This window comes from Bubalus kerabau, chromosome 9 (assembly GCF_029407905.1).
Source record: "Bubalus kerabau isolate K-KA32 ecotype Philippines breed swamp buffalo chromosome 9, PCC_UOA_SB_1v2, whole genome shotgun sequence".
NCBI classification, from domain to species: Eukaryota; Metazoa; Chordata; class Mammalia; order Artiodactyla; family Bovidae; genus Bubalus; species Bubalus kerabau.
The window spans coordinates 86,680,311-86,752,399 of record NC_073632.1 but is presented as its reverse complement, the minus strand read 5'-3'; positions in this window follow the sequence as shown (position 1 = coordinate 86,752,399).

Below are 72,089 nucleotides of genomic sequence, written 5' to 3'. Positions count from 1 at the left end.
GGACTTCCATCACCTCCACTAGCTTTGTTCTTAGTGATGCTTCCTAAGACTCACTTGACTTTGCATTCCAGGATTTCTGGCTCTAGGTTGATGATCACACCATCATGCTTATCTGGGTTGTGAAGATCTTTTTTGTACAGTTCTTCTGTGTATTCTTGCCACCTCTTCCTAATATCTTCTGCTGTTGTTAGGGATTATTGCTTGATGTTAAATCTTTCAATTTATCTTGTCTTTCCACTGGTTTGAAAACTAAGCAAAATTCCATATTCCCTGGATTTCCTCATGTAAACCAAGCAGGGATGATGAATTCATGAAAGAAATCTTTATATATAATCCAGGATATGGAACTGGGAACTAACACAAATGTAGAAAAGAAGGTCTTTTGCCTCAATTTTAGTAGGAATATGAAATATGTTTATGTGTATATTTTGTGTCTTTACACATAATATGTTATGTTAAATTTATTTTTAACTAAGAAATAAATTACAGGATAAATTCCAATTGAATGGTATAAAAAATTAGTGTAGGCTATAGAATTTTGAGAAGTGATGATCTCAAGCTTTGGTATATAGTAAATAGCTGTTAGTTGACATAACTGGTTCATATATATTAATTGCCTTTACTTCCAAATATTGGAAAATCTGGTAGTCAGTTCTAAAATCTAAATGAGATTTTTGTCACCTAATAAAGTCTATTTCTGCTTGTGTAGGCTTTGCAATGTGATTGTGTGTGTGTGTGTGTGTGTTATGATAGATGACACTTAGATCTACTTTGCTATTTAGGTGCCATTTTTCTAGATTTGACAATATTGTTTTGATTTGAGGGAAGAGCAAAAGCTGAGAAGTTTTATCCAATAATTAAAGAAAGAACAGAGAGGTTTTAATTCAATAATAAAAATCATGTTCTTTACAAAGAATTTTTGTTTTAATTTTTATTTAATTTCTACTTGAATTTTATAACATTTTCTCATGTATATTCCTCACATCCATGATATTACTGATATGATTAATGTTATTAGAATTTATAATTTCTATAACATGATTTCATGGAATATTAGCCTCAGTGACATATATTTTAAATACTTTTCATTATCACTTATTGTTTGTGTTGCTGTTGTTTTTCAGTCCCTAAGTTGTGTCTGACTCTTTGTGACCCCTTGGACTGCAGCACATCAGGCTTCCCGGTCCATCACTATCTCCCAGAGTTTGCTCAAACCCATGTCCATTCAGTTGGTGATGCCATCCAACCATCTCATCTTCTGTCGCCCCCTTCTCCTTTTGCCCTCAATCTTTCCCAGCATCAGGGTCTATTCAAAAGTGTCAGCTCTTCACATCATGTGGCCAAAGTACTGGAGCTTCAGCTTCCACATATTTTCACTTTGAACCAAGCTGGTCTTGAAAAAAAGCTTATTTGATTTTATTTTCCAGATAAGATTCTGTTACATTAGATTGAACGGTTTTCCAATTTAAGAGAATATACATTTTTCCAGACTTTTAGTAACTAAATATTTATAATTGAATTTTCTAACCAGGTGTTTTTTCGAAAAATAAAATTGTATTTCCTAATAATTTTCATCTCATAAAATTATATCTATGATAAAATTATATAGCTATTTATATAAACTACTCAGTTCTTTATAACTTCTAAAGAAAAAAGCTAATAAGCTCAATTTGTCTAGAATCTCTATCCTAAATTTCTTGCTAGCACTTCTGTAGATCCTAACATAATAAAGAGGCATATATTTATCATAAGGGGATAATTTCTGTCCTTTCTCACAAATAACTTTCGAATAAAAGCCTTTCTTTACCCTTAACCTCAAACTTTTTAAAAATATTCAACTGATCTTTGAAATTAAAGGAATAACTCAGTTTGAAACGTAGAGCAATTTAGACATAAAAAGACAAAAATGAGCAGCACAAATAGAGTCCTGTTAAAATAAAAGCAGAATCCAAAAACCACTGAGTAGATTTCAAGGATGGATGCTGTAAGTGAGAATAGCTTGTAACAATCGTTAAAGAAAGAGTACAGTTTATTACAATTGACTACCATTTAAATCAATTGCTGGGGGAAAAAATAAAACAAATTGAGCTAGACAAAGGGAAGTAGACCCAAAATTGTCAGTAGGCATTTTATAGAGCTAGTTTTGACAAGAAATTTGGAGTAAATAGTGGTAGTAAGATAATCACATTGCCAGAGACAATGGAGGGGTAAAAAAAAAGAGTCATTAGAGGGTCCATAGTACCAATCTAAAATTCTAAGCTTTCCCTAGATTTCACTGAGCCCTTTGCATTTTATTTACAGTGGAAACACTCATATTTTGAACACATTAGAAGTATTTTTAAACATTACACAAATTAAAATTTGATTTTATTAGGAATGTTGATGTTATATAACTTTAAGTACAAAAACCTTATTTTAGTATTTTAAATCTTTCCCCAAACTGAAATTTTAAAAATAGTACAACTTCATTTAGTAGAAGAATAATATAAAACATTTTTTTAATATTTAAAATAAAAATATATTTTGTCTCTGTTACTTATTTTTAAGATTTAACTGCTCTTTTTTCCACATTCAGTGAGAAGTCATGAAAAGTCATACCAAAAATCAATATCCCTTTTTAATTAATCAGTAGAAAATTAGTTAACTGAATTTGGGGAAAATACTGTTGAGGGTTTCTATCCTCTCTCTTTGTCATTGCCATATTTTTAATGTTACAGATGAAATTAAGACTTTTTATATAAATGTTTAGTTTTGACAGATTTGTTTTATTTAGCACATTTTATTCACTCTGGTAAATTTTCCTTTCACTCTCCTAATGTAGTCCATGCAAAGCCCCATAAATAAAGTGGTTGCTATTTTCACTGGCATAAAAAGGTATTGCCTTGAAGTGGTTAATCAAGGTTTCAACATAAAACCACATACACAAAAATTTCAGAATGTGAAAAAATATGCTGTCAGAAGTGAATAAAGAAAGAAGTATTGTAAAGGGATGTTTACTTTTATGACTACTGCATACAGAGCAACATGTTTGAGTAAAGTTTTGAAAGTAAACTGAATTGGAATCTTTTAGATTTGTCTTAAACTAAGCTTTACTTTATGACTGGAGCAGATGGAAGACAACTTTTTAAAGATTAGTTTTTCCTTTGGTGATGTTATATATTGGTTGTTGCTGCTGTTATGGTTGTTGCTATCAGATATTGTCAATGTTACCTATTTGCTGACTCTGTCCTTAAATTACTTTTTATCCTTCTCATTAATGCATGAGCAGCATTTTTATGCTGTTACTGTTTCAAAAATCTAACAAGAACTCATGCTGAAATGATATATATTCTGTATTATTCCCCTTTACCACAATTATAACTATTAGTATTTGTGTGATTATTTTAAAATTTCTGTATTTTCTACTAGACTCTAAGGCTAAGATCTTGTCAATCATCTTCACTGCTCTGTCACTTGTATCCGTTCACAGCACACAGTAGAATATCTCCTCAATGAACAACCTTTACATATTCTGAAAGACTAGTTTTATTAATATTTTGATGTACCTGGAAATAATATGTTTTTAAATCATAGTCATAGACTGGGTTCTCCAGGAAACAAACCTTGAGATGAAGTGCAATGATCAGGATGATTATTAAGGAGCTTTGGCATCGTGGATATGAAGGGAGAGGCAAGGTTAGACAGAGGGATAAAGTTCAGTAATACAGACTTGACTGTCTCAGCCAAATGTATGGGATATTCTGGAGTTAAAATGGCCCTTCAGATTGGCTCCCCACTGAGCCCAAATAATCCAACATTTGACTAAATGTGACCTAAACAGGTTTTAGATGTGGACTGCTGCTAGTAATTTATAACCTTAGGCGAGGAAGAAGTCTGCAATTGAAGAAATCCCTGAAGCTCTCAGAGACAAAAAAAAAAAAAAAAAGTCTACTGAGAGTCATCCAAAGAAATGGGACAAATGGGATCATAAGTGCTTGCTAGAAGCATGGTGCATTTATGTAGTCTACCCTTGCACCACTCAGATTCAGATCTTCGTATATATTTGTAGGAAAGCTCCTCTTGCAATTTAAAAGGAACTCTCATTCAGGAGAAACAGAAGTGAAAGGTGAACAGGACAACTATAGCCCTTCCCGTTACAGCTGATCTTGGTACAACAACTGATACTTATTTCTCCTCTACATTCTAGAGTTTCTATATCCACAGCTAACACTTCTACTAGTCTTAGTGGTTTAGTGACAGCATCTTCATTCTTTTGAAGGAGGTCACCATTCTCCACATCAAACAACAGGGAGGGAACACAACATTGCCTATCAACAGAAGATTGGATAAAAGATCTACTGAGCATGACCCCACCCATCAGAGCAAGACCCAGTTTCCACATCATTCAGTCTCTCCTATCAGGAAACTTCCATAAGCCTCTTATCCTTATCTATCAGAGGGCAGACATAATGAAATCAACAATCACAGAAAACTGATGAAATTAATCACATGGACCAAGGCCTTGTCTAACTCAATGAAACTATGAGTCATGCTGTATAGAGCCACCCAAGATGGATGGGTCATGGTGGAGAGTTCTGACAAAACATGGTCCACTGGAGAAGGAAATGGCAAACCACTTCAGTATTCTTGCCTTGAGAACCCCGTGAACAGTATGAAAAGGCAAAAGATAGGACACTGAAAGATGAACTCCCCAGGTGGGTAGTTATCCAATATGCTACTGGAGATCAGTGGAGAAAACTCCAGAAAGAATGAAGAGGTGAAGCCAAAGCAAAAACAATACCCAGGTGTGGATGTGACTGATAATGGAAGTAAAGTCCAATGTTGTAAAGAATAATATTTCATAGGAACCTAGAATATTAGGTCCATGAATCAAGGCAAGTTGGAAGTGGTCAAACAAGAGATGGCAAGAGTGAGCATTGACATTTTAGGAATCAGTGAACTAAAATGGACCAGAATGAGTGTATTTAACTCAGATGACCATTATATCTACTACTGTGGGCAAGAATCCCTTAGAAGAAATGGAGTAGCCCTCATAGTCAACAAAAAAGTCCTAAATGCAGACTCTTTTGAGATTGGATGCAATCTCAAAAACGACAGAATGATCTCTGTTCGTTTCCAAGGCAAACCATTTAATATCACAGTAATCCAAGTCTATGGCCCAAACAGTAATGCTGCAGAAGGTGAAGTTGAACAGTTCTATAAAGACCTACAAGACCTTTAGAACTAATACCCCCAAAAGATGTCCTTTTTATTACAGAGGACTGGAATGCAAAAGTAGGAACTCAAGAGATACTGGAGTAATAGGCATATTTGGCCTTGGAGCACAAAACAAAGCAGGTCAAAGGCTAACAGAGTTTTGGCAAGAGAACACACTCATTATAGCAAAGACCCTCTTCCAACAACACGAGAAGACTCTACACATGCACATCACCAGATGGTCAATACTGAAATCAGATTGATTATATTCTTTGCAGCCAAAGATGGAGAAGCTCTATACAATCAGAGAAAACAAGACCGGGGCTGACTGTGAAACACACCATGAACTCCTTATTGCCAAATTCAGACATAAATTGAAGAAAGTAGGGGAAACCACTAGACCATTCAGGTATGACCTAAATCAAATCCCTTACCATTATACAGTAGAAGTCACAAATAGATTCAAGGGATTAGATCTGATAGAGTGCCTGAAGAACTATGGGCAGAGGTTTGTGACATTGTACAAGAGACCACCCAAGAGAGAGAAGTGTAAAAAGGCAAAATGGCTGTCTGAGGAGGCCTTACAAATAGCTGTGAAAAGAAGAGAAGCTAAAGACAAAGGAGAAAAGGAAATATATACCCATTTGAATGCATCAGATCAGATCAGATCAGTCGCTCAGTCATGTCCGACTCTTTGCGACCCCACGAATCACAGCACACCTGGCCTCCCTGTCCATCACCAACTCCCGGAGTTCACTCAGACTCACGTCCATCGAGTCAGTGATGCCATCCAGCCATCTCATCCTCTGTCGTCCCTTTCTCTTCCTGCCCCCAATCCCTCCCAGCATCAGAGTCTTTTCCAATGAGTCAAATCTTCGCATAAGGTGGCCAAAGTACTGGAGTTTCAGCTTTAGCATCATTCCTTCCAAAGAAATCCCAGGGCTGATCTCCTTCAGAATGGACTGGTTGGATCTCCTTGCAGTCCAAGGGACTCTCAAGAGTCTTCTCCAACACCACAGTTCAAAAGCATCAATTCTTCAGCGCTCAGCCTTCTTCACAGTCCACCTCTCACATCCATGCATGACCACAGGAAAAACCATAGCCTTGACTAGATGGACCGTTGTTGGCAAAGTAATGTCTCTGCTTTTGAATATGCTATGTAGGTTGGTCATAACTTTCCTTCCAAGGAGTAAGCGTCTTTTAATTTCATGGCTACAGTCACCATCTGCAGTAATTTTGGAGCCCAGAAAAATAAAGTCTAACACTGTTTCCACTGTTTCCCCATCTATTTCCCATGAAGTGGTGGAACTGGATGCCATGATCTTCGTTTTCTGAATGTTGAGCTTTAAGCCAACTTTTTCACTCTCCACTTTCACTTTCATCAACAGGCTTTTTAGTTCCTCTTCACTTTCTGCCATAAGGGTGGTGTCATCTGCATATCTAAGGTTATTGAGATTTCTCCCGGCAATCTTGATTCCAGCTTGTGTTTCTTCCAGTCCAGCGTTTCTCATGATGTACGCTGCATATAAGTTAAATAAGCAGGGTGACAATATACAGCCTTGACGAACTCCTTTTCCTATTTGGAACCAGTCTCTTGTTCCATGTCCAGTTCTAACTGTTGCTTCCTGACCTGCATACAGATTTCTCAAGAGGCAGATCAGGTGATCTGGTATTCCCATCTCTTTCAGAATTTTCCAGTTCCAAAGAATACCAAGGAGAGGTAAGAAAGCCTTCTTCAGTGATCAGTGCAAAGAAATAGAAGAAAACAATAGAATGGGAAAGATTAATGATCTCTTCAATAAAATTAGAGATAGCAATGGAATATTTTATGCATAGATGGGCACAATAAAGACAGAAATGGTATAGACAAAACAGAAGTAGAAGATTTTAAGAATAGGTTGCAAGAATACACAGAACTATACAAAAAATATCTTCATGACTCAAATAACCACAATGGTGTTGATTACTCACCTAGAGCAGACATCCTGGTATGGAAAGTCAAGTGGGCCTTAGGAAGCATCACTATGAACAAAGCTAGTGGAGGTGATGGAATTCCAGGTGAGCTATTTCAAATCCTAAAAGATGATGCTGTGAAAGTGCTGCATTCAATATGGCAGCAAATCCAGAAAACTCAGTGGTGGCCACAGGACTGGAAAAGGTCAGTTTTCAGTCCAATCCCAGAGAAAGTCAATGCCAAAGAATGTTCAAACTACCCCACAATGCACTCAGCTCATGCTAGCTAAGTAATGCTCAAAATTCTTCAAGTCAGTCTTTAACAGTATGCGAATTATGGGCTTCCAAATGTTCAAGCTGGATTTAGAAAAGGCAGAGGAACCAGAGATCAAATTGCCAACATCTGTTGGATCATTGAAACAGCAAGAGAGTTCCAAAAAAATATCTTCTTCTGCTTTATTGACTATGCCAAGCCTTTGACTGTGCAGATCACAACAAGTGTGGAAAATTCCTAAAGTGATCAGAATACCTGACCACATTGCCTGCCTCCTGAGAAACCTGTAGGTAGGTGAAGAAGCAACAGTTAGAACTGGACATCAAACAACAGACTGGTTCGAAATTGTGAAAGGAGTAGTTCAAGGCTGTATATTGTCACCCTGCTTATTTAATTTATATGCAGAGTATATCATGTGAAATGCCAGGCTGGATGAAGCACAAGCTGGAATATAGATTGCCGGGAGAAATATCAATATCCTCAGATATGCAGATGACACCACCCTCATAGCAGAAAGCAAAGGACTAAAGAGCCTCTTTGTGAAAGTGAAAGAAGACAGTGAAAAAATTGGCCTAAAACCTAACATTCAGAAAACTAAGATCATGGCAACCAGTCTCATCAGTATGGCAAATAGATGGGGGAACAATGGAAACAGTGACAGACTATTACTTTGGGCTCCAAAATCACTGCAGATGCTGGCTTCAGCCATGAGATTAAAAGATGCTTGCTCCTTGGAAGAAAAGCTATAACCAACCTAGACAGCATATTAAAAAGCAGACATTACATTACGAACAAAGGTCTGTCTAGTCAAAGCTATGGTTTTTCCAGTAGTCATGTATGGATGTGAGAGTTGGACTATAAAGAAATCTAAGCACCAAAGAATTGATGATTTTTGAGCTGTAGTGTTGGAGAAGACTCTTGAGAGTCCCTTGGACTGCAAGGAGATCCAACCTGTCCATCCTATAGGAAATCAGTCCTGAATATTTATTGGAAGCACTGTTGCTGAAGCTGCACCTCCAATACTTTGGCCTCCTGATGTGAAGAACTGACTCATTGGAAAAGATCCTGATGCTGGGAAAGATAGAGGGCAGGAAGAGAAGGGGACTGCAAAGGATGAGAAGGTTGGATGGCATCATCGAATCAATGGACATGAGTTTGAGCAAGCTCCAGGAGTTGGTGATGGACAGGGAAGCCTGGCATGCTGCAGTCCATGGGGTTGCATAGAGTTGGACACGACTGAGCCACTGAACTGAACTGAATTTATAACGTTTAAGGATGACTTCAATCCAAAGGCTAGTGATGGTGATGGCATCATTGAATTTCACCAAATTAGGCAGTTTAAATGGCAGACAGTCAAAGGTTTTTTCAGTGTAACTGAAATATTTCTCAAGTAGAGAACAGAAAATTTCTAGAATAATATGACATCCAATATTCTATTGGATTTCTTGATTAACCTTCAATTTAAATTTGTGAGAAATCACTCTATATACAGAAGATAATCTGACATTCCTATTGGTTGTGGGGGGTGGAAGTTCAACAGCTAGGAAATATCTGTACTTCTTTTTACTAAAAAATGACTTTCAAAGGAGGTGGATAAATTGAAATAGCATCTCCATTTTTATTCTATCCACATGGTTGGCAAAATTTAATTGTTAGAAAACAAGGCTGCTCGACTTGACCGTCTGGTGAAAGCCTTAGATTTGGATCAGGTTGATTGCTTGCTTTTTATTTATTTATTTATTTATTGTTTAGCTGTAGAAGTAATCTTTTTATTTTTTAATTTTTTTTAATTTTATTTTATTTTTAAACTATACAATATTGTATTGGTTTTGCCAAATATCGAAATGAATCTGCCACAGGTATACATGTGTTCTCCATCCTGAACCCTCCTCCCTCCTCCCTCCCCATACCATCCTTCTAGGTCATCCCAGTGCACCAGGCCCAAGCATCCAGTATCGTGCATCGAACCTGGACTGGCGACTTGTTTCATACATTATATTATATGTATTTCAATGCCATTCTCCCAAATCATCCCACCCTCTCCCTCTCCCACAGAGTCCAAAAGATGGTTCTATACATCAGTGTCTCTTTTGCTGTCTCGTATACAGGGTTATTGTTACCATGGAATTTAGAAAGATGATTGCTTGCTTTTTAAATTTCCTTTTTTTTACTCTGGCCAATTTTTTTTTTTTTTTAAGAAAATCTTGATTCTGGCCCAAATGTCAGCTTTTAAATAAAATAAGCAAATGATTTTTTTAGTGTAGAAATAAGACCAAAGATCCATATTTCCCAATATAAATACTTTTTTCTTCTTTTTGAAGAAAATAATTCTATTATCTTTTCTGGAAGCCTATTGAAATTAAAGGAGGTCCTTACTTATCTATATTGTTTTAGTCAACAAACATAAGAATATTTTTCATTATTTCTATCATTGATGTTTGATTCTGTAAAAACTCATTTAAAATGATTGGAGTGGATGCATTCTGTTTTGGATTGAACATACAAGTTATATGGTGGTGGGAGACATTTCATTGACTGAACATGTAAACAATTTTTTTGTGTGTGAAAAACCTCATTGCTGAGAAATGAGATATATTAAACTAGAGAAGCAGAGTCATAGTAGAAAAAATAGTTGCTTAAATATGACTCTTAAAGATAAAACAAAGAAGAAAAAGGGAAATAAAAGCCTTTTGACTACCAGGATACCTGTTAGCATTTTAAATTATAATTAAAATCATCATGTAATATTATGATCATAGATGATACCTTAGCATCAAAATAATGGGAATGGATAGGAGGAAACAGGGCCTGACGAAGTTGAAGAACATAGTCCAGAGAGTTGAGATAAGTAGTACCAAGTCAGTCCTAAAGGAAATCAACCCAGAAATATTCATTTGGAGAACTAATGCTGAAGCTGAAACTCCAAGACTTTGGCCACCTGATATAAACAGCCAACTCACTGGAAATGACTCTGCTGCTAGGAAAGATTGAAGGCCAAATTGGAGGGGATTGCAGGGGATGAGAAGGTTAGATAGCACCATTGACTCAATGGACATACATTTGAGCAAACTCTGGGAGACGGTGGAGGACAGAGGAGCCTAGTGTGCTTCAGTCCATGGGGTCACAAAGAGATGGGCATGACTTAGTGACTGAACAACAACAGCATCGAAACACATAATTGATTAAAATTTTAGAAGTTCATTACTCTATCCACATGACTAAAATATTTTCTTAAAATCCAATCATCCCCTGATTGACTTCTGAAATGGCAGAAGGAGAACCTGGTGAACTTACTCTTCTAAAACAATGGCATGTGAAGAACACAATTAAAATCAACCATTTCCAAACTCTGGAAATTCACCAGATCCACAGAATATACGAAAATATTATCTATCCATGAGAAACTACTAAACCTGCAGAAGTTGATGGAGTCTGTGGCATTTTACCATGAAGCTATTCCTGGTTTCAGTACTGTAGAAGCTAAACGCTGGGAGCATTGCACATGAAAGCATTAGTGAACCTTTTTCAGAAATCTGCTAAAAGCATCATCCCCATAGCATAGTAAATACTTTGTCTGAACTTACAGATCTCCAGAAGGTCTCTATTCTTAGAATGTGGTGGTGATTTGATTTGATTCAGAGCTCAGTTGAGGTTTGCGGTCTATCGCCATGGCATTACCAAAACAATAGCACACTGGCAACATCTCAGCTGTCTAAAGATGTGATTTCAATTTTTAACATTTACTTTTCATTCAGACAAAATGGATTACACTGTGTAGTTGTCTTTTTGAAATCTTAAACTTTATCTTTGAGACTTTGTTGTATCAGTACACACCAAACTATCTTATTCTCCCTTTTATACTTTCTTGGCAAAAGACAAATCCTTTTACTCTAACTTTGCAAATTCTCCATGCATTCAGATGAGTGCAGCTGGAACACACACACACACATCAACCATTCTGACTGGCCTCACCTTAAATTAATGACCATGAATCCCAGGCAGGTTGGTTATGAGTCTGGGCAATCATGCCACATTTCTCTGGTCCAATTATTCTTAGTCAAGATGACTGTTTCGACACCTCTGTTCTCCTTTTTAATCTTCTTCAGCCAATGAAAGAGCTTCAAATTCACTCTGAAAGTTGAAACAGTTAAGTTAGAATTTTGAAAAAGCTTGTTATATAAGTATCCAATTTCACCCACAAATGTCTACCCTCTGTTACATTTCCATAGATATGCCATTCTCTCATTTAAAATTATTTCTCCCTCCATTTATTCAAGGAATCTTTTCTTGCATGATCAATGATATATCTTCAACAATTCCACTTGCTACCTTATATCACCCATCTTTGTGCTCATCATATAGAGTGATGATTATTCTCATCAGTGATGGATTAGCCCATCACTTTGGCCTCCAATTCAGGGAAAAAAGCTTCAGGCTGTAGATTTTGAAAAGATATCTGGTTAAAATCCCTATTTGTCAACAAACCTGATCTGAATAAAGATGCTCACTTCTATCTCCTAGCGAAAGAAAAAAGGAAAATGAGCAGCCTATAAAATTACAATTTTGCAGTTTTAAGTTGGGAAGTCTAGATGCATATGATAAAATTTGTCATGAAGAGTTGCCAGAGATTTATGAAGCTTAACATTAACCTTACCCTTTGATGAGGATTTGAGAAACCATTTGACATGGTGAGCAGTATCAAGTTATCTACCTTCACATATATGAATGAGGCTATGCAGCTTCCTTCCTCAAGAAGATGATGTAAAAAATCAGAAAATTGGGAAACTGGTGAATTATATAAGACAACATGCTTCTCTCCAGGAAGAAGAAGCTACTATTGGAGTTATCAATTTCTAGAATAAGTCTGACTGCACAGTCAGGACTCAATCTATGTGAATTTATGTCCTGGAGATTCATCAGGAACCATAAATGATTGGTACAATAACTCTTTGAGTAGCAAAATAGTATTTTCCCCAAAAAATGTATTTATAGATTTAATACATTCTCTAATTTTAGCAGCCTTTGGAAATGCAAATGGACCTGAATGCCAGAAAACAGTTCTAAAAATCAAGAATAAAGTTGGATGACTTTTACTTCAAAGTTTCAAAACTTACTATTAGTCTGCAGTAATTCAGATGGCTTGGCATGTGCTTAACTATAAGCATATAAACTAATGGAATATAATAAAAAATCCACATATAATTTCTTGCTTTTAAGATCAATTGATTTTCAAAGAGATGTTAAGACAGTTCAATGGGAGAAATAATAATCTTTTCAAGAAATGATATTAGAATAATTTGGTATTCACTTGCAAAAGGGGAATATAGACCCCTAACTTGCACCATATATAAAATTTACTCACTATAAGCCAAAAGTTTACTTCACTGTAAAAGTCAAATGAGTTCTAAGTTTAAATGGGAGTAATTCTGTGACAAAGAAAATGAATTACTGAAATGAACAGTAATTATACAAAACACAGTCAGTTCAGTCACTCATTCGTGTCCGACTCTTTGCAACCCCATGAATCGCAGCACGCCAGGCCTCTCTGTCCATCACCAACTCCCAGAGTTCACTCAGACTCACATCCATCGAGTCAGTGATGCCATCCAGCCATCTCATCCTCTGTTGTCCCCTTCTCCTGCCCCAATCCCTCCCAGCATCAGAGTCTTTTCCAATGAGTCAACTCTTCGCATAAGGTGGCCAAAGTACTGGAGTTTCAGCTTTAGCATCAGTCCTTCCAAAGATATCCCAGGGCTGATTTCCTTCAGAATGGACTGGTTGGATCTCCTTGCAGTCCAAGGGACTCTCAGGAGTCTTCTCCAACACCACAGTTAAAATGCATCAATTCTTCGGCGCTCAGCCTTCTTCACAGTCCAACTCACATCCATACATGACCACAGGAAAAACCATAGCCTTGACTAGACAGACCTTTGTTGGCAAAGTAATGTCTCTGCTTTTCAATATGCTATCTAGGTTGGTCATAACTTTCCTTCCAAGGAGTCAGCGTCTTTTAATTTCATGGCTACGGTCACCATCTGCAGTGATTTTGGAGCTTAGAAAAATAAAGTCTGACACTGTTTCCACTGTTTCTACATCTATTTCCCATGAATTGATGGGACCGGATGCCATGATCTTCTTTTTCTGAATGTTGAGCTTTAAGCCAACTTTTTCACTCTCCACTTTCACTTTCATCAAGAGGCTTTTTATTCCTCTTCACTTTCTGCCATAAGGGTGGTGTCATCTGCATATCTGAGGTTATTGATATTTCTCCCATCAATCTTGATTCCAGCTTGTGCTTCTTCCAGTCCAGAGTTTCTCATGATGTACTCTGCATATAAGTTAAATAAGCAGGGTGACAATATACAGCCTTGATGTACTCCTTTTCCTATTTGGAACCAGTCTGTTGTACCATGTCCAGTTCTAACTGTTGCTTCCTGACCTGCATACAAATTTCTCAAGAGGTAGATCAGGTGGTCTGGTATTCCCATCTCTTTCAGAATTTTCCAGTTTATTGTGATCCACACAGTCAAAGGCTTTGGCATAGTCAATAAAGCAAAAATAGATGTTTTTCTGGAACTCTCTTGCTTTTTCCATGCAAGCAGCATGTTGGCCATTTGATCTCTGGTTCCTCTGCATTTTCTAAAACCAGCTTGAACATCAGGAAGTTCATGGTTCTCGTATTGGTGAAGCCTGGCTTGGAGAATTTTGAGCATTACTTTACTAGCATATGAAATGAGTGCAATTGTGCAGTAGTTTGAGCATTCTTTGGCATTGCTTTTCTTTGGGATTGGAATGAAAACTGACCTTTTCCAGTCCTGTGGCCGCTGCTGAGTTTTCCAAATTTGCTGGCATATTGAGTGCAGCACTTTCACAGCATCATCTTTCAGGATTTGAAATAGCTCAACTGGAATTCCATCACCCCCACTAGCTTTGTTCATAGTGATGCTTTCTAAGGCCCACTTGACTTCACATTCCAGGATGTCTGCCTCTAGGTGAGTGATCACACCATCGTGATTATCTGGGTCATGAAGGTCTTTTTTGTACAGTTCTTCTGTGTATTCTTGCCACCTCTTCTTAGTATCTTCTGCTTCTGTTAGGTCCATACCATTTCTGTCCTTTATTGAGCCCATCTTTGCATGAAATGCTCCCTTGGTATCTCTAATTTTCTTGAAGAGATCTCTAGTCTTTCCCATTCTGTTGTTTTCCTCTATTTCTTTGCATTGATCACTGAGGAAGGCTTTCTTATCTCTTCTTGCTATTCTTTGGAACTCTGCATTCCGATGCTTATATCTTTCCTTTTCTCCTTTGCTTTTCACTTCTCTTCTTTTCACAGCTATTTGTAAGGCCCCTCCAGACAGCCATTTTGCTTTTTTGCATGTCTTTTCCTTGGGGATGGTCTTGATCCCTGTCTCCTGTACAATGTCTTATTAGGAGATACCAAATGAATGAATGTTACCTAGGATAGGTCAATTACTGTTAAATATTTTAATCAACTGATTGAGAAGTAGAGGGAAATATGTTGATTACCTTAACAGATAAGGAAAAGTAAAGGAAATTGCTTATTCCTTGGATAGGATATGATACCATACTTTCTTGAAATCAGAGCTCTCTTTTCACCTATCAAAATCAGATTTTTCTAAAGAAAAGAAAAAATTGTTAAAGAAATGACCAGCAAATCTATATTTTAAGTAACTATTTTTTCTTTTCTCCCATACACATATCCGTGCTCCCTCTAGCTCTAACAGTCTGAAATAAAGTATTGAATTGGATAAATATGTCTTAAAATAAAAATACCTAGAATGATTAAATATTTTGGGAAATATAGAAACTATATAAAATATGTTATATCTTTTTTTTAATATGTTATATCTTACAAAAACAAAGCCTATGTAACATATTTTAGAACTAGATTTTCTCCAGAGAAGTAAGGCCCAAGATTCCTTTTTATTAGGCAATTAAAATTGAAAGTTTTTGAAACACATTTCTGGATTACAGTGAAGAAGAGAAAGAAGAAGGTTGAAGCTAAGTCAGTTACAGTGATTTATAAATATCCTATCATACATCAGTTTTGCAACAAAATGAAAACCAAGGAGACATTACACCAGAAATCCTTCTGAGAATATGAGCCTTTGTGTCTCAAAGTAAGTGAAGTATGTATTTTCATAAGATTTTTAGTGCTTTGTTAGGTATAGAGAATCAGACTGTTTAAATTGTTTTAAATTGTGGGAAAACAAGTTCAAATATTTTATTTTGTGACAGATTTGAAACATATTTAGAAATAAAAATATACTAAATTTGAGTAGAATACCATTTTTTTCTAGAATTCTAGTTGATAAACATGTGGTTTGATAATGGGAAAGTATCATAAAAGTCATTAATAATATTCCAATAAGTTTACATTTGTATAAGAGGACATTATTTAGACACTGGAAAGACTTGACTCATTTCATTTCATTATTCCATATTATATATCTGTCAAGAAGACATAGGATATAACTCATAAGGGAGGTTAAAAAAAAAAAATTGGTGAATCAGTTCAGTTCAGTTCAGTTCAGTCACTCAGTCATGTCCGACTCTTTGCGACCCCATGAATCGCAGCACGCCAGGCCTCCCTGTCCATCACCAACTCCCGGAGTTCACTTAGACTCACGTCCATCGAGTCAGTGATGCCATCCAGCCGTCTCATCCTCTGTCGTCCCCTTCTCCTCCTACCCCCAATCCCTCCCAGCATCAGAGTCTTTTCCAATGAGTCAACTCTTTGCATGAGGTGGCCAAAGTACTGGAGTTTCAGCTTTAGCATCATTCCTTCCAAAGATACCCCAGGGCTGATCTCCTTCAGAATGGACTGGTTGGATCTCCTTGCAGTCCAAGGGTCTCTCAAGAGTCTTCTCCAACACTACACTTCAAAAGCATCAATTCTTCAGTGCTCAGCCTTCACAGTCCAACTCTCACATCCATACATGACCACAGGAAAAACTGGTGAATAAAGGGGACTAATTGATTATCAAAATCTCATCCAGCATAGGAATTCAATAGATTTTGCTCTCTAAAATCTATCAACTTCTCAAAGCAAAAATGCTGAAATTTTATTGTATATAACTTCTACCAAAGTGTTAAATATATAATTATGCACACAAATAATATTTAACATATTGAATCTCATAAGGATGTAACAAGAGAAAATATAAAGGAAGGTTCACAAATTATACCATCCTTTATTAAATAAATGAGTATTTAAATGGTTATAAAGACAGTTGAATTTTGGCAAAACAGAATAATATACCAAAAGCAAGACTATATGAATGAGCATTAGTCCTCTGTATGTCATCTTTGAGCTTTCCCTTATCATGTACTACATGTGAAGAGTATAGTCATTGATTTCTGTTATGATGAAAACTGTTGAGCTTCTTCTCCTTAAGAATAAAGGTAGAGTGAAGTTTCAAAAAAGATCTATAATCATGAGTTATTCACTGTTGGTATTTCTTCCCTTTATTCAACAGAACCGAAATTGCTTTGCTTAACACTTGTGCAAATTTACATATCTGCAATAAAAGAAATTTAAACTACTGTATGTGTTAAATTCTCAAGAAGCTTTGGAATTTTATCCCTCGATGAATTCCAAAACAGGATAAATTCACATAAAAATGTATATCTGAAGAGTTTTAAATTTCTAAATATTATTGCTATTTACACAATCCTGTTTTTAAGAGAAAGCCTATACCTTAATTTTCTGATAGGATATTTCATGTGAAAAATGTGTACACCGAAATTAGAATGAATACTAAAAATGTGTGTGAAGACAAAACAAAGCAAGGGATTATTTTTTGATAAAGTAAGAACAGCAAGTATGTTTTTCAATGGCTGAAATTTCTATTTACAGGCAGTTAACAAACTAGATGTTACTTTATCCATTATTTCTCTTCAGGAGTCAGACTGCCTAGGCAGAGTGCACTACTGGGAAACCATCTATACTCATCACTGAAATTGTCAAAAAGCTGTCAAAATAATATGCTGAAACAACACAGAAAAATTCAGCAAAACAAAAGAGAATTATCTCTGAATTGGGGTAATAAAAATTAGAGCCTGGATCATTTCATTAGAGAAAACACTACTATTTTTCAGATGGTGATTTCAGCAAGATTGGTGTGGGAGAGGGCAGTGAGAATGGTTGCAAAAATCACATACTAAATAATCAGGATGCCCTTCAGTAAGTAGATCAACTGTGGTACACTCAAATAATGGAATACTATTCAAAACTAAAAAAAGGTGCTATCAAGCCATGACAGACATGGGGAAAACTTAAATGCATATTACTAAGTGAAAGAAGCCAAATGAAAGGCTATGTCTGATTTTAACTATGTAATGTCCTAGAAAAACAAAACTATGGAGACAGTAAGAGGATCACTTGTTGTCAGGGATTATACAAGAAAGGATAAATAGAGCAGAGATGAGTTTTTTGGACTTTGACACTGTTCTATATAAAACTGTACATTTCATTATAGGTTTATCAATACCCATAGACTGTACTGATGTGAAGAGTCAACTCATTGGAAAAGATCCTGATGCTGGGAAAAATTGAAGGAGAAGGGGGTGGCAGAGGGTCAGATAATTGGATAGTATCACTGACTCAATGGACATAAATTTGAACAAACTCTGGGAGACAGTGGAGGACAGGGGCGCCTGACATGTTGCAGTCCATGGAGTCACAAAGAGTTGGATGTGACCTAGTGACTGAACAACAACAACAACAAATAGACTGTATAGCACCAAAAGTGAATCCTAACACAGTTACCTATAGACTGATTGATTTTGATGGGTCAGTGTAGGTTTGCTGATGATAACGATGCACAAGTCAGGTACAGGATGTTGATACTGAGTAAGGCTGTGGGTATGGGAGACAATGGTTATATGAGAACTCTTTGCAATTTCTACTCCATTTTGCTGTGAACCTGAAATTGCTCCAAAAAGACCTTTGTTAGAAATAGACTTACACACATATATTTATGTATGTCTGTGTATATGTACATACATACATTTCACAGTCTTCATGTTAAGAAATGCAATAAACTGTGTGGCATGTGGTTGATACACTAGGTGATTATTTATTTATTTTGCTGGTTTGTTTGGTTTCTGAATTTAATTAACTAGGAACATATACACAAATACTCCAATGCTTCTTACTGAAAGTAGTATCTTCTTTGCACTGAGATGTAAAACCAGCCTTTAATAGAGGACTTCAAAATTAGAGTTAAGTAATAGTGACCTTTTGAGGGAGCAACCAAAACACTTCATCTTAGTATTTTAAAAATACATTTTCCTAAAATCAAACAGTGTATATTTACAGTATAATAAATATTGACATATGCAATGTGAATAATTTATTACATGATTTTCAAACCTCAGGAGTAGATGATCTTAGAGTATTCAAATCTGATACTAATGAACAAATCAGTATATTTTAACTCTATATTTAGCAAAATAGTCCTCAGCTAGAAATCTGTCAAACTCGCATCAACAACAAAACGGATAGCTAAGATGCAGAATACTATACATCAATAAGAGTGATCAGCCTAAAACTACACAATACAATAGGGATAATATTTGCAAGCAGACCAAAAGAGTATATGTTGTATGATTCTGTGTTTAAAGAAGAAAATAACCCAATCTGATGTTAGGTTACTGGTTTTCTTTGAGGACAAGGTCTCATCTTGAAAAAGGTTTATGAAAATCTTCTGAGGGTCATGGAAATGTTCTGTTTCTTGACTTGGAAACACGTTACCAGGGCTAAGTTCAACTTGTAAAAGTTGATCAATGGATATGATAAATAGTATGTGCCAATTTTTCCAGGGGATCTTCCTAATCTAGGGATCAAACTCAGGTCTCCTGCACTGAAGGCAGATTCTTTATTGTCTGAACCACCAGGGAAATACCTTATGTTTGCTCTTGTAGTCCTTTTACTATATGCCTAGTAATGCACTGAAACTACAAGAGAGGACAAAAGAAGCATGTGCTGAGTCGCTTCAGTTGTGTCTGAGTTTTTATAAGAGTATGGACTGTAGTCTGCCAGGCTCCTCTGTCCATGGGATTCTCCAGGTAAGAATACTGGAGTAGGTTGCCATTTCCTGCTCCAGGGCGTCTTCCCAATCCAGGGGTTGAACCAGAGTCTCTGGTATTGCAGGCAGATTCTTTACCGCTGAGCCACTGGGGAAGCCCCAAAAGAAGCATAGTATAGTGTCTAATCTGGATCTTTACAGCCCAGATAAGGAGAGAAGCCTAACATCTATGGAAAGATTAAAATGTTTATTTCAGCTGGGAAGAATATGATTAAAGCTCAAGTGTTATAAATGTATTGTTTGTACAGATCAAAGGAAGACACTAATGGAACCTAAAATAGGCAGATAAGGAATGTTGAAAGGTGGATTTGAAATATGCATCAAAGTATAACTAGACAAATTCTAGTCTCAGCCTAAAGCTGTAACAATTCAAAGATTTCATTTACAATACTTTTGGGGGTATTAAAGGTAATAGTATCAACAATTATCTGTAAGATAATTCTCATTTGTAAGATATTTGTTGTTGTTCAGTCACTCAGTCATGTCCAAAATTTTGCAACCCCATGAACTGCAGCATGCTGGGTTTCCCTGTTTGTCACTGTCTCCCGAAGTTTTCTCAAATTCACATCCATTGAGTCGGTGATGCCATCCAACCATCGCATCCTCTGTCATCCCCTTCTCCTGCCTTCAATCGTTCCCAGCATCAGGGTTTTTTCCAATAAAACATATTACTTATGTTACTAATTATGTTACTTAATAATACATATTAAGTATGTCATAAGACATACAACGAGGGAGACCCGGATTCAATCCCTGGGTTGGGACTATCCCCTGGAGAAAGGAATGGCTACCCACTCCAGTATTCTGGCCTGGAGAATTCCATGGACTATATAGTCCATGGGGTTGCAAAATTTCAAGATATACTACTTATTAAGTCTATGTCATTATCTAGTATCTTTCACATTCTGTAGGTCAGTTGGTTTGTACCGTGCTAGTGAAGCCAAAGTTTAATAATGATAGAGTTTTTGACTATTTTTATTTCAAACATATGTTTTCTTAGGTGTTAGCTAAGTTGATTCACCATTTCAATCGACAACAACGAATGACTTTAGGAGTAGTTATGAGGTGGTGTAGGTAAAAGGAAGCAGTGTCATGTTCATGTATAAACAAAAGTATTTGGACACACTTTTGCATATGTGTAACTATTTCCATTTTATATTCTAATCTTTTTACAGACAAATATTCTAGTAGTTTTACAATATTATCTGTACAATCAAGTCATTAGTTCAGTTCAGTTCAGTTCAGTCGCTCAGTTTTGTCTGACTCTTTGTGACCCCATGAATCGCAGCACGCCAGGCCTCCCTGTCCATCACCAACTCCCGGAGTTCACTCAGACTTACGTCCATCGAGTCAGTGATGCCATCCAGCCATCTCATCCTCTGTCGTCCTCTTCTCCTCCTGTCCCCAATCCCTCCCAGCATCAGAGTCTTTTCCAGTGACTCAACTCTTTGCATGAGGTGGCCAAAGTACTGGAGTTTCAGCTTTAGCATCATTCCTTCCAAAGAAATCCCAGGGCTGATCTTCAGAATGGACTGGTTGGATCTCCTTGCAGTCCAAGGGACTCTCAAGACTCCTCTCCAACACCGTAGTTCAAAAGCATCAATTCTTCGGCACTCAGCTTTCTTCATAGTCCACCTCTCACATCCATACATGACCACTGGAAAAACCATAGCCTTGACTAGATGGACCTTTGTTGGCAAAGTAATGTCTCTGCTTTTCAATATGCTATCTAGGTTGGTCATAACTTTCCTTCCAAAGAGTAAGCGTCTTTTAATTTCATGGCTGCAGTCACCATCTGCAGTGATTTTGGAGCCCCCCAAAATAAAATCAGCCACTGTTTCCACTGTTTCCCCATCTATTTCCCATGAAGTGATGGGACCAGATGCCATGATCTTCGTTTTCTGAATGTTGAGCTTTAAGCCAACTTTTTCACTCTCCTCTTTCACTTTCATCAAGAGGCTCTTTAGTTCCTCTTCACTTTCTGCCATAAGGGTGGTGTCATCTGCATATCTGAGGTTATTGATACTTCTCCCTACAATCTTGATTCCAGCTTGTGCTTCTTCCAGCCCAGTGTTTCTCATGATGTACTCTGCATATAAGTTAATAACACATAATAAATAATTAGCAAAAGTGACATTATCTACATTCATTTAATGTGTAAACCCTAAAATACATTATAGGTCTGCTTTCATACTTCTCCATCTTACCCAGACCTGAAATTATCTGGAGAACTTTAATTACTCATCTTCAATGACCTTTGCTGAGTCATCATATCCACCAGTCTTTTTAGTCCTACAGAACTTTCATTAGACACTTTGATCATTACTCATTCTCTGTTCTTCCCCCCAACCCCCCGCCCCACCACACACACAGCCTTAAACAATATTCAGAAACACCTAACCCAAAGAATCTCTTGATTTACACAGGTGCATATAGAGATATTCAAAATCAAAACTAGCAAAGCTGCTTTATACCTACATGCAAATGAACATATTCTATGTAAATAAGCTAGAGAAAATCAGATTTGTATGTAGTGAAATTGCTTAGCTAAATAAACAAATTAAAGTAACTAAGCATCTAAGTATGTCATTAAGAGTCAGCAATAACAATTACAATAAAGTACTATTGAAGCGTTAATTTTGTATCTTAGAGCTATATGCCAAAAAAATGTGAATTAGAAAAATGGATAATAACATCTGGAGTTCTTCCAGTAACTCAGATATTCATGAAATTATTATATGAACCATGTGCTTGTGAAGTCATCACCAAACTTATAGTAAGTATATGCATTGAAACTTGGGAAATTGATACTACTGGGAAACTGTGCCAGATGACTTCAGAGTTGGTTATTTTTCTAGAAACATGCTAATGCTAAAGATGGGGGAGACTAAAATTCCATCTTGGAAAAGGAAAACATTTTGTAAAAATTAACTCTAATTCAAGACAATGTTTTTATGAGATGTTATTCAAGATCTGAAAGTCTGTATTCACTTTTATTATAAAATTTGTCTTTGGAAAGGGTCCTAAAGCAAACTTGGTTTACCGAGTTTTGTGTCCCTGTTCAAGACATGATCCTTGGAGCTGCTCGAAGACTTTTCAGGTCATTGCACGTTGTGCCCTGCACGACTTCGTGAATCCTCAAATTAAACCTCTAGGGCTGCTGTAACAGGGTTCCACAAATTGGGTGGTTAAAACAACAAATATATTTTCTCACAGTTCTGAAGGCTAGAATTCCAAGGCCGTGATGTAGCAGGGTCTGTTCCTTCAGAGAGCTGTGATAGAGAGTCTGCTGCATGTCTTTCTCTTGACTTCTGGTGGTGGCTGGTTATCACCACTTGGCTTCTACCTGTCACCCCAGTTTCTGCCTTCATCTTCACATTGTGTTCTAGATGTTTGCACCTGTATCTAAAATGTGCCCCTTTTGTCAGGACAATAGGCATACTGAATTTGGGGTTTACCTATTCCAGTATGGTTTATCTGGTTGCCCAGCGGTAAAGAATCTCCCTACCAAAGCAGGCGGCGGGAGGCAGTGGGGTGGCAGGCAGGGTTCAATCTCTGGGTTGGGAAAATGGCCTTAAGGAGTAAATGGCAACCCACTCCAGTATTTTTGCCTGGGAAATCCCAGGGACAGAGAAGCCTGGTGGGCTCTAGCCCATAGGGTCACAAAAAGTGTTGGATATGACTTAGCAACTAAACCACAAATTCTAGTATGGCATCATCTTAACTAATTACATCTGTGACTCCTCTGCTTCCAAATTAGATGACATCCTGAGGTACTGGGGAGTTAGGGTTTTAATATTTAAATTTTGGGAGGTACACAACCAACAGTCCTCACCGATATAAATTATATCATCTCTGTCGTGTCGTAACAGCAGACCTATCTTGCAGCATGGTATTAATCAGAATGAGAATCATAAAAAAGACATAGCACTCTGAATTAACTTTCACCATAGCTGGAAGAGCTCATCTCAGTTTATTTCTTTATATGTGATAGTAGTACTAACTTTCAGAAACATGTATCATATTGTACTCATATTCAGGGTGTCTGGACTTGATGGCTAGTCTCCCTTTTACAAAGTGAATGACTTTGGATAAGATACTTTTGTATTAAATCAGATTTGCTAGAATATTGTATGCTGCTGCTGCTGCTACTAAATCTCTTCAGTCGTGTCTGACTCTGTGGGATCCCATAGATGGCAGCCCACCAGGCTCCCCTGTCCCTGGGATTCTCCAGGCAAGAACACTGGAGTGGGTTGTCATTTCCTTCTCCAATGCATGAAAGTGAAAACAGTGAAGTCGCTCAGTCGTGTCCGGCTCTTAGCGACCCCATGGACTGCAGCCTACTAGGCTTCTCTGTCTGTGGGATCTTCCAGGCAAGAGTACTGGAGTGGGGTGCCATTGCCTTCTCCAGAATATTGTATATATACAATAAAATCCAGCTAAATTTTAAGGGTAAAGGTTGAAAATCTATGATGATTTTTATATAAAAATTAAAATAATTACATAAAACACCCTCAGTATTCTTAAAATTAACCCCATGTGTGCCTGCAGTCAGTTTCTTTCCCTCAATCCCCAGGATCTTGACAACTGCTGATCTGCCCTTCTGTGACTATAGTTTTGTGTATCCTAGAAATTCATGTAGATGTATGCATAAAATATGGAATCTTTTCTCTATGGCTTCTTTGATTTAGTGTATTGCTGTTGTTATTAATCCATATGGCAACACATATCAGTAGGTAATTCTTTTTAATGATGGACAGTGTTCCATTGTAGGAATGTATCACAACCTAGATATTCTACAATGGACCTTTGGATTCTTTTCAGTTGGAAATTGTTATACATCAAGCAAACATGAATAGCTAAGTACATACCTTTGTATTTATTTATTTATTTTTAGTAATTACCTAGGAGTGATATTGTTGGTCATTGGACGAATATATACTTAGCTTTATGGGACATTTCTCAACTCTTTTAAAAAGTGTTTGTACCTTTTTTTTTATATTGTACCATTAAAAATATATAAAAATTCCAGTTGCCCTATTTTCTCATAACACTTATTGTCTATTTTTCTAATTTTCATCCTTCAAAAGTATATCATTATATAACTTCAATTTGTACTTCCCTAATGATCAGTGGTACTATGAATATTTTTATAAGCTTATTAGTCATTTGCAGATCATCTTTGGTAAGGTGTTAACTTTTTTCAAATAATTTGCCCATTTTTTTTTAATTTGAAAGCTAATATTGTTTTTAAACAGATTTGATAGAACATTTGGAAAAACAACATGCAATTACCTGAAAGGTCTTCGAGCAGCTCCAAGGATCATGTCTTGAACAGGGACACAAAACTCGGTAAACCAAGTATGCTTTAGGGGATTCAGAGGAAACTAAGCCAATGGGAAAAAAGTAAGCCAGTACTAATTCAAGAAAAATAAATAAAAGGGAAGACAGTTATTGTTGACAATTTGATTCATCCATGAACATATGTACAAGATCATGGAGTTTTTATTTCCTATTTTTTTACAATGTTGTGTTGGTTTCTGTCATACAACAATGCAAATTAGCCATAATTATACATGCATCCCCTACGTCTCTAGTCTCCCTCCACTCCTCCCATCCTGCCAGGTATCACAGAGTACCAGACAGTGCTCCATGTGCTACACAGCAGCTTTTCATCAGCTATTCATCTCACACCTAGTAATGTACGCATGTTGATGCTACTTTCTCCATTTGTCTCATTCTCTACCTCCCCCACTATATTCACAAGTCCATTTTCTGCATCTGCATCTCCATTCCTTCCCTGCAATTAGGTTCATCAATACCATTTTTTTAGATTCCATATATTTGCCCATTTTTTTGACTGGGTTATTTGGCTTCTTGTAGACTTATAAATTGTTTTTATCTTCTGGATATGGCAAATTGAATCGATTATTCTCAAAATATTAATTAAAACTTGCATTTCTGGAATAAATTCTACTTCTTAATGATATATTATTCCTTTTATGTATTGATGGGTTGAATTTGCTAATACTGTATTAAGGTATTTTGTATCTATATTCAGTGAGGGATATCAGTTTGTATTTTTTTTCCTGTAAAGTTTCTGTCTGGTTATTGTTATCAAAGCAATGCTGGCTTCACAAAATGAATTGGGGAGTTTCCCTTTCCTTGTATTTACTGGAACAGATTGTGTAGAACCGGTATTTCCTTCTTAGATATGTGATGATAAGAGAAAGGGAAAATGTTTTCTTTTTGTTACCATTAAAATGATAGTTCATTTAAACTTTAGATCTCTGCTTCTTTTAATGAAACACTTTCTGCAACATATATCCCTTTTTTGTGAAAAGCATAGAAGACATAATTGATTTTTTAAAATGATTATATAAAACAGTATTTCTGGCCTTAGGAACTATTGAAATATCACTTTTTATATGATGAAGGAAATGTTTTTGAATATTAAATGAAACAAATGTTGCTAGTACATTGATCTTGGTAACAAACTTGTAATTATTTAGCATCCTTTCTGTCTCTTAAGGTACAGAGTCTATATGTATAAAGACGGCTATTTCCTTTAATATATTTATGGTGCTTTATTTCCCACAAGTATCACGACTCTTTGGTTTTCCTCAAAATTAACTGACTTTTATTATCCAAATAATTTAGAAAGATCTTTAAGGAATATTCTTACAAATGTCTTTCATTATCTAATCTTAAAAAATGCATTAAGAACTTTCATGATTCTGGAAAGATTGGCATTATAATACAGCACAAGTAACTTGATCTAATTTTCTACTTAGATATATATCTCTTCTAAGTTATAAAAGTTATTATAATGTGTTTCTAAATATGGATATAGATATTATATTCCATAATAGTGCTTTCATTTTCGTAAGGTAGACTAATGGAATTAACTTAACACTTTAATCTTCTCCCTTTCCAAAACATGAATTAAAACACTGTTCTTTAGCAGGATAGAAATATAAGCATGACAATAGTTATTTTAGAACTGTTCTGGGAGATATTTGGTAAGATGCAAGTGAATAAAATGTGCTTTTAACAAGGAATGCCATTGGTTGTTTCCAAAAATAGAGGAGTATTTTATTTAATGAATTTTTTATTCTAAAAACATTTTGCATGTCTTTGTCAGATAAGATAAAAAAGAAAGGAAAATACACAATGATTTTATTAGTATTATTTGCAGTGAGAGAAACCATAAAAATCCTTTAGCATCCCAAATTTTATCCACTGTTTTTTAACACTTTATTTTTCTCAGAAAGGAGGATTTTGATTGTCTCAAAAAAGCGATTTCCTTGTCAATACATTTCATAGGCATTAGAATGACAAATATGGTACTTTTGATTGGGGTTTCCAAAATCAGCATATTCATGCATGTGTTCAGATGCTTTGAAAAATTTTGTTGTTGAAAAAAATATCATTCAAGGCCAGAGACAGCTGCTTAAGGTAAGCCTAATACAGTGTAATCTACACCTACTGTTTTTCCACAGCTCATTAAAATCTTATGTAATTGGAAAGTAAATGCAATAAAATATTTGTGTGGGTGTTGCTATGGTCAGTAATCTCCTTCCTCTGAGAGTCTTGTCTTTTTAATCTTCTGATGTTAAAAACAATTCCTTCTTTATTTGACAGCTTCTCATTTGATTGACTGTTACTGTTACCATGTGTCAATCTTTCCACATGTTGTACTTTCTGAGTGTAACTGAGCCATTGGTATCAAGAACAGCAGCTCAGTGATTATAGTGTTGAAACTAACTCAGATACAAGCTTAATGGGCTCAATATATTTTTGTTTAAAGTACTAACATGACAGCCCTTAACCAATTATACCATTGTATTTTTTCTCTAGTATCTCTAAAGTTGACTGCTATCTTATATACCCTTTCCTTCTTTCAGCTACCCTTTTACTTTTTTGAATTTACTAAAATCTATTTTGGATTCTTACCATAAATTAGCTTTCGGTTGTATGGTAATTTTGAAGAGATATCTGTCTCCATATTCTACTTATTTGCTTTGTGATAATGATGTATTACTACTATTAATCCAAATTTCCTCAACTAGATATTAGCAGTTTAAAGACAGAAGGAGAAGAGGGCAGCAGAGGATGAGATGGTTAGACAGCATCACTGACTCAATGGACATGAATTTGAGGAAACTCCGGGAAATAGTGAAGGACAGGGAAGCCTAGTGTGCTGCAGTCTATGGTGTTGCAAAGAGTCAGACACAACTGAGCAACTGAACAACAGACATTAATAGCAATCATATTAATGAAGTAATTAATATATATTAAAGCACACTTGACATGTTAAGTGGTGCAAGGTGTAACAGTTTAGCTTGGGTGATTATTTGGTTTAGACCATTACTAACAAAAAAATATTCTGAAACTTTAAAACAATAGTTTCTGAAGCATCAGTAAAATTTTACAAAAAGATAATTTTGCATAGATATATATACTGCTTATATTTATAGATTAATGGAACTCAAATATATTCAAATATAAAGAGGGGAATAAAGTGCAAAAATTAAGCTGCTTGTTTTAAAACTTAAAAAGCCTTTCTTCTTTTATTAAAAAAGAAAATCATTCATTGAATTGGAACCTTATCCTTTGGTACTTAATCCAGAGGTCTGGCCTGTTGAAATTAAAGCTGACTTCATTTCATTTCATTTTATCTTTTCCCATATGCATTACTGTTCATCAGAAACCATCATCAATGTTTATAATGGAATACAAAAGAACATCTACTGCCCCCTTATTTCCTTGTATATGCAGTAACATCTCATTAGAAAGACTGTAGATGTTCTGAATAGTCGTGTGTGTGTGTATTTCCATTGAAATGCTTTCTTCCAATGTCATTGCCACTGCACTTGTCCTACATAAACAGTGGGGCTTGCTGTTCTCTTTTCATTAGAATAAATCATATACTATGTTTTATCACCTCACTTAGCTTTAAATACAATGGTTACATAAATTATGTAAGCATTAAGAACACAAAAAGAGGTCAACCAAAATTTTCAAAATAGAAATACTGATTTTAAAATGGCTATGAATTTCTCCTTTCCTTGACACTAAATCTTTTTATCAGTGTCAGTTAAAGGGTGGTTAGAAAATTTACAAACAGTTCATCACAAATACATAAGTTGTATCTAATGAGTAGAGAGGAAAACTCCATTGTAAAAGTTTTCATCAACTCCTCGACATATATCATATGATTTGACAAACTTGCTTATTCTTTTTATCATTTAATCTGTTTGACCATGATATTCCATTCCTCTCTCTAACCAAAGTATCTGCACTTGTACTGGCAGTTATCAGACATCCCTGAATAACTAGTGGCCTTTCCTGAGTAAGTAGAAATTTTACTCACATAGCTGACTCTGATACATCCCTAAAGAAAAGGCTTTTATTTGTACTTAGAACTTAAGCAGTTCCTATCACCATGATCAAGATTCTGCAAGAGCTAGAATTAATTTAAGAAAAAGCTATTGCTAACAATATAGCACCTTGGACCTTGAGAAAGGATCATTATATTTATGGCACTGGGGCTTCCCAGGTAGCACCAGTGGTAAAGAACCTGTCTGCCAATGCAGGAGAGTTAAGAGACAGGGATTCAATCTCTGGGTTGGGAAGATCCCCTGGAGGAGGGCATGGCAACCCACTCTAGTATTCTTGCCTGGAGAATCCCATGAACAGAGGACCCTGATCAGTTACAGTCCAAGGCTCACAACTAGTCAAACTACTGAAGTGATTTAGCATGCACATACATTCAAACTCTGGAGACAGTTGGTAAATTGTAAAGCTATTTATCTAACAAGTATAGCGTGAACATTGCAAGCCTTTACCATCCTTTAAAAATAATTTAGTATTTGGACTGAGAGCACTGGACACTCTCTTAGTGACCAGGCAAGGTGTAGAAAAGGATAGCTAGTCATGTTATCTTAGATATATCTATACGTATAAATGATTAGTCTGGTAACTTGGGGGTACAAAGTAATAGTTAAGTCTGAAAAGTGAGGCAGTCAACATAAGGACACAGAGTATTAAGTTAATGGAGAAGGTCCAGGTATACACCAAGAATACAATGAAATTATTCTTCATTCACTCATGTCTGGAGTAATTTTTGGTGCAAATTATTATACCTATATATTTATAATTGAAGATACAATTCTGGCATAATCTGGAATAAAAGTATCACATATGAACACTCTTAAGAGATCTTACAAATAGGAAAGCAAAGATTAAGTTATGGATTTTTTACATTATTGAGAGTTGTTAGTGGTGTCATTGATGTTGGCAAGATTTAGTTTCTGGAAGAAAACAGTCATTCATCCTGTCCTCAGAAACTCTAGGTTTGAACATTGATTTTTAGAAAGCACCAGCTCCTTCAGTGTACAACCAAAGAGCACAAAAATTCTATTTCTGGATATATTACCCAAAATACTCTAGCACCAAGAATAAACTGTTTTTAAATAGCACGCATGATCCATATTTTATATCAATATTCAACTCAGAATTTTCATTGTTAGCACTGAATTAGAAACTGGATGTATTAAGTTTTTGAAGGAGAGTGGGGTTGGTGGTGATGATTTTGCTTATTGGCTAAAGTCCATGCACCAACTTATACTTACTTTAAATAGACAATGATCTTTATGTTAGATAGATAAGGAAATTCAAATCTTATCAAGAAAAAAGCCCATTAGTTAGAGGATATTAGAACTCACCCCAGTAATTTAATGTTAGCAATGTCATAAATTAAATTTGTTCTACATAGCACTATATAAACCAAATTTAAAAGAGGAAAAAGCAGCTGCTGTTTCTCAAGAGGAGGAACACAACAATTTATCTTGTAAACTAGAGCTATTATTTCTCTGTCACACTTATTTACTCTCTCACTAAGTCAATTCTTCATCTCTCAAGATACCTTACTCCCTCTTTCATATCCTTCTGAGTCCACATATCCATGCATCCCTTAATTTAAAATATATCTATATCAAAGACAAAATGTGTTACCTCCTTCTCTCATCATCTGTATATTTAGTTTCCCCACCAATTCCTCACCTTAAGTGTCTTCAAAGTACGATGATTTTTCCCTGACCTCATTTCTCCTTGATTATATGTATCACTACATCATGTTTCCCTGCCTATCTTCTGAAATACTGAATGTATTTATTTCTGGTTTTGTCATGTTACTCCTTTGCTTACTTTTTAATTTTTTTTTACACTAATTGACAAAAACACTAAGGTCAAGATTTGGAAAAATGAGAACATGAGGAAACTTAGAAGTCTAGTCATAAAAAGCTAAAAATGTAGCTCTGGTATTTTGAATAGATTTTTCTCTTTCTCAAAATGGAAACGAGTGAAACTTAGAGCAGAAATGTTCTCTGATCCTATCAGGCAACTTATTCTATTTCCTATCAAGCAAGTAAATCTTGTCCATCTCCACTGTTAGTTCTCTGTTCTAGTTGCTAAGCATTATTCATTTGGAATGTTTCAAATTCCTTTAATAGCACCGTGCTAATATCTTAACTATGTATAGTTGTAAAGCCTCTGACTGTCCAGGTGATCATTTGATATTGCAGTGATAGTGGGAAAGTAACATAAGAGCACTGAACCAGTGTGGTTACTATGATGTGGAAAAACAATGAAAGTTTACATAAAAGGCCTTAACTTGAGTGAAGTTCTTGTCTCATTTGGGTATACTCCAAGCAACCTGCAGAGCTACACAGCATCAATTTTCATAAACAGAAAGATCTATTTTTTACCAGAAAATAAAATTCAGAAACAAGAAAATTGAATACTTCCATTTACTGAGGGAACTATTAAGAAAATAAAGTCCAGGTTGAAGCCCTTTAGTCACTAATTATTAAATACTAGTGATTTCTATTTAGCTGAAGGTGCATAATATTCAATGCATGGCTTAATTATCTGAAATTAGATAGTAATTTATGGCGACCTGTGATGCTGAAGGCAGACAGTCCAAGTTGAAAGATTGTTTTCGTGAAACATTTTTATGCAAGCATAGATGGATGACCCAAAAAGAGGCAATTAGTAGAACTGTATTGTAATTTTCTAAAATATTCCTTATTAACAAATATCAAGATAGGTCGAGTGTTCAGAGTAAGTATTCAGAGACATGGGCTGAGATAGTCTAAGACAAACCAAACCATTCAAATGGTTATGTAGAAAGCTGTCTGAGATAGTTCTAAAGCACTATTTATCTAGTTCTTTATTGAGTAAAGAAGGAGAGGGAAGCATAGAATGGAAAAGAATCAGTGTTTGGCAAGCTGGTGATCCTACTGCCTTTAATGAAAATAAATATTTAAGATAGAAAAGGGAGCTCTTTCTATTTTTGTAATAAAAGAATACAGTTGGCAAAAAAGATATTATGAAGTTTAAAAGCCTTGTTAAAATTGTATTAAAAACAAGGAGCTATAAAGATTTTAGAGGACTAATTTAAAACAAATGTTTGCAGTGAAATATCTCAACAAATGTTCCTAAGACAAGGGGAGGATAAGAAAAAATAGACATTATGTCCCGTAGGGAAGGGCCTGTACCCTAGCCTGAAACAAAGCTAAGTCAGCACATAGAGAAGTCACCCATGTGTTCCTGAGTCCCCTTCTCTTAATTTTATCCTCCATTTTTGAGGAAAACCTACTTCATAACTGAAAAGCAATGTGTGAACAATATTTTTTTTTTAATAGGGCAATCTATCGATTTAGGCAGCTGTTTCTAGAAGAAAGAAGATTGATTTTAGATCAGGCTATTTACATTCTATTGACTCCAGGCTGAACTGTAAAGTTTTAAATAACTTTTTCCTTTTTTTCCGGCTTTGATGTCCTCTTTATAAAATGGAGATAATAATAATACCAACTCAAAGCATAGTTGTAAGAATTAAACATAAATGTGTCAGACACAGTTAATTGAAAGATTAATTTATCTATTTGTTCTTTTACTAAGTGGAAGGAATTATATTGCCAAGTACTAGAAGCGCAAAGACTAATACACAGACCCTCCCTTCAGATGGGTAATGGAAAGAAAGAGGCATGTGGAAATATAAGTGCACTGAATATTCACAAAATTAATGGAATGTATGGGACTGCTCAGGAAGGGGTCAGGTCTCAAATATAGGGATGTAATCAGGATGAGTTCACAGAAAAGAGGCACATACTTGGTCAGGCAGTGCACAGAGGTGTGGTTTGATCAGATGCAGTAGATGGCTTTGTATGCATGCTGGAGGAGTGAGGCTTACTTGCAAAGTTCATGTATTTGATGGAGACAAATGAATTACCAACTGAGTATGGAATAGATATTGGACACATATTTGTTGAAATAACTGTCACTCTAAAGATAAGAAACAAAAAAATGTTACAGACTATATAAAATTGCTATAATCCTATTTAGGTTTTTGTGTGGACATAGGTTTTCATTTATCTAGGATGAATGCCCATGAGTGTACTTACTGTATCAAATGGTAAATGCATATCTAGTTTTTTAAGAAACTGCCAAACTTCTTTCAAGAGTGACTCACTGCCATTTTACATTCCTACCTATAATAATATATGAGAGATCTAGTTTCTCTGCATCCTCACCAAGAACTCAAACCAACCAAAAAGTCCTATGATAACTGAATGGTTAAACGACTGTTCGTCTATGCTGTGGAATGCAGACAATTTCAAAAGGTCACATACTGTATGACTCCAAGTATGAATCATTTTCAGAATAATAAAATTATAGAGACAAAACAGATGAGTGACTTTTAGGAGTTTGTGAGAGTGATGGGCAGGAGGTGTGTGTAATTATAAGGAAGTAGCATATGGGAGATCTTGGTGATGGTGGAATAGTTGTGTATCTTGATTGTGATGGAGGTTATACAAATCTACACATGTGATAAGTGACACAATTTTGCACATGTGCTGTACCATTGTCAAATTTCTGGTTTTGTATGGTACTACTGATATATGTCGGAGAAGGCAATGGCAAGCCACTCCAGTACTCTTGCCTAGAAAATCCCATGGACGGAGGAACCTGGTAGGCTGCAGTCCATGGGGTAGCAAAGAGTCAGATACGACTGAACGACTTCACTTTCACTTTTCACTTTCACACATTGGAGAAGGAAATGGCAACCCACTCCAGCGTTCTTGCCTGGAGAATCCCAGGGACGGGGAAGCCTGGTGGGCTGCCATCTATGGGGTAGCACAGAGTCGGACACGACTGAAGCGACTTAGCAGCAGCAGCAGCAACTGATATATGTAAAGTATAGTGATTTAGGGAAAATTTGAGGAAACTGAGTAAAGAATACATGGGGCCTCCCTGTACTATATTTGAAAATTCTTATGAGTCAGTGGGGCTTCCCTGATAGCTCAGTTGGTAAAGAATCTGCGTGCAATGCAGCAGACCCTGGTTTGATTCCTGGGTCTCTAAGATCTGCTGGAGAAGGGCAAGGCATTCCAGTATTCTGGCCTAGAGAGTTCCATGGATTCTCTAGTCCTTGCATGTACTTGGCTTCAACTTGGCTTCCCACGTAGCTCAGTCGGTAAAGCATGTTGAAACATCTGCTTGCAATGTGGGAAATCTGGGTTCAATTCCTGGGTTGGAAGTTTCCCTGGAGAAGGAAATGGCAACCCAGTGCAGTATTTTTCCCTGGAGAATCCCATGGACAGAGGAGCCTGGCAGGCTACAGTTCATGGGATCACAAGAATCTGACACAACTTACTGCTATGATTATTTGTAATTAAAAAGTCAAAAATAATATGGTCTCCAGAAAACAACAATAAGGAAAAAAATACTTCTGGTGACAAGAGAAACTGTGATTTTTTTATATCTCAAAGAAGAGGAAAAAAAGTCTGGTTTAGTAGATTAAGGTAACAAAAATAATTAGCTGCATACTTGTAACTGAAATGTAAAATGTGAATTAAAATCTTGTCCTAATTTTTAAAAGAAGAAAGATAACCTACTTAATACATATTGTGTCATATTTTCTCAGCATTCAAGTTAACTTTGATTATGCTTTCCAACTATCCTTTAGTAGTGGAAAACTTACATATATAAAATAAATTTAAGATAAAAATGTACACTTATTAATGCAGTTTCTAATTACCATTTAGTTTCTGTAATTTCTTGTAGAAATGACTCTATTAAAATTTTTTTTACAGAATTTAAAGGAAATACTCAGATTTATTTATACCAATTCCATGAATCTGTTATTCATATGTGTATATATTCTTTATTATTTTTATGAACTGCTCTCTCATCTCCTTTGCCTAGTACCAGAGGACACCAATATCTATATTTAGATTGTCCAAAGAATTGGCCTATCTCTAGTTAGTGTATAAATTAATATAATACTAATAAAATAATATTATCATTCACCATAACAGTTACTCCCTAGAGAAGTAGTCTTCTTTACAGGCATTTATGCTATCAATAAATACCCACTCTCAGTTTCAGATATCTTAATTTTAATGAGTATACTAGCCATTTCACAGATGTGAGCCTCTGATAGGAAATGCCAAAGTGGCTCTCCAAACAAATACTCAGTTGTATACCTGGAGTCATAGGAAGATATTTTTTGCAGTTTTCTAAAAAAGCTCATTGTTTGTTTTACTTTTTCCAGTTTCCAAAATTTCAGAAATAAATGTTAGCTTAAAAGACTTGGAAACTCAAGGAATGAAATAGATTCCAGCTACGGCTGAGTTAAGGATTCAAACAATGTCATCAGGTAAGTGTGTTTTCAATACATCTATTAATCTATTTCCTCTTTTTGGCCAGATTCTCAGGAATGCTTGCTGACATGGTGACAAAAATGACTACCAAGAGTTATAGACTTACAACACCCTTATATCCTGTAATCTTGATAAAAATAGAATGCATCAGTTTTAATATTCACAGTAAAATTCCAACAATAACATGCATTGGCAGGGTCTCAGTCATATAACTTCCTGGAGGCAATTACTGAGCACAGTGAAGTAGAAATCACCGACTTTTCAGGGTTTTGTTAAACATCTACCCTAGGAGCAAGTGAAATCAGTCCCATAGGAAACGAGCAGTTTGATGTTCCAGTAAGGGAGTTTATCCAAAAGGTAATGCAAAGGAAGCTTTGGTGGCTTCCCTGGTGGCTCAGAGGTTAAAGCATCTGCCTGGAATGAAGGAGACCCGGGTTCAGTCCCTGGATTGGGAAGATTCCCTGGAGAAGGAAATGGCAACCCACTTCAGTACTCTTGCCTGGAGAATCCCATGGAGGGAGGAGCCTGGTAGACTACAGTCCATGGGGTCACAAAGAGTCGGACACGACTGAGCGACTTCACGACGACAATGCAAAGGAAAGCAGAAGTAAAGTGAATGTGGCCAAGAAGGTTGAAAAAACAGATTCGTATTTTTGGCTAAAAAGTCAAACTTTAAAATATATTATGAACTGTGATTTACGTCATGTTTTTATTTCACCAGGCAGAAAATTCAATACATTGTGGAGGACTTAGTACCATTACTTCTGATACATTTGTAGTGGAATATAACATACTATACTACACCTTAATATGATATATTAAGCACAGTTCATATAGGTTATATTTGCATATTGTATATATTCTATAAGTTTGGTTATTTGACTATTTTACTTTTGTATTTCTAAGTTTATTCCTAATATGCTCTATGTCTTATTCAACATTGCATCATGAATACTTTATATAGACACTATATTATAAAGTGTGTCCATTCATTGACCACAATGCATCTTAATTTGCTTACTAGTTCAAACAGTTTTTTGATGGCAGTTTTAGGATTTTCTCTATATAATGTTATGTTATCTGCAAATAGTGGCAGTTTTACATTTTCTTTCCAATTTGGATGCTGTTATTTCTTTTTCTTACATAATTGCTGTGTCTAAGACCTCCTGCTTATTTAACTTATATGCAGAGTGCATAGTGAGAAACCCTGAGCTAGATGAAGTACAAGCTGGAAGCAAGATTTACAGGAAAATATCAATAACCTCAGATATGCAGATGACACCTTATGGCAGAAAGCAAAAAAGAACTAAAGCCTCTTGATGAAAGTGAAAGAGGAGAGTAGAAAAGTTGGCTTAAAATTCAACATTGAGAAAACTAAGATCATGGCATCTTGTCTCATCAGTTCAGTTCAATCACTCAGTCATGTCAGACTCTTTTTGACCACATGAACCGCAGCACACCAGGCCTCCCTGTCCATCACCAACTCCCGAAGTCCATTGAGTCGGTGATGCCATCCAGCCATCTCATCCTCTATTGTCCCCTTCTCCTCCTGCCCTCAATCTTTCCAAGCATGAGGGTCTTTTCAAATGAGTCAGCTCTTTGCATCAGGTGGCCAAAGTATTGAAATTTCAGCTTCAACATCAGTTCTTCCAATGAACACCCAGGACTGATCTCCTTTAGGATGCATTGGTTGGATCTCCTTGCAGGCCAAGGGACTCTCAATAGTATTCTCCAACACCACAGTTAAAATGCATCAATTCTTCAGAGCTCAGTCTTCTTTATAGTCCAACTCTCACATCCATACATGACCACTGGAAAAACCATAGCCTTGACTAGACAGACATTTGTTGACAAAGTAATGTCTCTGCTTTTGAATGTGCTATCTAGGTTAGTCATAACTTTCCTTCCAAGGAGTAAGCGGCTTTTAATTTCATGGCTGTAGTCACCATCTGCAGTGATTTTGGAGCCCCCCAAAAATAAAGTCTGACACTGTTTCCACTGTTTCCCCATCCATTTCCCATGAAGTGATGGGACCAGATGCCATGATCTTCGTTTTCTGAGTGTTGAGCTTTAAGCCAACTTTTTCACTCTCCACTTTCATTTTCATCAAGAGGCTTTTTAGTTCCTCTTCACTTTCTGCCATAAGGGTGTGTCATCTGCATATCTGAGGTTATTGATATTTCTCCCAGCAATCTTGATTCCAGCTTGTGCTTCCTCCAGCCCAGCATTTCTCATGATATACTCTATATAAGTTAAATAAACAGGGTGACAATTAAAAAGCCTTGACGTACTCCTTTTCCTATTTGGAACCAATCTGTTGTTCCACGTCCAGTTCTAACTGTTGCTTCCTGACCTGTATACAGGTTTCTCAAGAGGCAGGTCTGGTGGTCTGGTATTCCCATCTCATTCAGAATTTTCCACAGTTTATTGTGATCCACACAGTCAAAGGCTTTGGCATAGTCAATAAAGCAGAAATAGATGTTTTTCTGGAACTCTCTTGCTTTTTCAATGATCCAGCAGATTTTGGCAATTTGGTCCCATCACTTCATGGAAAATAGATGGGAAAGCAATGGAAACAGTGACTAACTTTATGTTTTGGGGCTCCAAAATCACTATAGATGGTGACTGCAGCCATGAAATTAAAAGACGCTTGCTGATGGAAGAAAATTTATGACCAATAAGACAGCATATTAAAACGCAGAAACATTACTTTGCCAACAAAGGTCCGTTTTATCAAAGCTATGGTTTTTCCAGTAGTCATGTATGGATGTGAGAGTTGGAGTATAAAGAAAACTGAGTGCCAAATAATTGATGCTTTTAAACTGTGGTGTTGGAGTAGACTCTTGGGAGTCCCTTGAACTGCAAGGAAATCCAGCCTCCATCCTAAAGGAAATCCGTCCTGAATATTCATTGGAAGAACTGATGCTGAAGCTGCAACTCCAATACTTTGGCCAGCTGATGTGAAGAATTGACTCATTTGAAAAGACCCTTATGCTTGGAAAGATTGAAGACAGGAGGAGAAGGGGATGGCAGAGGATGAGATGGTTGGATGGCATCACTGACTTGATTGACGTGAGTTTGAGTAAATTCTGGGGGTTGGTGATGGACAGGAAGGTCTGTTGTGCTGCAGTCTATGGGGTCCCAAAGAGTCGGACATGTTTGAGTGACTGAACTGATCTGAACTGACTGAGGACCTCCAACACTATGTTGAATAAAAATGATGAGAATGGGCATCATTGTCTTATTCCTGATCTTAGAGGTAAAGTTTTGAGTTTTCTACAACAATCTGTGGGCTTTCCTATATGCCCTTTAATGCACTGAGATATGTTCCTCTTCTCTTCAGTTCAGTTCAGTTGCTCAGTCGTGTCCCACTCTTTAAGACCCCATGAATCGCAGCATGCCAGGCCTCCCTGTCCATCACCAACTCCCGGAGTTAAATCAGACTCATGTCCATTGAGTTGGTGATGCCATCCAGCCATCTCATCCTCTGGCGTCCCCTTCTCCTGCCCCCAACCCCTCCCAGCATCAGAGTCTTTTCCAATGAGTCAACTCTTTGCATGAGGTGGCCAAAGTACTGGAGTTTCAGCTTTAGCATCATTCCTTCCAAAGAAATCCCAGGGCTGATCTCCTTCAGAATGGACTGGTTGGATCTTCTTGCAGTCCAAGACACTCTCAAGAGTCTTCTCCAACACCACAGTTCAAAAGCATCAATTCTTCGGCGCTCAGCCTTCTTCATAGTACACCTCTCAGCCTTATTCACAGTACACCTCTCACATCCATACATGACCACTGGAAAAACCCTAGCCTTGACTAGACAGATCTTTGTTGGCAAAGTAATGTCTCTGCTTTTGAATATGCTATCTAGGTTGGTCATAACTTTTCCTCCAAGGAGTAAGCGTCTTTTAATTTCATGGCTGCAGTCACCACCTGCAGTGATTTTGGAGCCCAAAAAAATAAAGTCTGCCATACGGGTGGTGTCATCTGCGTATCTGAGGTTATTGATATTTCTCCTGGCAATCTTGATTCCAGCTTGTGCTTCTTCCAGTCCAGCGTTTCTCATGATGTATGCTGCATATAAGTTAAATAAGCAGGGTGACAATATACAGCCTTGACGTACTCCTTTTCCTATTTGGAACCAGTCTGTTGTTCCATGTCCAGTTCTAACTGTTGCTTCCTGACCTGCATATAGGTGTCTCAAAAGGCAGGTCAGGTGGTCTGGTATTCCCATCTCTTTCAGAATTTTCCACAGTTTATTGTGATCCACCCAGTCAAAGGCTTTGGCATAGTCAATAAAGCAGAAATAGATGTTTTTCTGGAACTCTCTTGCTTTTTCGATGATCCAGCAGATGTTGGCAATTTGATCTCTGGTTCCTCTGCCTTTTATAAAACCAGCTTGAACTTCTGGAAGTTCACGGTACACGTACTGCTGAAGCCTGGCTTGGAGAATTTTGAGCATTACTTTACTAGCATGTGAGATGAGTGCAATTGTTCCTCTTAAATGCACTCTATTGAGGGCTTTTATGATAAATGGATGTCAAATTTTGTCAAAAACTTTTTCTGCATCTGTTCAGAAGCTCGTATGATTTTTTTCCTTTATTTTTATTAATATAACATACTGCGTGACTGTGGCCATGAAATTAAAAGACACTTACTCCTCAGAAGAAAAGTTATGACCAACCTAGATAGCATATTCAAAAGCAGAGACATTGCCAACAAAGATTGGTTTAATCAAGGAAAAACATCTATTTCTGCTTTATTGACTATGCCAAAGCCTTTGACTGTGTGGATCACAAGAAACTGTGGAAAATTCTGAAAGAGATGGGAATACCAGACCACCCGATCTGCCTCTTGAGAAATTTGTATGCAGGTCAGGAAGCAACAGTTAGAACTGGACATGGGACAACAGACTGGTTCCAAATAGGAAAAGGAGTACGTCAAGGCTGTATATTGTCACCCTGTTTATTTAACTTATATGCAGAGTCCATCATGAGAAATGCTAGACTGGGAGAAACACAAGTTGGAATCAAGATTTCCGGGAGAAATATCAATAACCTCAGATGTGCTGATGACACCACCCGTATGGCAGAAAGTGAAGAGGAACTCAAAAGCCTCTTGATGAAAGTGAAAGTGGAGAGTGAAAAAGTTGGCTTAAAGCTCAACATTCAGAAAACGAAGATCATGGCATCCAGTCCCACCACTTCATGGGAAATAGATGGGGAAACAGTGGAAACAGTGTCAGACTTTATTTTTCTGGGCTCCAAAATCACTACAGATGGTGATGCTTACTCCTTGGAAGGAAAGTTATGACCAACCTAGATAGCATATTCAAAAAGAGACATTACTTTGCCAACAAAGGTCCGTCTAGTCAAGGCTATGGTTTTTCCTGTGGTCATGTATGGATGTGAGAGTTGGACTGTGAAGAAGGCTGAGCACCGAAGAATTGATGCTTTTGAACTGTGGTGTTGGAGAAGACTCTTGAGAGTCCCTTGGACTGCAAGGAGATCCAACCAGTCCATTCTGGAGGAGATCAGCCCTGGGATTTCTTTGGAAATGCTAAAGCTGAAACTTCAGTACTTTGTCCACCTCATGCGAAGAGTTGACTCATTGGAAAAGACTCTGATACTGCGAGGGATTGAGGGCAGGAGGAGAAAGGGATGACAGAGGATGAGATGGCTGGATGGCATCACTGACTCGATGGACGTGAGTCTGAGTGAACTCCGGGAGTTGGTGATGGACAGGGAGGCCTGGCATGCTGCGTCATGGGGTCGCAAAGAGTCGGACACCACTGAGCGACTGAACTGCATTGACTGAGTCGTGGATCTTGATAATCCTTGCTTCCCTGGAAAAAAGACCACTTGATCATTGTGTATGATGCTTGTAGGGTATTATTCAATTTGCTAATATTTTGTTGAGGATTCTTTCATTTCTGTTCATCAGAGTCATTGGTCTGCAATTTTCTTATAGCATTCTTGTCTGATTTTGGTAGAGTAATGCTGGCCTCATAAAATGAGACTGAAATATTACCTATTCTATTTTGGGGAAGATGTTAGAATTGTTATTAATTATTTTTTAATATAAATTTATTTATTTTTATTGGAGGCTAATTACTTTACACTATTGTATTGGTTTTGCCATACATCAACATGAATCCACCATGGGTGTACATGTGTTCCCCATCCTGAACCCCTCTCCCACCTTCCTCCCCATACCATCCAACTGGGTCATCCCAGTGCACCAGCCCCAAGCATCCTGTATCATGTATCAAATCCGGATTGGTGATCCATTTCACATATGATATTATACATATTTCAATGCCATTCTCCCAGATCATCCCACCCTTGCCCTCTTCCACAGAGTCCAAATGACTGTTCTATACATCTGTGTCTCTTTTGCTGTCTCTCATACAGGGTTATCATTACCATCTTTCTAAATTCCATATATATGCTTTAGTATACTGTATTGGTGTTTTTCTTTCTGGCTTACTTTACTCTGTGTAATAGGCTCCAGTTTCATTCACCTCATTCAAACTGATTCAAATGTATTCTTTTTAAAAGCTGAGTAATACTCCATTGTGTATATGTACCACAGCTTTCTTATCCATTCGTCTGCTGATGGACATCTAGGTTGCTTCCATGTCCTGGCTATTATAAACAGTGCTGCGATGCTGCTGTGAACATTGGGGTACACGTGTCTCTCAGTTCTGGTTTCCTCAGTGTGTATGCCCAGCAGTGGGATTGCTGGGGCATAAGGCAGTTCTATTTCCAGTTTTTTAAGGAATCTCCACACTGTTCTCCATAGTGGCTGTACTAGTTTGCATTCCCACCAACAGTGTAAGAGGGTTCCCTTTTCTCCACACCCTCTCCAGCATTTATTGCTTGTAGACTTTTGGATCACCATTCTGACTGGCGTGAAATGATACCTCATTGTGGTTTTGATTTGCATTTCTCTGATAATGAGTGATGTTGAGCATCTTTTCATGTGTTTGTTAGCCATCTGTATATCTTCTTTGGAGAAATGTCTGTTTAGGTCTTTGGCCCATTTTTTGATTGGGTCGTTTATTTTTCTAGTATTGAGCTTCAGGAGTTGCTTGTACATTTTTGAGATTAATTCTTTGTCAGTTGCTTATTTTCTCCCATTCTGAAGACTGTCTTTTCATCTTGCTTATAGTTTCCTTTGTTGTACAGAAGCTTTTAATTTTAATTAGGTCCCATTTGATTATTTTTGCTTTTATTTCCAGTATTCTGGGAGGTGGGTCATAGAGGATCCTGCTGTGATTTATGTCGGAGAGTGTTTTGCCTATGTTCTCCTCTAGGAGTTTTATAGTTTCTGGTCTTATGTTTAGATCTTTAATCCATTTTGATTCTTATTTGAATGCTTAGTAGAATTCACCAGTGAAAGTGTCTTGTCCTAGACTTTTGTTTTTGGTTTGTTTTTTTTTTTTTTTGATTATTGATTCAATCTCCTTATTAAAAACTATTCAGGTATTCTATATCTTTGTAATTAAATCTTGAAAGATTGCATTTCCAAAAAAATTATGAATTTTTTCTGCTATTCAATTTGTTGGCATACTTTTGTTCACAGTGGTCTCTTAGGATCTGTTGTATTTATGTAGTATCAATTGCAATGTCTCCTTTATCATTTTTAATTTATTTGAACCAACACTCTCTGTCTCTCTCTCTTTTTTTTTCCCTTGGTGAATCTAACTAGTCTTTATCAGTTTTGTTTATCTTTTCAAAGAACCATCAAAATGTTTTTGTGAGCTGTGTCTGTTATTGTATAAGTCAGCAGGTTCTTTTTTTTCCCCTTTTTTCTAGGTATTTTCAATGCTATAAACATAGACGCATGGTTTAAAAATTAGTTCTCACTTTAATGAAAAACTGAATTGTTGCCAATTGGAGCCTATTATTTAGAACATCTCTATAAGCATTATTTTTTAAATCTTTACTTTGATTGCATGCTTGATTTCTTTTTAGTAAATATTGTGAGTAAAATTGCTAAGTCTTATGGTAGGTGGAAGCCTAGCTTTTTAAGAAACTTCCAAACTGTTTCCAAAGTGGCTGTGAAATTTTACATCCCTATAATCAATGGGTAAGAGTTCCGTGGTGGTGGTGGTTTAGTCACTAAGTGCTAAGTCAAGTTCCATAACCAAGCCAAAATATAAATGTTTGTGTTAACATTGTGTAACACAAATGTTTGTGTTAATTACTCTACTGGATGTGAAATGGTATTTAATATTTAATACACATTTCCCTAATAATGATTTTGAGGATTTTTAATGTGCTCACTGGTGACACACATAAAAACCCACACCTATACTCTTGTGAAGTGATTATTTTAAACTTTTGACTGTTCACTACTTGTTGTCTTTTTATTTTTGATTTGTGGGAGTTATCTATATATGTCTGATAGCACGCCATGATACATATTGCATATGAATATGCTTTCCCTGTCTGTGCTTTGTCACTACATTTTCTTAATGGTAAAATTTGATAATCAGAAGTTGTTATATTTTATAAAATTCAATTTGTCTTTATATTTATTAGATAACATCAATCTAAGATCACAAAGGTATTCCAGAGGTTTAGATGTTTGTTTAAATTTATCATCTGTCTCATATTAAAAGTTTTTGATAATGTAAAGTAACATTCTGATTTTGTTTTCCCTATGCTATTTGCTTAAAAGCCCCCTTTCCCCCATTGCACTTTTGCCAAAAATCAATTGAGAGTGTGTATGTCAGTCCAAATTTTGTTTCACATCTCTATCCTTATAACACTATTACACTCTCTGGATCAATATAGCTCTACATGGAGCCTCAGAATAAGTATTCCAGTTTTCATGAAGATTTTTTTTGCTTAAAGGCCTTTTAGATTCCACATGGTTTTAGATTCAGCTTGTTGATTTCAACGCACAGATCTATTAGGATGTTCATTGAGATTACAAAAAATCTTTCATTAATTTGATGAAAATCAACAACTTTAACAATATGGAGCTTCCAGGCAACACACTTCCTATATCTCACCATTTAATTGTGTAATTCCTCTCAGAAATGTAATGTAGTTTTCAAGGCAGAAGTCTTAAAATTTGATTAAACTGATAATGCCACCACAAATGGAATTATTTTCATAATCTGTTTTCCAACTGTTTAATGCTTTCCTCTAGAAATAAAACTGATGTTTAAATAATTTCCCTGTATCCTATAACTTTGATTAGTTATTTATTCTAGTAATTTTTATGTAGATCCCTTATGGTTTTTCTGTGAATAGTATCATACCAACCATGAAGATTTAAGGTGGGAGGAGAAGGGGACAACAGAGGATGAGATGGTTGGATGGCATCACCAACTCAATGGACATGAGTTTGGGTGAACTCTGGGAGTTGGTGATGGACACGGAGGCCTGGAATGCTGCAGTCCCTGTGGTAGCAAAGAGCCAGCGACTGAACTGAACTAACCGAACCATGAATAAAAAAAATCTTATTTATCTTTTAGGTCTCTACATATTTAATTTTTTTCCCCTTGCTTTGTGGTATAGGATAGAACTTCTAGTACCCTGTGAATAAAAATAGAGTAAATATGCTTGCCTTGGTTTCAGTCTTTGAAAGAAATCATTCAATACTTTACCATTAAGTATGTTAACATTAGATTTTAATAGATGTCCTTTGAATACTCACATTCAAGGAGTATTCTTCTATTCCTAGTTTGCTTACCAGCTTTAATTTTGAATTGTCAGTGAATTTTGTTATGTCTATTCACAGGGGCATATGTTATTTCTCCCTCCTTCTATATATAGGGTAAATCACTGATTGACTTTTGAAAGTTAAAACAATTCTGCATTGTTGAGATAAATCCTACTTGATCATATTATTTTATCTTCTTTTTATATATCGATGAATTCAATTAGCTTCTACTCTATTAAAAGTTTTTTGCATCTGTGTTCATAAGTAATGTTGCAGTGTACTTTCCTCATAATGCCTGTGTCTGGTTTTGTATAAGAATAATCTTGAGTCATAAAATAAACTGCAGTCTTTCTTTCATTTACTTTCTGAAAATGTTTGTGCTTAAATGGTTTTAATTTTTCTGTAAACATTTGATAGAATTCAAGAATAAAAAATATGAATTCAGAGTTTTCTTTGCCAGAAGTCTTATACTGACAAATCCAATTACTTTAACTGATAGAAGGATTATACAAATTAAATTTTTTTTCTTATATTAGTTTTTTAGGGGATTTGCCTAATAGCATCACAATTGTTAATTTATTGACATAAAGTTATTTAAAATTATACCTTACAATCATTAATACATGTATAATGATTAGTAAGAAATTTCTTACTTAAGATATTAGTTATTTGTAGCTTCCCCCCCCTCCCCAGATTAGTGTATCTAGTCATTTTCCTATATTATTAATGTATTTAGTGAAACAGCTCTTAGGTTTATTAATTTGCATTATTATTTATTTCTACTGTCATTTATCTCTCTAATATTGTTTATTTGTGCTTTTATGCTTATATGAGTTTAATTTGCTAGGTTTTCTTAGCTTCTTAACATGAAAATCTGATTATTAATGGTAAATACATTTTTTTCTCCAAATTAAGACTTCTAAATTATAGATTTTCCTCTGAATACTTCTTTAGCTGTAATTCTTTAGTTTTTATATGTTGTATTTTCATTGCTATTAAATTTGAAATATACTTTAGTTATACTTGTGACTTATCCCTACATATATAGGTTATTTAAATTTTAGTTTCTATAGATTTTTTAAAAGATAGATTTTATGATATGTGAATTTTGAGATCTGTTATAAAAATTTGTTACCAAATTTCCAGATAATTAAGGTTTTTCTGGTTATTTTTATCAACCAAATTTAATTTTGCTGTCAAAACCATTCTATAACATGCAGTAGGAGTCCTAAAGATCTGTGTATATCTCCATTTCAATCTTGCCATGAACTGTCACAGGCCTGTTTGAGGAAAGTTTCCTCCTGCACATAGATCTTTATGGGCCTTCAGTTATTTACCATAGGTGGTATTCATGTCTCAAAAGGACAGGTCCAATAAATGTTAAATTGTTAACTCTCCTTTGAAGCTACAAATCATTTAAACTTTAAAGTACTTTTTATTTTGAAATTTGAAGAAAATAGGAATATGAAGTTTATAAGGAAGGATGTGAAATATTTTAGAGGTCAATAAAACTTTCAAGAATATACTTGACATCACCTTCAGTGTGCGGTATGTTCTTAGATGTGTGGGCATGAAACACTGGGGTAGGAATTGACTGCCAAAAGATGTTAACTATCAGAATGAAATAATTTTCAAATTTTATTTAATGACAAAGAGAGAGCTTTTAGATAGCTACAGGAGGTAAGAAACATTACAGTGTACTCTCAGTCGGTAGTGGAAACCTATCAAATTTCCGGTGCTCAAGGAGATACACAGCTGCAGATATTGCCCTTATAGAATAAGTGTCTACCAGGTGTGAGAAATATTGGAGATTTTTCATACTTTCCTGTCTCTTTTATATTATGCAAGTCTTTCTGAAATACTGGCTACATGCTTGCCTGCTCACCAAGTGAAATAACTGGTTCAACACAACTCCAATATTTTCTTAAGAGCTTGTTGCTCAAGTGAGAATTCAAGGTCAACTTCCCACGAGTTCCCTAGTTTCCTGTTCCTTGGCAGAATCAGGCCTCGTGCCTTGCTGTGTCTAGTCCTCTACAACACATGACCTATGGAAGTCTGTCTGAAGCTGGTCAAACAAAAGACAGAGCTAGGTAGGGCAGTTTGCCAGCACCCATTTTAGTGATCAATTCAGAATGTTACTCTATCAGATTGCTGGGGCAATCAATCAAGTTCCATTGAGCTTAATGAAAGTCAAAGAGATCCTTCCCTGTATGACAAACTTTGTGCAATGGCACCCCACTCCAGTACTCTTGCCTGGAAAATCCCATGGATGGAGGAGCCTGGTGGGCTGCAGTCCATGGGGTCGCCAAGAGTCAGACACGACTGAGCAACTTCACTGTCTCTTTTCACTTTCATGCATTGGAGAAGGAAATGGCAACCCACTCCAGTGTTCTTGCCTTGACCCCTTGGAGAATCCCAGGGGCAGGAGTGCCTGGTGGGCTGACGTCTATGGGGTCACACAGCGTTGGACACGACTGAAGTGACTTAGCAGCAGCAGCAGTGCTAACTCTAGAGAAGACATGAGCCTATGTTCAGTCACAATTTGCTAAGTGTCCATACAAAGTGTGGCTTTTTGGCATCAAAGAATCTCTCATTTAAAAACACTAGAAAAAAAAAATTGTTTTCCCTGATTAGATTTTCTAGGACTCATTTTAAAATTACTTTTCATTTCTAATTTTCCAAAAGTCTTATCACTCTCAATCAACATAGTGACAAGTATAGATACTGTGTAATCTTGGATCAGAACCTTTCCTCTGTGTCAAGCCATTAATCTATGTTTGGATCTAATCCAGTACTGTGACATAATTTGTTCTTGGCTCTAAAGAAAAAAAAAAGAACAATCCCACTTGTCATTAGTCTAATAGAGTTGTTTCAACTTCCTTCAACTAAGGAACTATTTAACCACTGAACTTGTTATACACTAAATGGAACTAAAGTGGCTCAAAAGAATTAAAGCTGTTTCCTAACTTATTTCAAGGCTCATTAAGAGAAGAGTTTCCAGAAGTGTTTTCCCAAGATATTCCTATTTTAAATTTGACTTATACTATTTGTTTAAATTAGCATAAATTCATACATATCTTTTAAAGTACTGATAAAATACTTAAGAATGATAGTATTTTATATAAATAATTGAGGTGGTGGTTTGCATACTTGTAAAAATATAGGTTATAGGGATGAAAAGAGAGAATGTAGAGCCTGTAAAGGAGGAAAGAAATGTGGATAATTAGCTTAATTATAGATTTGCAAAAATTAGATTTATTGAATTCCTATTATGTGTTGGATTTCATCCCAGGTATTTGAAGACATATTATTGAATAAAACAGGTGAAAATCTTGACCTTCATATAATTAATTTTAATTCAGGATGTAGAATATAAATAAGTATAGAATACAAAATTTAGGATATAGAATATAAATTAAGTAGAATATATATTCTATTCTAGAAAAAAATTGAGAAGGAGATAGGAGTGGGGCATCAGGGCATTATACCATGTGATTACACATGGTATAATCAGGAAAATGTTATTAAGATGGTATCATTTGAGCCAAAAGTTTATATAGGTCAGAGAGTGAACCATACCAATGTGGAGATACCTCACTTTATAGGTAGGCAAAGTAGGTGCACACTTATATAATATAAGTATTACATTTTCAATAAATAACCACCTAATTGACTACTAAGTCCTTAATATTCATTCATGTACTGCAAACTGTTCAATTCAGTTCAGTTCAGTCACTCAGTCATGTCTGACTATTTGCGACTACATGGATTGCAGCATGCCAGGTTTCCCTGTCCATCACCAACTACCAGAGTTTGCTCAAACTCATGTCCAATGAGTCCGTGATGCCATCCAACCATTTCATCCTCTGTCATCCCCTTCTCCTGCCTTCAATTTTTCCCAGCATCAGAGTCTTTTCCAATGAGTCAACTCTTCGCATGAGGTGGACAAAATATTGTAGTTTCAGCTTCAGCATCAGTCCTTCCAAAGAACACCCAGGACTGATCTCCTTTAGAATGGACTGGTTGGATCTCCTTGCAGTCCAAGGGACTCTCAAGAGTCTTCTCCAACAACATAGTTCAAAAGCATCAATTCTTCAGTGCTGAACAAACTGTTAGATATAAAGAAAGTTAAAAGTCTCTTGTTTCTCAGAAAGGAAATATAAGGTTCCATAAATATTTTGAAAAGATAATTAGGAATAATGACTATACAACATATTCTTAATTGTTTAGAATAGAATTATTTGGAATAGAATTGAATTTATTTAGTAAGATTGCAGAACTTGCTGACAAAGGAGGAAAGAAATTTCAAAGTACAGAGAAAGAAGAAGATGGGAAATAAAGATAAAAGTATAAAAGGATGTAGAAAAAAACAGGTTGTAGGAATGCAGAGAAAAGTTGACAAAAATACATTGACTTGATTGTAGAGAATCAATCAAAAATGAATTGACTTGATTGTATTCAGTGGAAGTTAGATGGTTATGTTGGGAGAGTGTGTAATTTCTTCAGTTCTGTCTCTCTGCAGCAAACATTTGAAATGGTGGACCAGTGTTACAGGTCAGTTACAGCTCAGTTTTATTTGGCAAGCAAAGGAAAATACATCCTCAAGGTGTGAGGGCGGGCTGAGCCAAAAGAAGAGAGGGCTCAATTTTGGCTCCTCTTTTTATATATTTTTTCCCCTCCCCTTGAGCCTGCCCTATGTAAATTGTGCTAGCCAGGAGGGCTGTTTGTTTCACCTGAGGTTCTCACTCTAATCCTCAGATTTTATTTTGTTCCATTTTTGCAGGCTTTTCCTTTGCCTTTTTAGCCACCACCATTTTTGACTTCTTTTTCCTACTCTAACTACCTAACAGTTTTATATAGGATTAGGAGGGTACTGATTCCTGGGATAAAGTATCAGTGTCTGGAATTATTTGAATAAGCAATAGTTGATATTATTGATAGACCTCCCTTGCCAAAAGTTTACTCCTTTTGTAAATTGTGATGTCTAAATATTCTAGTAGTAGTCATTATTTCAGTGACACTGCTCCAGAAGTTCTGTGTAAATATGATCATGTACAGTTTATAAGCATCTGTTAATTTACTTAATCTAAATCAGTGCTGCTCCTGCAACCCATTTCATTGCTTGATGCCCTCTACAACAGAACTGCTAATTCTTTTCCAACTGTTACTGCTAGTGGTAATGTTCAAACTCTACTACTCCCTTCTGGTAAATTTCCTTCCACCAAGAAACATGTTCAGGTGTTTCTAATATTAACAGTTTCTCTCTATGAATTTTTAAATTCATTATATCACACTCCCAATTCCTTTATTCTATCAAATCTAAGCTTCTTAGATGGAGATGTCTGTCTCCATTTCACCATTTCCTATGTCCCTGTAAACTGGTTTATGTTCCCTCCATTCCATTCTACTAAAGATCACCCTGATGATCTCAAGAAGGACTACCTAATTTGCCAAATTTGGTTTGGTTTTCTTAACTGTAAAAAATGAAGCTAATTGATGACACCTCTGTTGTGAGGTTTACATGATTGACCTTATTGGATTATTTTAAGGATTTGGCCCAATACCAATTCAGTTCAATTCAGTTCAGTCACTCAGTCATGTTTGACTCTTGGGGACCCCATGGACTGCAGCACACCAGGCCTCCCTGTTCATCACCAATTCCTGGAGTTTACTCAAACTCATGCCCATTGAGTCAGTGACGCATCCTACATCTCATCCTCTCTTCCCTTTCTCCTCCTGCCTTCAATCTTTCCCAGCATCAGGGTCTTTTCAAAGGAGTCAGTTCTTCGCATCAGGTGGCCAAAGTATTGGAGTTTCAGCTTCAGCATCAGTCCTGCCAATGAATATTCACAACTAATTTCCTTTAGTATGGACTTAGGATGTATCTCCTTGCAGTTCAAGGGACTCTCAAGAGTCTTCAACACCAGAGTTCAAAAGCATCAATTCTTCTGCACTCAGCTTTCTTTATAGCCCAACTCTCACATCCATACATGACTACTAGAAAAACCATAGCTATGACTAGACCGACCTTTGTTGGCAAAGTAATGTCTCTGCTTTTTAATATGCTGTCTAGGTTGGTCATAACTTTTCTTCCAAGCTACAAGCGTCTTTTAATTTCATGGCTGCAGTCACCATCTGCAGTGATTTTGGAGCCCCCCCACCCCACCCCTGCCCAATAAAGTCAGTCACTGTTTCCACTGTTTCCCCATCTATTTGCCATGATACCAGGCCCAATACCAGGTACATAGCAAATGCTCCATTTTACTATTTGTATGCTCCAAATCTTAGTAGATTATTCTTACTTTTTTTGACACGTGGTTTTCTTGCTCAAATTTAAAACACTCACCGCATTCTTTTACCAATTTATATTTTCCTTTCTGTCGGGTAGCAACCTAGGACATATTTTTCATTTTTGTCTCATGAATACTGTCACTATCTGGAACATAGATATAAGGGAGTAATGTTCAAGAATATTTGTCACACAAATAGAATTTGGTCAAAAATAACAGATAAAGTATTCATATAAAAGTTATGCATGGCTGCCTATTTTTGCAACTTTCCAACAAATTCAAAAGCAAATATGATAGACATGAATGTAATAGAAATCATCATATTAAGTTAGACCTAGTGATAATATATCATCAAAGGATTATCATAGGAACAATTATGCACATCAGACTAGCTTAAAAATTTAAAGGTCAGTAGGAGAAGCAGAACAAGTCTGATAATCAAACCCAAAGTAAAATAGATAAAAAATATTGACTTTCTCTGTAGGAATATAAGGATTAGAAATGATAAAAATGAAGAATTGTAATTATTATTAGGGCTCATGACCTTAATGAAAGTAGCTATTTTGAATTAGATATGGTGTTTCATACACTGTCTTTAAAGAGATAGAAGAGAAAATTTTTTAAAAAACATTTGATTTAAAATGTAACACATTACTTCAGCATCATTAACACCATGCCTACATGTGAAACACAGGAATACAGAAATATAGAAGATAAGAGATGAAAAAAGGAAACATAATTTGATTTTGGAAAGTTTAGTGATTCCAATTAAAAACAGGTGGGAAGAAAATTTAGGAAGCATAAGGTGTAAGAGCGATCTCATCAACCATGAATGAGAACAGATAGATTTTACTGTGGTTTTCACCTTTTCCACTGGTTGAAGCTAGACAGCCTAGTGACTGGGGCAGATTTCAAATCCAGCAATTTAGTACAGGACTTTCAGATCAATATTACTAAGTCATTGAATTAAGTTGAGGAAAGCACTTTCTATGCATACTTTAGGGTTTGTGTTAAATTAACAGAGACAGGTCTCCTCATGCCAAAAGGGGTTTGTAAGGAGGAAGCACACATGTTCCAAAGGCCTCAGGGCTCTTGAAATGGTGATTTCAGAGAAAGGGAGGAGAAACAGCATTCATGAAAAAAAAAAAAAAAAGCACTGATTGAATACAGATGTGCTGCCATTTACATGCCTGCCTGCTGCCCTCCTCCACTGGCTCTCTGAGATCGGATTCCAGCACACACTTTTTGGGCGCTTTCCTCAGAATCCTTCTAACCGCTCCATACCTTTTCTATTTCTTCGTTTCCTTTCAAGTGATGGAGTTTCAAAAGCATTCCTTTCATCTTTGCTTAAACTTTCCCCTACTGTAGCTAATGTTTCCTTTTCCTCTTTGTAATGTCTGGTCTCTATTTGTCTATTTTGTTGATTCCATACAAAACCAAAACAGAAGTAGTACCTATACATAGATATAATATACATGCACGCACACACACACACACACACACACACACATGCATTGCTTCTTAATATATACAGCTAGACAAAGTTTCTAAACATCCATAAACAAATTACATCCAGACTAAACGGTGCATTCCAACTCCAAAACATACATGGCAAACAACACAATACAAAGATTTCATGCTTATCTTCCAGAGCCTCCTTTTTTCAGCTTTTCTATGACATTTTCAATAAGAATGATGGTTTTATGTTCTTCTGTTACCCCTGACAAAATTTCATCTGTCTGCTTTAATCTGTCTTAGAGCTCCATTCTTTACCTTTTAGTGTCAATCTGTGGTCCAAATTTAGATCGTTGTGTAGATTTTTTAAATCAGAAAACTAAGAGATGCTGATTTTTAATTTGAATTGCACTAATGTTGGGTCTGGCTTGGACCAGATGGTCTGGCTCTCAGTTGCTATTATTTAATTTGTCTTAGTTTTTATTAGTTCTGTTCCTGATTTTAAATTAACACAATATGCCCTATCTTCAATATGAATTCTCTTCTCAACATCATATACCTGTTTCCTATATGCTACAGATCGATCATAGACATTATATCTAAGCAAGAATCTGTGCTTAGATTTAGTGCAAAAGGTAAAATAAATTTAATTTTATTTAATAGGATTTATAAAGCATTCATTATGTACCAACCTCTGCCTGAATCTTTCATGTATATAACAATTCAATTAATCTTCATAATAACCTCATATGAACTACTTCTATTTTTAATACATGAAAAGTGAGCCAGAGCTCTGTGAAGTAACATGCAGGAGATATTACAACCAATACAACTGAAATTATAACTCTAGAGCAATTTGGCCTGCAAATTTTAAGTGATAATGACTATCCTTAAAGTTGGCTGTCAAGAGTTAACCATTTCTATTTTGAAATAAAATGTTTCTGTGTATTACACATTGTTAAAATAATTTCAGGCAGAGAAAAGTTGCAAAAATAATACATAAATCTCCCACTGGCTTTAAACTCAGATTCCTCAATTGTTAACATTTACTGTATTTTGCTTTATAATTTTTTCTCCATATAAGTACATTTTATATTTTTCTGAACCATTTGAGTAAATTACAGCATGATGCCACTGTATATTCCCTACAAGGAAAAACATGTCCACACATGTCCATATTTGTATAATTGCTTAATTGTACAATATTGTATAATTGATGCAATTTTTAATTTATTTAATTATTTTTTTATTTTTAATTTTATTTTATTTTTAAACTTTACATAATTGTATTAGTTTTGCCAAATATCAAAATGAATCCACCACAGGTATACATGTGTTCCCCATCCTGAACCCTCCTCCCTCCTCCCTCCCCATTCCATCCCTCTGGGGTCCCAGTGCACCAGCCCCAAACATCCAGTAATTTACATGACTAAATGTCAGTTGCCTCAATAATGTCCTTTATAAAGAAAACAAAAGTCCATGATTCAATTAAAAAATCACATATTACACTTAGCTTTAATATATACTTTAGACTTTTAAAAAATCTAGACTGTTCCTTAGTAATTCCTTATCTACTGTGACTTTGATAAATTTAAGGAGTACAGGCCATTATTTTGTGTAATTTCTCATAATTTGTACTGATGTTTCTTTTGTATTAAATAGAGGGTATATAAGTGATCTTGCTTTATTTCATACTGGTAATAACTCTGGTCATTTGATGAAGGCCAGGTCTGCTAGGTTTCTCAATAATAATGTTGATATTTTTCCTTTCAATTAATAAATATTTTGTTGGAACGTACTTTGAGAGTAAGAAAATATCCCATCCCTTATTAAATTTTCATTTAGTAGAAAGTACCCATTGATTATCCCTATTGATTCCTTTTAGTTATTACTGTGATGTTTTCAAATGGTGATTTTTGAATACTCTCATTCCTTTAAAATTTGCTAATTTACATTCTGCTATACATAACTTTTCCTCCTATTCCTGACACTTTTATGCTTACTTAGAAATTTACATTAAGAACCCATAACTTCCACTTTTATTCAATGAGTTATAATCCATAAATATCCTTACCTATTTTAATGGTCAAATTCTCTAAGACATGGCCAGTGGATACTCCTTCAGGCAAGCTTCTGTATCTTATTGTCATGCCCCATTTTTCCTTGGTTTTCCTGTTGTCTCAGCAGTAAAGAATCCACCTGCAATGCAGGAGCCACAGGAGTCTCTGGGTTGATTCCTGGGATGGGAAGATCCCCTGGAGTAGATCTCCTGGAGGAGGAAATGGCAATCCATTCCAGTAGTCTTGCCCAGAGAATCCCATGGACAGAGGAGCCTGGAAGGCTACACAGTTCATGGAAGGCAGAGAGTCAAAAACAACTGAAGCAACTGAGCATGGCACATCATTCCTTGAAAATTTCTTCACTTCCAGAAGCACAGATATTTAATTATTTACCATATTTATTAATGTGAAAGTATTGTAGGCCTTTTTGGCCCCAAATTTATTATTCTTTATGAAGCTCTCAAATATTAACATGATTCCAAAAGTAAAACTGTCTAAAAAATATACTCAGAATTATCATTGCTCCCCTCACTCCTTCTATCCTATTCCCATTCTTAGTCTTATTAGTTTATAGCTTACCCTTGTTATATTTTTTTTCTTACAAAAAACTGTAGATTGATTCTCTATATTTTTATTTCTCTTTTTCCTTATATAAAATTAGTATATTATTAATATTCTTTATGGGTAGCTTTTTTTTTTCCAACTGAAAAAATATTCTAGAAATCATTCCCTATGAAGAGAGATCTTTTTGTTCTCTTTACAGATAAATGGTGCTCCACTGTTTATTTACCATAATTAATTGAACTAGTGTTCTGTGTACATGCATTTATGTGGTTTGCACTATTTTGCAATTATGAAATTATGAAGAAGTATTTTCATATTACTCAGGATGTATTTTCAGAGTAAATTCTTAACAGCACAATTGCTGAGTCAAAGATAAACATGAATCTTTACAAGATCTTGCCAATTTCCATTCCACCTACTTGTACTACTTGTGTTTCCATTAGCTAAGTGAGAGAATGCCTGTTTCCCCACAGCATGTCCAACAGAATAATGTATCAGACTTTTAAATTTTCGCCAATTTAATGGTTTCCAGAGTAGTTTTAATTTTCATTTCTCTTATATAAGTAAAGTTGAACGTTCCTTCTTGTACTTTAATTTATATATCATTTTGCTTATGAATTGTCTATTTTTTTCTATTGAGAATTTGAACTTTTCAACTTAAATTTCACAACTTTTAGATGTTTACCTGTAATATTTTTTCCCTGATTGTGATTTGTCTTCTAAATTTGCCTGTGGGCTCTTCTTTTTGGTTCTGTAAACAATTTTTGGGGGCAGTATCTTCAAATTTATGAACTATGTTTTCTTTGCATCTAGAGTTTGAGTCAAATTTAGGAAAATTTGCCCTATATATTATACTATCAGTCAATATTTGTATGGCTTCATTATTATCAATTTTACACTTAAAATCTTTGATCCATTTGAAGTTTATGTTTGTGACTGGATATATGAATCTGAATTTCTATTTTTTAAAGATAAAAGAGATGCTCAGTTTCTCCAGCAGCATTAGAAGTTTATTTTACCCAAGCGATATGGAATGTTTTCTTTTTCATATATTGTATGAAAAATACAATTTTCTGTCATATTTATATATAGAGTGTCATGTATACATGGGTCTATTTTTATATTTCTATTCTCCACTGGTCTTTCTCTTCATGTGTCATTACCACACAAATATAATCATACTATACTATAAATATAGTATAAAAAAGAGGCTTTATAGTATTTTTTAATATGTGGTAGAGCTAGTGTTTCTCTTAGCTTTTCTTTTTCCAGTTATTATTGTATGCTTGTCTTTCAATAGAATCTTTATGATCAATTTGCTTATTTCCAAAAATAGTGGTTTTGTGGTTTTCCAAACTATTTAGTTTAGAAAACACTTGTATTTTATGATGTTGAAACATCATACTTTAGTCTGTTTTGTTTTTTGTACTATTTTTGTCAGTTTTACATACAATAATATACTTAACTTCATACAAATAATTTAAAATACTGTGATTTAGAACAATTTATGCAGTTTTTGGCTTATATGAATATTTTAAAAATGACACTAGAAATTTTTCAGTTGTAGTACTTTTGTGGTACTAAGTTATTTCCTTAAGAACTTTATTCTAGAGAAGTCAGTCTTTGAAATAGCGTTTTTAGTGTTCACTGGAAAAAATTGTAGTAAACTTTTTTTGCTAAACCAGTTATCTTTTTCATGTAGGTTTTAAAATTTATATACATGGAAGTCTGAACATTTTTTTTCTTTAAAATTGTTTTTCTCTATGATTATTTCTCCCTTCTCATTTATTATACTTTCTTTACATTTTCTCAATTAGGTTAGCTAGTGGTTAGTTTATTTTCAAGACTTTTCTTTTTTCACAATATGGTATTTTGAACCATTAATCTACTATTTTTCTTTTTTCTACTTCATTCTGTCATACTTTTGTTATTTGCTTTATTGTGCATTTGGGGGCTTATTTTGGATTTTTCTAGTTGGTTAAATTGTGAATTTATTTCCATTCATTTTTTAAATGATTGAAAAATTTAAGATGTAGAGTCTTCTCTGATATAACTATACTGTAGCTAATGCACTTTGATGAATAATAGTTTTCTGTAGAAATTTGTAGTTTTGGTCTTATTTCAACTTTTGCAAACATATTGAATGGACATTTATTAAATTTACATATGGAAGGGTTTTGCATGATTTTATCATTTATTTGTTTTATTTTGTTGTGATAAGGAGAATTTTGTTTGTAATATTTCTACTTTATTAGCCTTAATGATGCTTTCTTTGTAATCTAATCAATATTATTGCTGTTCCATGAATAAGAGCTAGATATAATGATGTTTTCTCTGTTATTAGAGTGTAAGTTTGGTTCATTAAATTGTTGGTTGCTTATTTAAATCTTTTCTTTATGTTTTTCCACTTGATCAGTCTTATATTGAGTGTTATGGTAACATCTTCTATTTTTAATGTTTCTCTGTTCCCTTGTACTTTCTAAACTTTCAGCTTTATAAAATAAATTTCTTAGTTGTTTTATGTGTAGATATTTATGACTTTATCATCACAATGAAATGTGATTTGTGTATTTACAGCAGTCTTTAATGCCTTTGGGGTTGAACTTTGTTTTGTCTGATATTAAAATTTAAATCCCTGTTTCTACCTTGCTTTATTTAAATGGGCTTATTATGTACAGGATAGAATGGCTAATTCTCTTTAGCGTCTCTCTGAGACAAAATAATATTTGTTGGCTAATGTCTATTGAAATGAGTTTCCTGAAAATTCTATTTCATTGTTGTTTTGATCTTTCTGATGCTTCTCAGAAATCTGATGCTAGTATAATATTTTTGTATAAGTTACTCACTTGTTTTACATGGAGCCTCTGAGGATTTTTTCTTTATTTAAAAATTCTAGTAATTCACTAGGTTATGCCCCAGAATTGATCATTCTGGGGCAAACTTCTCAAGTGCCTGGTAGGTGTTTTTAATATGTAAATTAAAGTCTTTTGATTTTGGAAATTTTTATTGGTTATAATATTAAATTTTTATTGTTTATTGTTCAGATTTTCTTCTTCATGGAATTCAGTTATACATATACTGGTTCTTTTTTGCCTGTTTCCCTTGTAGATTATTTTTGTCTCAGACACTTTACCTTCTTTCTCTATTTCATTTGTATTTATGTGATTATTTTCCTACTTTTAAAAAAAATGCACCCTTTAAGCATTTACTTAAATCTGTTCTTTCTTGGTCATCTAGTTCTTTGAATTTTTATTTTTAATATTTTCTTTTTTCTTGTTGGATCACACTTTCTTGTTTTTAAATTTTCCCTTGATTAATTTCTAGATAGTGTCTCTCTTTTTTAAAATTATGCTTTTCCAAAAAGCATTGCCTTTTCAAGGCTATCTCAGGTAATCCTAGATTCTTTTTGAAGTCCTTTTTCTGTACTATCTCTTCAGATGTAATATGACTCTTGGTATTTTTATAGATAGATTTTCAGAGTGATTGTACTTCAGTATTGCATTCTCTAACCCTCTTTTGCTTATTAAGACTACTTTAAAATCAATTTAATATAAAAATGTTTGACTATTATAACTCCAAATATGATATTTGGAAAATATTGTGATATTTAAATATCTATTATTATGATTTTTTCTTGTCACTTAGAAGAAGAATAATAAACCTTAATAGCATAGCACATGGTTCATGAACAAAAAGGGCTTCCCTGGTGGCTCAGATGGTAAGAAATCTGCCTGCAATGCAGGAGACCTGGGTTTGGTCCCTGAATGGGGAAGATCCCTGGAGAAGGGAATGGATACCCACTCCATCATTCTTGCTTGGATAATTCCATGGGCAGAGGAGCCTTGTAGGCTACAGTCCCTGTGGTCGCAAAGAGTTGGCATGACTAAGCACAGCACATGGGAGTTAAATGATCTCTTGAATTTATTGTATAGTGTACAGGGGAAATTTCTCCCTATCCAAATCCCTCAATGACTTCCCATCTTACTCTACATAAAATGTTATAGTATTTTTCAATGGTATATAAAATCTTACAGATGTTGTTCTCTGGCAATCTTTCTAAAACTTTGTATTTTCCATTTTACTCACTGTGCTCCAGGCCAATTACCTTCTTGGCAGTCTACTGACTCAACTGTAGACTCCTACCCCAAAGCTTTGCACATAATATTTTTTTCTTCTTGGAAATCCTTCATGTATATACATGCTTGTACATACAGTTACAACAAGTTACTGTAGTTACCAAAGTCTCTGTTCATATTTAAAATTATCAATGATAAGATTATCATTCCTAGACCATGTTGTATAAATATATCCGTCCCAGCTTTCTGTCCTCATTTTATACAGTTATATATACATTTATTTCTTTATTTTCTATTTCTTCTCCCTAAAATAGGGCTTCCCTGGTGGCTCAGATGGTAAAGCATCTGTCTGCAATGAAGGAGACCTGGGTTCAATCCCTGGGTTGGAAGATCCCCCAGAGAAGGGAATGGCAACCCACCCCAGTATTCTTGCCTGGAAAATCCCATGAACATAAAAGCCTGGTAGGCTGCACACCATGGGGTCACAAAGAGTCAGACACGACTGAGCAACCAACACTCCCTGGAACATAATTTCCCTGAGGGCACACATTTTGTTATATATTCCCCAAAACTAGAATAGAAACATCTCTAAGCATATAAAAGTGGTTCAGTAAATATTTATTGTACGAATGAAAGAGTGACTGATTTTTTATTTTTTATTTAATCATGTATCTCCTGGAGGGAAAGGATTCTGTCTTCTTTTTCATGTACACATAAATGGTGCATAATAAAAACTTACTGATGAGTATTGAAAAGTCATTTTATGTTATATCCATTTTCTTTTCATTTCAGCAAATCTTTATAGCTGAAATATTCATATTCTACATCTCTGTATTGAAATAAGTAAAAGTAATACTAAATTTAAGAAAAGATGATATCTGCCCATAAAACACTGTTAATCATTTCAAACTCTAATGTTCAAAAGGAAGAGATTTGTATAAATCTATATTTGGATTAGAATATTTTCTTTGAGATATTTAGAAAGTAGGGCTTCCCTGGTAGCTCAGCTGGTAGAGAATCCTCCTGTAATGCAGGATACACTGGTCCAACTCCCGGGTTGGGTCGATCCCATGGAGAAGGCTACCATTCCATTATTCTTGGGCTTTTCTGGTGACTCAGACTGTACTGATAGTAGTGTGGTGATAATGGCTTTATATCAATATGTCTATTTTTATATAAATTCTTTCTCAGATGTTTTTATCTTTTTCCAAGATGTATTTATCTGCTATTATTGCTGGATGTGAATAGGAATAGCACTATCCCCAAATCTCAATTGCCTATGTCCTAAGACAGACAAATATAGGACAATTCACAACCTTTTAAAATATAAATAATAATAATTATAATAATATCTAACAAAGTTTTTTTTAATTAATTTTATTTTATTTTTAAACTTTACATAATTGTATTAGTTTTGCCAAACAAAATATCTAACAAGGTTTTAATTCTACTATCTGCTGAGCACTGTTCTAAATCCTTTTCAAGGAATGATTTGGGAAAATGGCATTGAAACATGTATAATATCATATGTGAAACGAATCGCCAGTCCAGGTTTGATGCATGGTACAGGATGCTTGGGGCTGGTGCACTGGGATGCCCCAGAGAGATGGTATGGGGAGGGAGGTGGGAGGGGGATTCAGGATGGGGAACACGTGTACACCCATGGCAGATTCATGTTGATGAATATCAAAACCAATACAATATTGTAAAGTAATTAGCCTCCAATTAAAGTACATAAATTTATATTAAAAAATCTTGTTTAGGAATTAACTTTTTATGCATATGCAGTGTTGCATATTTATACTATATATAGATAGATACAAATATACATGTATATGATTCAGGTTTTTATCAGGTATAGTACTGCTCTTTCTATTTCAAATAGCACAGTAAAAAAGATATCTTTTATTGTATACTTAGAAGTAAAGGGAAACTTTTCAATTATTATTTTGTTGATTAAATTATCTAAAGCAAGAAGAAACTAAGGATTGATTGGAGGGGACTATTAAAGTGTTTTTTCTTCTTCAACTTATTAGAGCTAATGGCTTCTATCCATTCATTAGGCAGCTAATATATATATATACCAACAAGACTTCAGCAGTTCCAGTACGACTGTAGCAAATCCACATATTTCATGAAGATAACCTTCCTCTCTGGTTCCATTGTTTAGTCAGCAGGAAGTTTTTGTCTATTAAAAAGACACTTGTTTAGTCACCCAGTCATGTCTGACTCTTTGCAACCATATGGAATGAAGCACAGCAGGCCTCTCTGTCCTTCACTATCTCTGAAAGTTTGCTCAAGTTCATGTCCATTGCATTGGTGATGTCATCCAGAGAAACTCATCCTCTGATGCTCTCTTCTCCTGTCTGCAAAAGGGCTTTCCCAGCATCAGGGACTTTTCCGATGAGTCAGTTGTTCACATCAGATGACCAAAATACTGGAGTTTCAGCTTCAGCATCAATCCCTCCATAGAGTATTCAGGGTTGATTTCACTTAAGACTGACTGATTTGATCTCCTTGCTGTCCAAGGGACTCTCAGAAATCCTCTCCAGTGCCACAGTTTGAAAACATAAATTGCTTGGCGCTCTGCCTTCTTTATGGTCCAGCTCTCACAATTGTGCATGACCCCTGGGAAGACCATAGCCTTGACTATAGGGCCTTTGTCAGCAGAATAATGTCTTTGCTTTTCAACACACTGTTTAGGTTTGTAATAGTCTTCCTGCCAAGAAGCAAATGTCTTCTGACTTCATGGCTGCAGTCACTATCTAAAGTGATTTTAGAGTCCAAGAAAAGAAAATCTGTCACTACTTCCTCTTTTTCCCCTTCTATTTTGCCATGAAGTAATGGGGCCAGATGCCATGATCTTAGTTTTATTTTTGTTTTTTAGTTTTAAGCCAGCCTTTTCACTCTCCTCCTTCACCCTCATCAAGAGGCTCTTTAGTTCCTCTTTGCTTTCTGCATTAAAGTGGTATCATCTGCATATCTGAAGTTGTTGATGTTTCTCCCACCTATCTTGATTCCAGTTTGTAATTCATCTAGCCTGGCATTTCTCATGATGTGCTCAGTGTATAGATTAAACAAATAGGGTGATAGCAGACAGCCCTCTCATATTCATTTCTCAATCTTGAACCAATCTTTTGTTTCATACAGAGTTCTAGACCTGCACAAGGACACTATCTCCTGATAATATTGTATGATGATAATAATTCAAGAAGTACAAATGGACTAAGCTTTAATTTTTTAATTCTTTTAACAGAAAGTGATGAATTAAAAGAATTTTTATCAATAATTAAAGCTCCGATTCCCATATAGAAATAATTCTGTGAGGATAAAAACTTCTGAGTATAGTGTCCCAAGGAGAGAATAAAGTTTTAAAAATGTAGGAAAAATTATCTATGATGAATTGAGACCTAGGATTCCTCTTAAAATACAGTGTATTTATTATAGATAGTTTGATTAAATTTATGCTTTTAATAGCTCCTAAGTTTACTTTATAATTTCAGGTAAATGTGTTTTTACCCCATATATATATAAAGTTATATTCACACAGAGCAAATATGTTATGGGGTGTTCTAATTTTTCTGAATCTAAAGAAAATAGACCTAGATTTAGTTGAGGAAGACCTAAATATACTGCTTTTTTGAAAATGAATCCTTCCTTCTGACTTTTCAAAGTTTTATTTTGAAAAAGTAGAGTATATTGTTAAAACAGTGTTAGATTTAGAGGAATCTTGGGTCAAAAGAGTGATAAAATTTTGACTGAAGCTTCATGGCTAGCCTAAGTACTTTCAACTAAAATGAATATTTTTGAAATAGCAAAACCATCATATTTTCATGTTCTTCCAAGTAGAAGATAAACTTTTGGTTTCCAGTAATTAATAATTAATATCCTGAAATAACAGAGGAAGAGAAGAAATAGTTCAGTTAAATCTGTGTGCACTGAGCCACTTGATAAATGAAACACAAAGCTGAAATTTGAAGGAGCAGGCAAAAGTATCAGAAAAGGAAGATGTAAGCAATTGCTTCATTTATAGGCTGATCCAGATTTCTGTGATTACATATTGTGTGTGTGTGTGTGTGTGTGCACGTGTGCATGCCTGAATATATCTTCTAGGTTTTTTTTCAGTTTTTTATATTTATTTTTTACTTTACAATATTGTATTGGTTTTGCCATACATTGACATGAATCCGCCATGGGTGTACATGTGTTCCCCATCCTGAAACCCCTCCCACCTCCCTCCCATCCCATCCCTCTGGGTCATTCCAGTGCTAGTTTTATGTCATCTCTTTAACTATGTTATTTGCTTGTTGTATATAGGACTTATTTTTGACAAGGTCAATAATATCCTCTATAATTTCTCAATCAAACTAAATATTTATTAGTTATTATCATAACAATTTTGACCACTATCTAGTCCTTAAAACTTTCTCCTGTTGTAGCTTTCATGACATGTGTTCTGCTTGTTTTCCCTCTACTCCTCTGGCCAGTCTTATTCAATCTGCATTAAGGAATCTCCCTCTGTCTTTCCTTCTATATAACTAATTTTCTTCATATTTCTTTACTTAATATTCCTTGACTTCTTATTCTAAATATGTTTCCTGGGTATCTATTGCCATGGCTTTTATTACCAGTATTTATATAATTTTAAAATCTGTATCTCTAACCCTGACTTCTACAATGAACCTTAGACGTTATACATTTAATAGTGTGACTTCTAATCCTGTACTGTTTTTAGTCCCTCAGTCATGTCCACCTCTTTGGGATCCCATGGACTTCCAGGCTCCTTTGTCCACTGGGATTCTTCAGGAAAGAATACTGGAGTGGGTTGCCATGCCCTCTTCCAGAGGATATTTCCCACCCAGGGATCAAACCCAGGTTTCCCGAATTGCAGGTGGATTCTTTACCATCTGAGCCACCGGGGAAGCCTGACTTCTAATTCTACCACCACATTAATTCTGTCAAAAACTAAATTCATCATACTTGTACTACAGTCCATTCTTTCTATATTTTCTATTTCAGTGAATGGAAACACATTTTACTTAGGCAAACACTATGTAAACTCTTAGATCAATAGAACATTTAAATCATGAGTATTCTTGCAGGTCAGGCTGACACATTCCCATACAACAGTCATAATTACACCAAAAATCACTTCCTTAGAAGCATATTTGATCATGTAATTTTTCACTTTAAACTATCTTAATCCTGACAGTGTTCTCCTTAGTATGTTTTACAAATTCTCTGAGATCTAAGCTTCAGTTCATCTTTAGCTACAGTGGAACCTCCACGCCCACTCGCACTGCCACCCCCAGTGTATCTAAGCACTTACTTTTATCCTTAAGAAACCTTGTCTCCTTGCCTTTGTATATTTTTCTCTCTTTGGGAATCACTTGCCATATTTTTCTCACCAAGCTCACTCTTAGGTATCCTTCATAACTTATCTCAGATACTCCTCTGATAATATTTCTGATAGTATTTCTCTCAATACTTCATTTTTTGGATGAATTAGGCATTCTTAAATGTTATTACAAGACCACTAGCCCTTATTGCCTAAATTTAATGGTCATCTTCTTTGTCATTCTCTTCCACCGAGATTCTTGAGGATGCAGGTTCTGTGTTTTATCTATGTCTCTTAGGGAACAAATCCATGGTCTGAGAAAATAACCAAAAATACGAACTTGGTTTTAGCAATTAAAAATTAAGTACATAATTGATGGATTGACTGAATTTGTGAATGCCTATGATAGGTACAAAAATGGCCTGCCAAGATTTCAGAAACTTGTTAATATATTACCTAATATGGCAAAACGGACTTTGTAGATGTTATTTAAGTTAAATGTTTTCAAATGGGAAGATTTATTCTGGATTATCCAGATAAGCCCAATGTAAACACAAGGATTCATATGAGAAGAAAGCAGGAATGTCAGAATCAGAGATGTTTGAGGATGCCACACAGCTGAATTTGAAGTTAAAGCAAGTCAAGGAATGCAGGCGGCCTCTGTAAGCCAGAAAAGGCAAGGAAATAGATTTTCTCCTAGAGTCTGCAGAAGGAACACAGCCCTTCAGCTACTATGGTTTTATCCAGCAAAAGTCATTTAGAACTTCTGACTTCTACAAGTTTAAGATAATAATATATATTATCTTAAGCCACTAAACTTGTGTTACTTTGTTACAAAAATAATGGGAAACTTCTGCAATGACATTTGCCAAAGCACATAGTGGGAAAATAATCTATATGTGAATACTTGACTGATTAAAGCAATTTAAAGTAAGATAACCCTCTTAGGTTAATTTTTTTTTCTGTGATCTTTGTGGCTAAATGAGTTGAAATATCTTTCAGGCAGATGTACTATAATTAAAAAAAATATTTACTACCTTAGGCTAAATAAAACATTAACAGTTATAGAACTGAGATATTTCATTTTACTACTAAGACATTTTCATACTAAAAATTATTTGTTGCTTACTGAAATTCAAATTTAATGAGTGTTCTGTATTTATATTTATAAATGGGAACTCTTAATTCTGGGGAACCTTAGATTTGGTGAGTCACTAGTATTCAGAATCATAGAATTTCATTCCAGTGCTTCAGATACTCACAGTTTTAGATCTGAGGTTGATTTTACTTTGATGTAGGCAATTCAGCCCAATTCTCAAATGGCTTTCATGTCTAGATTGTCAAAAATGGATGCAAAGTGTGATTTGCTCAGAGATACAAAAAATGTTCATAAATAGATCTTGGTTTATAGACCTGTCCCTTGACCCACTGAATTTTTAAGATAAGGATGTGACCCAGGTTTCATAACATCCATCTCAGACTCCTATGGAAATAATCAGATTCTCTAGGTCTACTGACAGGGTAATGATGGTATCATAAAAGGAAAAGATTTTATGCTTGATAAAGGGAATGTTCAGTACAATAAGGGTTATTTCTAACGATAATGGCCCTGGATTATACTTATAGTTAAAGGTTGATTAGCTACTAACATATGGTTTCAAGCATGCATAAAATTTCCCTACTTTAAACAGATAATTTTTTGTTATATATTTCCTTATTCCTTTTTCTGTTAAAAGCAAAAAGAGAGAGAAAGAGAAAGAAAACAAAAGGGTCCTTCTGGCATTCATTCCCTAACAAACAACATGTTTACTAAGATCTTCTGTCCCTTGTAGATGTTTAATTTAGAATCCAGTGTGACAGTTCTATCTCTGGTAGATGTCTTATTCTACAGCATTCATAAGCATGTGCAGCTTCCCAGCCAGAACAGAGGCAGTTAATGATGTCCATAATACTCCATCAACATGACTTAAATTCAAAGATGTTTGCATGTGTAATAATCACACTGGAAAAAAAAAGTGATAATTAAGATTCTGAAGTACAAAAGGGTAATGCACTGTCCTCTACCTCAGTAGGGAAGTTCATTAGCAGTGGAATCATGTCATTTGCCCATCTGTTCATAATTGCATTCACCCCAGGAACTAAGTGAAGGAAGTGACATCACATGGTCCTTATATACACAGGTCCGTAAATCACATGTATGTTCTTATCTGCATGGATGCTTTGCGGGAGGGAAAAGCAAAACAACAACCACTAAAGCCCACCAGCAACAATAAACTACTAATTGAGCCTTTTCCAGGTTTAGCATAAGAAGATGATCTCATTAATTTTGTAATCTTGACAAGATATTCTATCTCTAGGAAATCTCACAGAAAAATAAAACACTGCTGCTTCTGTGTGTTATCAAGGCCATATTGTGGGGATAATTATCTTTCAACTGGTTGGAGACACACCTCTTATTTGTATGTCCTAACCATCGGGTGCTTAGCAGCTGCTGTAATATCAATGGGCAAATGAAATAGGCCCTCATTAGATTAGCATTGAGCTGATTTCTGGTGCCAGTCTCATTATTATTGGTGACTAAACTGGCAGATTGTCAGGATGTCTCATGGCGAGATGAGCTTTTGCAGCTCTTTGTTTGTAGTTATTATAAACAATGAACTGAAAGCAATCCCTTGGGCATAGTCATGTCTCAGAGGATTTTTTTTTTCTTTTTTTCTCATGAGTGGCAATCAGCTTGCAGAGGCAGCATCAGTAAACAACTTCTTATTTTAAGGAATGATATTAATTAAAGCAAGGAGTGTGGTTTGGAAAGAGAACTTGTTAATTATTTAATGTCACCTGCTCTGATCAGGCCCACCACTTGAAAGTTACTTTTTTTTTTCTAGTCTTAAATATACTCTGCCTGTCATGAACACCAATGAAAATATAGGCTTCCAAGTGGTGAAAACCTGTTTTTCATTTTAAGAAATCTGCAAATGTGAGACATTACATCATAGTCTTAAATGCAAAGCAGATTTTCTTACTTTACTTGGAAAATAACATTGAATCCAAAGACCTTACTCTACTGCATTGCAGACTACATAGAATGGGTTGGATCACCAGAATAAAATTGCCAATCGATCTAGAAACTGATTCAAAAGCATTTGAAAAATAAAACTGGCATTTAGATTGTAATATCCACCTAAGCAAAGGGTGTCTGACAAAATGAACTGAAGCTTAAAAATGATACGTTTAATATTGGAAAAATGGTGTAAGCAATGCCTCACTTTATCAGGGTTAACATATGCACAAAGGTACTTGACAAATAGCTTTAATTCCAACTCTCAAGAAAGAAAATAGATTTTACATACTTAAGAATGTTTCAACTTTTTGGATTTAAGGCACAATAACCTTGTTCACAAAGTTCGTTTGTTATTATTTTTTACATGCAAGGTAAACTCCAGAAGATTAAGTTATTTTTCCAGCAAAATATCTATAATTTCAGAACTAAATATGATCCTCTTTTGCTGATTTGTGAGATCTAATGTGAATTGTTGTCTTCCAGTAAGACATACCTTTCCCAGAGAACATCTCTCTGACAGAGGAGCCATCCAAAAAATGAGGCAAGTTTCAATCATTTCCACAGCGATCAGTATTGAATGTGTTATAGAGTTTAATATGCACAGTTTGGCTTATCCTTTAAACACAATAGCTGGCAGTTCAAACCATGTGTCCACGGAACTTTGATGATGCTGGAACCATCCTGCCTTTTCTCTGTATTCTCACTGTTTCAGCAAATACCATGTCTAAACTCATTACCATTTATCATAGAATTAGCTTCACCAAAACCCAAAAGCTTTTTCAGAACAAGATAATTCTTCAAGACTAGCTAATTTCTGTAAAGTGACTAAATTCTAAGTCTTTCAGGAACATTGTACAGCAGGGGAATGTGTGTGAGATATAAAGTGAGTTATTCCTGTTTGTGGTGTTAATGTGACATTATTCTACCTGGGATATCAACATAGGAACTCAATCTCTATTTTTATTTTTTACCAAAATTATTTTTAAAATATAAAAACACCTTAAACAATTCTCGCTAAAAGTACATTTTAGTGTTTCTTTTCACTAAGAATATTCATTTTAAGGCTTATCATTTAGACACTGATATCAGATTCAGAAAGAGGCAGAGGACAGATTTCGCTTTAAACTGGATTGAGGTAAGACCAAGAATAAAAAAAAAAAAAAAAAAAAAGATTCTAGCAATACCAAAATTTTGCCACTTTCATTTCAGTTCAGTCGCTCAGTTGTGTCTGACTCTTTGTGACCCCATGGACTGCAGCACACCAGGCCTCCCTGTCTATCGCCAGCTCCTGGAGTTTACTCAAATTCATGACCATTGAGTCAGTGGTGCCATCCTGTCATTTCATCCTCTGTCGTCCCCTTCTCCTCCTGCCTTCAATCTTTCCCAGCATCAAGGTCTTTTCAAATGAGTTAGTTCTTCACATCAGGTGGCCAAAATATTGGAGTTTCAGCTTCAACATCAGTCCTTCCAATGAATACTAAGGACTGATTTCCTTTAGGACAGACTGGTTGGATCTCCTTGCAGTCCAAGGGACTCTCAAGAGTCTTCTCCAACGCCACAGTTCAAAAGCATCAATTCTTCGGTGTTCAATTTTCTTTATAGTCCAGCTCTCACATCCATATATGACTACTGGAAAAACCATAGCTTTGACTAGATGGACCTTTGCCACTTTAGCATGTTATAAATAATTGAAGAACTATGAAAAGAATACTAGGTTTTTGTTTTTGTATACAGAAAATACCTGGTGTCCTCCAAGCATAGTAATTTTAGTTGCATTTTGGTATAGTTTTAGATGCCAAAACACATATTCACACATTTACAATATTTATGATTTTCATGAGCAAGCTCTCATTAATTAGTGAAAACCACCACCTGTAATATGTAGACAGAATTGACTTAAATGTTGCTCAGGAAAATATCTAGATGTTCAGACATAAGTATGAACACATTTCTTCCCCCAAAGTTGAGAAATTTTCATTCTCCAAACCTACGGAAGGAAGAAGAAAATATTCTTACAAAGTGTTTAAAGCCTTTGTCTAAAAGAGAAGTCTAAATGTGTATCAGAAATACGTTACTCAGTTTCAGGGCATTCTCAGGAAACATATGAAAAAGATGTTAACTTAATGATTACATTAATTCACTAAAAATTCCTATTCTCACGTTTCCAGTGCTCAGTTTACTCAAAATTAGTATGTTTTAGTTGGTCCCTTCTTAATATGTGTGTATATGTGTGTGTTTATATAAAAGGGAGAATTTCGTTAAAAGTTTAAATTGCATATTTTGCTTAATATGAAAGCCATAGTTAGTGTGTTTCCCTTTTACCTTCATTCCTTTAGAATTAGGAAAAAGAAAGTTTTAGCTTCTTGACCTACCCATTTCCTAAACCTATGTAGACTAAGCCTAGAAATATGTTGTGGTCCCAGTCTCTGAACAGTGGATGGTAAGAAAAGGAGTACAAACTTTCTAGAAAAATCCAGATACTAAATATTTTCAGTTTTGTAGACCGTTAGGTCTCTCCCAACTACTCAATGTTGCAACTGTAGACAGAAAGCAATTATAGACAATGGATGAAGAAAGAAGTGTTCAGTTCAGTTCAGTTCAGTTGCTCAGCTGTGTCTGACTCTTTGCGACCCCATGAACCACACCATGCCAGGCCTGTCTGTCCGTCACCAACTCCCAGAGTTTACCCAAACTCATGTCCATTGAGTCGGTGATGTCATCTAACCATCTAATCCTCTGTCTTCCCCTTCTCCTCCTGCCTTCAATCTTTCCCAACATTATGGTCTTTTCAAATGAGTCTGCTCTTCACATCAGATGGCCAAAATATTGGAGTTTCAGCTTCAACATTAGTCCTTCCAATGAACACCCAGGACTGATTTCCTTTAGGATGGACTGGTTGGATCTCCTTGCAGTCCAAGGGACTCTCAAGACTCTTCTCCAACACCACAGCTCAAAAGCATCAGATGGTTCCAATAAAACTGAACTTGGAGTTTTATAAAATGTTCACATGACACAGAACAATCACCTTTTTGATGTTAAAAGTGATTTGTATATATGTATATGACATGACTGAGCGACCTTTACTTTCACTTTTCATATCAGTTCAGTTCAATTCAGTCGCTCAGTCGTGTCCGACTCTTTGCGACCCCATGAATCGCAGCACGCCAGGCCTCCCTGTCCATCACCAACTCCCAGAGTTCAGTCAAACCCACATCCATCGAGTCGGTGATGCCATCCAGCCATCTCATCCTCTGTCGTCCCCTTTTCCTCCTACCCTCAATCTCTCCCAGCATCAGAGTCTTTTCCAATGAGTCAACTCTTTGCATGAGGTGCCCAAAGTACTGGAGTTTCAGCTTTAGCATCATTCCTTCCAAAGAAATCCCAGGGCTGATCTCCTTCAGAATGGACTGGTTGGATCTCCTTGCAGCCCAAGGGACTCTCAAGAGTCTTTTCCAGCACCACAGTTCAAAAGCATCAATTCTTTGGCGCTCAGCTTTCTTCACAGTCCAACTCTCACATCCCTACATGACCAATGGAAAAACTATAGCCTTGACTAGATAGACCTTTGTTGGCAAAGTAATGTCTCTTTTTCATGGCTGCAGTCACCATCTGCAGTGATTTTGGAGCCCAAAAAAACAAAGTCTGACACTGTTTCCACTGTTTCTCCATCTATTTCCCATGAAGTGATGGGACCAGATGCCATGATCTTAGTTTTCATATATATATATATAACACTCTTAGCTCATAAGTTGCACAAAAACAAGTCAGATTTGGCCCAAAGATCATGGTGTGTCAACACCTATTCTAAAGCACCTACCCTTGGTATGGGGGAGAGAATTCTTGAATCTCATGGGTTCTACAGGTCTATAGAATATAAGTTCTTAATCTCAGGCAGGAATTTCCAAAATGGGTACTTAGCCTCTATGAATTCCAGTCTAGCACTTGCAAACATGGGTCACTTGGTAGGATGTTAGATGTCAGTAGATTCCACCTCTATGACTTCAATCCATCCTCTGAGCTTCTGCTTTATCCAGACATGTACACCATCTTGGCACTATACTAGCTTTGAAAACAACTACTTTTTAGTAGCAACTTCTGTCTTACAGTGGAGGCTCTGTACCATGCATGAGCCTTAGATTACTTCTTTGGAGCCTAAACCACATCACAGATTACATCATGTGTGTCTCTCATCTAACCAGCAGGTTGATGGCAGACAGATATTAATTTCTTACTGTTAACACATATGTTGTCCTAACTTAAATCTACTAACCATCTCATCCTCTACTGCCCCTTTCTCCTTTGC